A 72,089-nucleotide genomic window follows, 5' to 3' on the forward strand; every position below is an offset into this window, starting at 1 on the left:
CAGACATTCCATGACATGCACTTCATAATCAACAACTTCTTAATTGTCTTCCTTAGCAGCATGGAAGCTGCTGAAGCACTTGCACATGCTAGATTTACGGTTAGATTTCTTATGCAATGGAGAGTTTTTATTTTTGGATCTTGGAGGTCTACCTCTTTTTCTCCTCGCATTAGTCTATGTTTCAGAAATTTCCTCATCCAAAACTCCTCTCTCCTGGACCCCCTCACTACTTGTGACCGAGTAGTTGGAAATAAGGTCTATCTCAACTTCGGACTCATGATTGCCCAGCAAGGAGTCATACTGCAGGCTATCACTCTCAGTTATGTCAACTTTGGCAAGAGTGGGGGAGTCATTAGGGTTTGACCTACCAACTAGAGGGTCAACATGGATGATCTCATAGACCACATTGTCAGGATCAATCAAATTTTTAGAAACAGGGGGAAAGACACCGTAGTATCAGTGTCTTGATAACAAGAAGGAAAATCTCCCTCCTCTCGGGAATCCATAGGATCAATCAAATCCTTAATTGGCTCAGACTAAGAATCAAGAATCTAAAATTGATTGGATTTTGGTAGAATAGGATCTTTGCCAAGAGGAGGGCCGATTCTCTCCGTCTTCCCCAAGCCAGAGGTACCCTAAACTACCCCCTCAAAAATCCTAATGATAGACTTCACTAGAGACTACATATCATTATTATCTGACAAGTTACTCTCAGACAAAACTTCAAGAACATCTTCTTCACGGAGAAGCATTTCTGCACATGTCCACACACCCTCTTTTTTCCAATGCGATTTGTTGTGCATTCTTCCTTCTTGACTGCTTCTGACACAGCATAACACGGAGGAGGGTCGACATTGAAGGTTCCAAAGATAGAAGAGCCATCAATAGAAAGAAGTACTACATATTTCTCACTCCAGAAGCCTGAAGTAGCTTTACTAATGGCATCTTTAAGAGAATCAAGTTTACCCACTAAGGGAGAGACACCACCCAGATTGGGGGCCAAAGAGGAAGGGTAACCATTAGATTTAGAAACATTATCGGTAGGGTTTTTAGAGGCCCTCTTCTTGGAATTAATAATAGGGAAGGATCTTCTAATGTGCCCTTTCTTGATACACATAAAACAAGCATTAAGTTCACCTAGGGTTTCAACAAGACAAGTAAACCGTTCATCTCCAAGATGAATGACAATAAATCTAGGAATATCTACACCAGTGTTAATAGAAACAAGAATGCAGGCATCCAGGTGAGGAACTAGGTTTGACGAGTGGTCTACCCTTATCATTCTGCCTATTGGTCCCACGATTTGAGGAATGAAATTCAAGAAAACGGGAGGAAGATTCTTAATTTGGATCTAACGGGGGCATGATAGAGCCAATATTTCCTCATTGTTAGTATCAAATGACCATTTAAGAGCCCTAAATGTGGTTTCCCCATGACCCAAAATTGTTTCTTAATAATTTCTGCCTAAGATTTATTGTCATTGAAGAAAATAATGAACAGACCTTTCTGAACCATTCTACAAAAAGAAAACTTAAACCCTAATTTATTTATCCAACATTTTTCATCTAGTCATCCATAAACTTCCTAGCTGGGCATCTATCAATGTCAGTAGCAATGAAGAAAATGGAAATATGTTGCAGCCTAGCCTTTTTGAAATCTATAGCCCTAGACATCGATTCATTAGGAAAAACGGACAAGTTAGGCAAAGGAGAGGGAGGGTTCTTACCAAGGTTTCCTCCACTGCCATTGCTTGGTTCAGAATCACTTACTAGAGTATAAACTTGGCTTCATCCAGAACCTGCAAAGCCAAGCCAATAATGGCATCTCTAAAGGTTTTTCCATTAATTCCATCAGCCTCGGTCGTAGAAACCGATGGGTTGATCAAGTTAATGCTAGACCCTATTGATTGCTCGCCCATAAGGCAACATGTACAACAAAACAAGTAACAAAGTAAAACCACACTCAATAAATGTGAGTGAAATGAATGCAGGTAGAAGGGAAAAACAAGGGCCTTACCACCATGGAGGAAGTCTTACCACCTCCTCCACTATCAGGAGGGAAACTCATTGTCGAGCCTGGAAGGACGGTCCATGTCGACGAAACCCTAGTTGTAGACCTCGCTCATCTCCCTCAGTTTCCTTCCGGTCCCCTACCTCAATCAAAATATTTGAGAATCTTGAGCCTACATATATAGATAATTTCAAATACCTATAGTCAAACCTTTAGTCTATTCATTCAAAGCTACAAAAATCACTAAATGAACTCAAAAAATCATAAATTCAAGATTGATCAAAATTGATTTCATTGATTTGCATCATTTATTTGTGAAGTATGTGAACCAATAATTTGTATCATCTTATATATATTAAGGTATACAACAATTGCAAATTAACACATGTAGGTCTCTCTCCTTGCTTCCATCCGTCTCATTTCATCTCTATAAATGAATAGTTACATTGTAAGATTTCTTATAAAATAATTTAAATAATATATTATACAAACATTAATTATATATTACATTTTTTATGTATTTAATTTAAAGAATATTATGTATAAAAATATAAATTATATCATATTTTTATTTAATATTGTACATTAAATTCTATATAATATGGAACAATAAATACAATATAAATATTTATATCTCCATATGTTTTTGATAAAGATAAAGGAAATCTCCATATGTTATGAAGCCTTCCTTCTATTAAAAAAATTGAAAATTAAAAATTAAAAGGTAAAATTTTTAAAAATAAAAAAAATTGTTTTTTATTTTTCTGGTTTCGACTATGTGAGATTTTTACATAAAAACTCATACAGTCCAATCCAGAAAAATAAAAAACATATCAATATAGACTGTGGAAACTTCATGCATTCAATAAAAAAATCTACCAAACAAAAGAAACCAAATTGCTTTTCAAGTAAACTTTTAAAATAAAAGAATTAAAAAAACTAAATATAAAATTAACGCTATAAAGAAAGAATTCATATTATAGCCGAGATCAAAATGAGGCTTGTTTAATTTTCTCTCTTCATTCACATGGACAAAGCTGATTTGTTTCGTAATTATTTTGAAAGGAGTGAAAAAGGTATGGAAGAGTTGATTCGGGGCACAACTTATGATAAACACAAAACGTGTTTGGCTTCGTTGTGTGGGTTCAAAGAACCTGAGTTAAAAAAGTTAAAAAAATGGAGGAAATGATCTGATGGTCACAAAGAGCCCAATAGTTTTGCATGCTTATCCTTGAATGTGAGCCCTTAATCTTGAAAGTTAAATTGTCTTTTTTAGATATAGGTATAAAAATACGCCTTTGAGGTAAATGAAGATAAAAAGATGTTCATAACAAATGGATGTAGCTATTCGAGCTCTATTAATAATGACAAAGGCCATATGCTTTGCTTCATAAGTATGGAGAAAATAACCATCTTGTGTGCAAGTGTACAAATTTTTTAACCTATGGAAATTCCAATATAGCTCACAAAGGAAATAATTTTCTAGAAAAAAATACAATTGAAGAGTCATCGAAGAAAGGTATACAAATTATACAATAGGAAAGACAAAGGAAAATAAGTGGCACAAGTAGGTAGCAATGTTCATATAACGATAGAAGTAAAGAGCCATATGGAATTCTTACCCCTTAAACCATATAATAACATTGAAAGTATAATAATTTCAAGATAATAACTTCATTTCAATATTTCATTGAATCCAAAGAAAATCACAATATTAATATAGAATATAAGATCAAATAGTCAAACATTCACATGAAAGTCGAGAGAAGAGAAAAAATTATCTCAAATGACTCTTTAATTATGTTTGAGAATATAAGCTTACTAAAATAATCTTAAATGACCATCTTTTTGCAATCTCTTCATAAAATAAGAAATATGAATAGTGTTAAAAAAAATGAGAGCACGACCATGCAATTCCCTCCTCCAAACCCAATATCCAATTCCATAGGAAAAGATTAAAAAAACAAAAACAAAAGTTCATTAACATTGTCCCTCTTTTGATCAATACAAACTAATATGAAAATCTTGATTTGAAAAACATATTCACAAACTCGTGTAAAGTGTCATATTCAATGTATTCGCTAATTCCTTTTCTATTTAACTACAATCCAACAATACTAAGGCTATTACAAATGTAAAGTGTCAATCTTATAGACTATGATGGGAGTTAAGTAGATATAACCAACCTACACCAGCTCTAGTATGGTTGGGTGGTTGCTAAAAATATGATCTAACCATTAATCTTTAAAATTGATTTTCTTTAAAAGGAAGGTTTCACCTAACAATAGACATTCTCCCTTTCAAACTTGTAGTCTCTCAAATGAACATAACAAAAGAAAGACTTAGAACTCAAACTTTAAGATAATCCAAAGCAATCATTATCTTCTCTTTTCAACTAATCCTAAGGTTAGGTATTATATTAGAGTTATCTATCATGTTTACTTATTTTTTAATAATATTTTACCATTTACATCCATAGTCTATTCAAATGCTACATCAAAACATTTATAAATCAAGTCAATATAAAAACATAAAATACATACCAACTCATAATTAACTTTTAACATAAAATAAACTTATTGTTCCAGTCTTATTTTAATATAATTCTTTTTTAAATATAAAATTTTCATAATATTTAAATAATAAGTCAATTTAATAATACAGCTTTCTTGAATATTAGTTTATCACATATGAGAAAAATGACTAGTATTAAAGGACAAAAGTCGTCATGTTTGGTGAATGGGGCTTTACAAATCAATATATAACATATTCGAATTTGAATAAGTTAAAAACTGATGTAAAGTCATTGTAAGCTGATCAAGGCCGGCCTTCATATTTAATGGCTAATCTGTTCAAAGTCTTGGTCAATGCCATCTGAAATTGAACACAGATCAAAATGAAGATGTCTTAGTTTGTCCCCTACTCTTGTTTTTCTCTGTAGTCGGAGCTTACCATTCATCACATCCCATCATTTGTCTTTTTTATTTTATTTTGAGTGTTTGAGAGATATAGATCGACTATTGAGAGAGAGAATTACCTAGATAGTTTTTATTGCAAGCGTGGATCATTGAGGTCATTTTTTTGTACTACATGTTTTTGATTATTTGCCATACTTTGGTATGAATGTTGATGGAAAGAATTGGTATCCCTTGATCTATTTTTAACTTTGGTAGTACCTTTCTAGTGGAGATCTTTGATATGTATGTGCTTGAACATGTATATATTTTATACACGAAACTTGTGATTATAGTTTATAGGTTGTATATCATATTGGTAAGATTTTAATTAATGTTTTCATATCTTTTAAGGTATGGATTATTTGATGTATTAGAATTTGTTATTTCTATTTCTAGTCATATGTATTTTTTTGACAGTGTTTTAAAGCCTTTATTATCACTTTAAATTGACTATTTTGTTCTTTCGATTGGTACATCTTCAACTTGGTTTCTTCCTTTCCTTATATAGGTGGCATATTAGAGAGGTGGCATTTTAGAGGATGAGAGGAGTTCTTACTTGAGATAGTGGTAATCTTGGATACACTATTGTAGATATCTTGATGGAACACAAAAACATTATAGAGATTGATGTGGTTTTATGGATGGATGTGATGATGTATTTCATTAATTGACACCAATATGATGTACACAAGTGGGACAATGCTAAGAAAAAATGCATTATAAACCTTGCACAAGAATTTTATTTTTTTTATTGATGCAAAATAAATATTTATTTTTGGTGTATTTTAGGATGTGTTTATCCATACAAGTTATTATTTGGGTTTACTTGTAAATTTCTATTGTAATAATAGTAACACGTTTCCATCTATTCGTTGTGATCAATAATTTTATGTGCTCATGGTTTTCAGACATGTGTTTTAGATAATATCAATTAATAGTTTTGTATATTCTGGAACTATAAGAGGATTTTTACCCAACATGATGTAAAATAAAATAATTATATATAGTTAGGTATATTGCTAATAATTTTTACAATTGATAGTTGAAATTTTTGGCACTTTTAACTACCCAACCTATTGAAAGCATTTTGTCTCCAAGACCAAAAATTTTGGAAGTTAAAAACAAAAATTAATTGTGTTCTTTTCTTTTTGTTGGTTGGTACTCATAGTTTGATTTTTGATCCATCTTACAAAACTTCTGAGTCTCCTCAACTATTGAACGTTCGATTTTGTGACCTGAAGAGATAAAAATTTGAAAATGAGTGAAGGCCAAAATGTAAAGTCAAGACCACAAATTAATGTGCTTGGTTGCAAAAGATAATTAGATGAAATACCTGAGTAGATTTGTCGTCTGATTTTAATGTCTTGAAAGGTGTATCAAAGTATGCTAAGATGGAAGAATTGGTACATGAATTAAGACAAATAATTAAAAATAAGTGACTTCAATAATGGGAAGAAAGCAGAATTTAGAGTGTTTACATGCAGAATTGATAGTGAAAGTAAAGATGTAGAGATTTTCCTTTGTTTTACTCGGATCTTATGGCAGTGTTAGATTTGTCAAATTGGATTTCAACCATATGAAGGTATACATGCTAGATGGACTGATTACAATATCCATTGACATAATGCCAACTCTACTGTGATGTCAGCACAAGGAGCTTTGCCCTTCCAATATGAAAATTCTTTCTTTTCTGCTACTTTTTTCTTCTTCTGCGGTGCATATAAAATCTCCCTCACCAGACATAATGAACTAAGCTGAAATTAACATTTCATTACTTGATTCAAAAAATGCTTCTATTTTGGCAGATCAAAAATAGGTCTTCCATGCTATTTGGGCAAATGTAGCAGATCGATTACTTGAACTGTGTGCCGCTTCTTGGTTGCACAAACAAAAAAATCATTATCTTAGCTAAGTACTACATAATTTAAGTGTTTCAGACATAGCAAAAAACAAGAACCAGTTTCTGGTTGTCGATACCCTTGTTGCACCCTTTTGTTAGATGCTTCCATCTTCTCTCTTAAAAAAGTAAAAGTTATGTTCATGTCAACCCACTTAAGTAAAACAAGACTAAATTCATAAAACAAATTTACAATGTGAAGTAGCATCAGCTCATTTTCCAAAGGGAAAAATCTCACACCCCAATTGAAACATCTTACGTTGATAAGGTGAAAATAACAGTAGAGGTATGTGGTTAGTGATAGTTTTTGGTCGAATGTGAGATGAATCACATCTATTGTACTCTCCGGTTTCAATGTAATAAAATTTGGAGATCTTGACAATGCTACTGATTTTTTCAGGTCTTTCAAAGAGTGATTCAATGTTTCACTTTTTCCACTCTTTTATTAAGGAACATCCATTCCATAAAAATCTTCATATCCTCAAGATGGGAATTGGAGGAAATGATCAATTAATTCATTTTCACATCTACAATAACTGAAACTTCCTATATGCCATTGTAGCATAACACATGAAAAACTCAGAAGTAATCACAAACTGCCAAATTTGTTGTGTGTTATTTCCTGAGTTGTAAAAATAATGGTTCTGATATTCTTTTATATAACCAATCTATTTTTTGAGCTCATTTTTGCAGCAAGGCCAAAAAACATAGACAATAGTTAGAGTGAATAATTTTGTTTTAAAGCATTAGGGTATTCAAAATTTTGTTTTAAAGATTTGCACAATTACCCAAAATCAAACCCCACTTAACATGATAACGTTGTGATCCTCCTATTTTCACTGCACAAAACATATTTTTGTTATTATTAAAGTTCATGAAGTTAATCTTTAATAATACTATGTAATCTGAGACAAAAAGATAACGTTGTGCTCCTGATTTTGGAACCATCCCTTTATTTGGCACTAAAGTCATAGCAATAAGTTAAAAAATGGGTATTGGTTTTCTAAAATACAGTTAAGTATGGACAAAATTGGAGTTATCACTTTTGGTAGAACAGGGGCAACTCTGCAAGGTTATATCATGTAGTTTCCTTAAACTATGTATACCATTATTCTGTGATAACAATTCTATATTAATGTCAATGGAGAGTCAACAAGACTACAAATGAAAAAAATAAAGTATGGAAACTTAGAAGCAAGCCTATTATTCTAGGTTTTGCTGACTATTATGCTCGGCCATATACATAATCATTATAATCTTTAAGATTTCAGCAGCTAGAGTAGATAGAGAGAATTTTCAGTTGTAGAGGAACTTGCACGAGTTCTCTTAATGGATTCTAAGCAGTGGATAAGGTCTCAATCAGGTTTGGAATTTGATTGTCACCCCTACCTCTCATATGAAAATTTCATGACAGTGTTCTAACCTATATTCAAAAAAGAAACTACGCCTTATTCTAGCCACATAGACCAAAGGATGATCATTTTTGTTTCCATTAGACTGAGTCGACTACTGCCAATGAGCTGAGCTGTCTAAATGACCTTACAAGAAGTATTTAGAGCTCAAAATACAAATTTCTACATATAAACGAAATGATGTTTTCATTTGATAGTTATTACGTGAAAAAAAATCTTAGTCGGACAAAGATTTGTTTGATCTATGGCTTAAACAAAGACTCTAATGCCTAATTTCTTATGAGACCATAATTGATCCTTGGATCTTCCATGGAAAGCATAACCCTCTTACAAGAAATCAGATAAGACCACGTCCTAAGCTTGTAATTCTCCTGCAATCCTTGTATAAATAGATGGTTGACCTAGATTATAAATCCCGAAGTTCAAACAATCTAATACCCTATAGATTTCTCAATTTGTTAGGTTTATACCAATTCACTGCTAATCAGACATTGTAATAAGCCACTCAAAATTAATTCATGAGGCATGCCAACATCCCAACTTCAATCCAACATCTAGATTCTTAAATAGGGCTAAATGTTTTCCTTAAGAAGACATGAGTGAGTTACCATTAATTCTGAAAGTGTAAGGAAGATTCATGTTGTTTGTTGACTCCATTAAATCCATGTTCTGAACAAAAGCATTGTATCGCTACACAAGCTCGCTGATCGAACTGTACTTCTTGTCATAACTGCACAAAAAGATCTAATCCAAAATATTGTTAAATAACCAAATCAAATACAATTAATTTAGCTATGCAGACAATGATTGAGACAATTGGGCAAAAGAAAATGAAATCGAATTAAACACCCACATAACTATAAGTTTGATTGACAGAACTAATCATACGAAAAGACATCCAAACCAAATACCCAAGATAGATTATTAAATAGGGAATAGGAAAATGCGACCAAATCAAATACCCACAAACCTATAAGTTTGAAAGCTCTAAATTGAGCACAAGAAAAACTAACCAAGTAAACACCCACAAGATTATAGTTTTGATTGATAGGTATAATTGGCCATAGAAAAATGTAAACCAGAGAGAAAACTCTGCAAACTATAAAGCTTTGGGGGAGGTTCACAACAGCTTAAACGCATCATTTCCCAGTTCACTAAATTTATCAGTGACCATGTCAATATAATCGCTACCATCGAAGGCAGTTACAGCAACAGTGAAATAATACTATGAAGATACAAGTGATATTGTGGTTTCGGAAAGCTTCGACAATCCAACGAATATGTTGCTACCTGCAATGAAGATCAGTTATGAAAAACTTCTCACTTCGTAAACCCTAACAAACCCACCACCTAAGATTTTAGTCTACAGTTAAATTTGGAGGAAAATGACACCAAATATTGCTACAAATTAACTATTGAGTGCTGCAAAAAATTACATAAGACAGAAAAAAGATTACAGTTGGGTTAAAAGTTTCCAGAAATCTTTCCCAAAGCAGATCTGGGGTTTTTCCTCTCATCCTTCTTTCTTTCCAAACCTGCACCCAAAAAAAGCCACCGAAGCACTGAGCTTGTTTAATTTACCATTCGTCACTTCTCCAAGATTCGTGCAAGGGACACATGTCAAAATCTAAGCCAAACAATCAAGAAGCCACCTGCCGCTCACCGGGAAAAGTGACTGGTCACCGAAAAGCAACAATTGCCGGATTGTCTTACACTTCGACGAGCAAAAAGCCCCCACTAAAAGCCTATCTGCTTAATTAATTAGAAGAAGAAGAAATAAATATACAGAAAAAAAGATCAATGGTATAATAAATAAAACATTCAATGCCATTATTAAATTGACAGATGGTATTTGTGAAACCTTTGGAACGCTACGCAAGAGGAAAACATTACCCACAACTTTTGTTTTTGGCTTCAATACAGTTAGGCGACCATTGAATTTGATGGCCTCTTGGAGGTGACGCTGCTCTGTCAAGGGGAAGCTCTCTTGGAACTCACGCTATCCTTTCAAGGGACTTCATGGGAAATATATTCTTAAGCCTGCTTTTTACAGGTACCCTGTTTATTCAACTGAACAGTAATAGTGGTGCTCGAGATACTCTTTCGCTGGGTGCCTCGCTTACTGGAAAGCAGACAATCATTTCAAAGAATGGCACATTTGAGTTGGGATTCTTCAGCCCAAATGGAAGCAAATGGTATATTGGCATCTGGTATGCCAAAATTCCAGAGAAGACGTATGTTTGGGTGGCCAACAGGGAGACTCCAGCGAGAAACCGGTCAGGCGTTTTGAAGCTGTCACGAGAAGGTAATCTGGTATTGTTCGATGCAGAGGGCGCATCTCTTTGGTCAGTCAACACAACAAACAAGGCCTTCCGAGCTGTGATATTGGATTCTGGTAATTTTCTAATTCTGACCGATGGCAATAAATCTGAAACTGTTTGGCAGAGTTTCGAGAATCCTGTAGATACCTTGTTGCCCGGGATGAGGTTCGGTGGACAGCAAAAGTTAGTCTCTTGGAAAAGCTCATTGGATCCTGCTCCTGGGCTTTTTGCCCTACACATGGATCCGTCTGGTGCAAAACAATTTGTTCTGACATGGAACAATTCTGTACACTATTGGACGACTGGAACTTGGGACGGCAAAATTTTCAGTGGAATTCCAGAAATTGCAGACAAACAACTTTTCAATGTCAGCGTTGAAGGTGATAGCTCTGGTTTGTATTTCACTTATATGTTGGTTCCTAACTTCAATGCTCTCGCACGCTTCGTCCTGACTAAGTTCGGACAAGGGCAACAATCTTCATTCGAAAGCACGGGTTGGAGCATGTTCTGGTCTGTGCCCAGAGATGCATGCGACGTATATGGTACCTGTGGTGCGTACGCAGCCTGTGACTCCAGAAATCTTCCGCTCTGCAGCTGCGATGAAGGCTTCAAACCCACAGACGATCGCGCCTGGCTTTCGCAAGATTGGGCGTCCAGTGGCTGTGTTCGGCAGAGCCCGTTAAACTGCAGCACTGACCGATTCATCGACAATAGTGTAACTTTGCCTGATGAGGGTTCCTCATACGCTGCATCCACAAAGAAAGATTGCCAGGAAGCCTGCCTCCGCAGCTGTTCGTGCACCGCGTTTGCTTTCAATCCGTCTTCAGGGGCGTGCCAAGTCTGGTCTGGAGATTTGCTAAACATGCGCAACTCTACTCCATCAAAAATCAATTCAAATGTCTTCATTAGAGTAGGTGCTTCTCAACTTTCAATGAAAAGCAAAACCACAAGTATTGTAGGCGTCGTGCTGGGTATCGTTGGTGCACTCACCGTTGCCCTGGGTATCTGTTCAGTTTTAATTTGGCGGAGGCATCAGCAGCGGTCGATGGACAGGCCTGCAGATTCCTCGGACTCTTTTCTGAGAATGTTTAGTTACAAGGAGTTGAAAATTGCAACAAGGAATTTCAGGTCTAAGTTGGGGAGCGGAAGATCCGGCTCAGTGTTCAAAGGATCTCTACAAGACGGTACGCTTGTGGCCGTTAAAAAAATGCAGGGGTCAAGGCAAGATGAGAAACAATTTCGGGCGGAAATCAGTTCTCTGGGAAACATACAACATGTGAATTTGGTCAGGCTGCGAGGGTTTTGTGCACAAGGATCAAAACGGTTACTGATTTATGATTACATGCCCAACGGATCTCTCAATTCCCTCCTGTTCACAAGTAATTCCACGAGTAAGAAAAAGGTACTCGACTGGAAGACCCGATTTGAGATTGCATTAGGCACCGCCAGAGGGTTACTCTACCTCCACGAGGAATGCAGAGGTTGCATCATTCACAGCGATGTGAAGCCCGAAAACATTCTGCTGGACGGTGATTTATCACCGAAGTTGGCCGACTTTGGGTTGGCAAAGCTTATGGGTAGAGATTTAAGCCGCGTTCTAACCACTACAAGAGGAACGAGAGGTTACTTGGCTCCAGAATGGATCTCTGGTCTTCCCATCACTCCCAAAGTTGATGTCTACAGTTTTGGTATGACACTCTTGGAAATTATTTCTGGGCGAAGAAATCTAGACTTAACCGTGCAAGATTCAAGTTTGTATTATTTTCCCCCGTTTGCTGCAACTCAAATTCAACAGGGGAAGACGATTAATATTGTGGAGGAGGGTATTGCAGAGGCGGCAGACATGGAAGAGGTGGGAAGATCATGTGTTGTAGCATTGTTATGCATTCAAGAGGATGACGAAGTGAGGCCCAGTATGAGACAAGTGGTGCAAATGCTGGAAGGGAAGATGGAGCCTCGAACTCCACATGTTCCAAGCTCTCCTCTGACGGACAACGATGGAGACCAAAGCAATAGTAACAGCTATAGTGACTGAAATGTTACTAGTTAGAATAATGTAGAGGTATGCTATTTAAGCTTAAACTTTAGTTGCTAGGTAAATTCAATTTTGAGTAGTCAATAAATTTATGTAAGTCATCATTTTATTTATGTTCCATATCTAAGAAACAATCATAATATTTTGTATCTTATATTTTATTTAAGAATTAATTTTCAAAATAATATTATTATTATAATGTTTATGTTTATAATTAAAAATTATCATCATTTTATTTTATTTTTTAAAGGTAAATGTATCTCGTGAGAGTTATAAATTAGTGAGGTTCTAAATGGGTTTCTTCATTGTCATTAGAGAAATCAATAATAAAAACACAATAGAGTTTGATTCTTGGTGGCAAATAAATTTAATTTGTATTTGAATTTTATATTTAATTTAAAACTTATTTTTCTAAATAATATCATTAATATAATTTTTATTATTAATTTTTATTTTTTTTAAGGTAAATGGTTTGTGTGAGAGTTATAAATTGGCGAGGTTACAAATGGAGTACCACATCTTTATATGAGAACTCAACAATAACATCACAATGGTGTTTGAATCTTGGTGGCAAGATTTAAAAAACCTCTATTTAACCATCATAATTTATGTGTTTTTAAAATATGTCTATTTAATTGTCACACTGAAAAAGTGTTATAAATAATGCAAAAATATCTCATGTGGTAAATATGTTTAAATATTTATTTTATAAAATATATTGCTAACATGTAATTATAAAACTAACACAACTAACATATATGATCCTTTACTATTAACAAGTTAACCAAATTGACGGTGTGCGAAAGAGGAGGAAGGAGTGGTAGGGTTTTGGATGTTGTAGAGGAAGCAGATGAAGATGGCGATGGTGACCCAAATGGGATTGGGTCTATTGCCCGGTTGGTTTTGGGACTTTGCTTTGCCTTGTGTTTCTCCTTGGGGTTTGTGGAGGATGTGTCTTCTAGAGTTTCCTTCTCTCATTGGTGTTTTCCTCTCAACCTGCTTGAGGGAATTGATCCTTGTTGGCCCCTTATTAGGTTGGTGCAGGAATAGCAGTTTTCTTGCTCTACTATTGTCCCCCTTTGGATCAATAAGGGTTTTTGTCTTTTTGGTTTTGTCTCTGGCCTTTGCCATTTTCTCTTGGTGTACTTGGCTCTTGGAGCCCCACCCTCTGTTGGGTACTTCCCTTTGGGTCTATGCCTACCCTCTTCTAGTGATCTATGGTGTTGTTGGGGTTCTTTGTAGGGAGTTCTTTCTATAATTGGGGTTGTGTCCCCTCTCTTTTGTTCCCCTCCAGTTTCGTTTGGATTTCATTTGTGTTGAGTTATATAGAGGGTGTCTCTAGTCGTAGTGTGCAAGGATCCTTTGCCCCTTGGTCACTTGGTGCTCCTATTGGTAGCGATTGTTGTTTATGTTGGGCTGGTGGCTAGTGATTATATTTCAGGTTGTCATTAGCCCTTATTCCTATGGTTTTTCTATTAAAGGAATCCCTCCTCTCTACTTGGGTGCTAGTGCTGGTTTCTTTGCTTGTTGTAGGGGTGTGTGTGTGGGGGGGGGATCTGTTTGTGGTAGAGATTTTATGTTCTTTTTTTTTTAGCACTGGATGCCTAGAGCAAGTCCCTTTGTGACCCTCCCTTTGATCTATAGTCCCATCTTCTTCACTCCTTTGGAATGTGGGTGGAGGATTGTGTTTCATTTCTCTTCTACTATTGTGGGGGTTTTAGTGCTCCTTTGGGCTGCTTTGACTACCAAGCCTTACTCGGTTGCTGATCGTTGTTTCATCCTTTGGTTTACCCTTATTTTTCTACAAAGTTTTGTTGATGGGATCAGTATCCCATCATGCAATGCCTTGCTTTTGTACAACACACCGCATGCCACTGGTATGGAATAAACCTCCCAATACATGGACCAACCTACAAGCAACTATCATTTGATATTTTATCTCTCATATCATTTGAGAACCAAGAATAATAGTCAATATGCAAACTACAAACCATTCCAATAATCGAAAGATTGAAGGATCAATTTGGATTACTTTAGAAATAAGTACATAGTGCACTGCAACCTAGAATAGTTGTTGTTTATAGAATTAAATATGCATTTACATGCAAGATTTCACACCTAAGAAATAAATATGTGAACAAGATAACAACAAAATAGAAAACGTATCTAGAAGAATATTCTTAACACAATATTCTACACTTACATAGATGTTTGAATTCTTGATATAAAAGAGTTGATCAAAATCCAATCTCTACATTAACTATCTCTCTTTCCTTTTATATCTCTTATTTTTATCTCCTTTTCCTCTCTCTATTTACTTTTCTCTACATATTTCTTCATGTCCTCTTGTCTTGTACTTTCCCCTTTCTATATTTCTCCCTATATCTCTTTTATCACTCTCTCCCTTTGTATACCACATAGATTTTAATAAATACAAATTGAGGAAAAATAAAATCTTTTTTTTTTTGTTGCAAAGAGGTACTTTCTCTTCAAAAGAACAACCTACATTTACTTTCATGGCCAATGCTTATCTAAGAGTTTCTTTAATATAAGTAATTTCTAATACGTGAAAATCATGTATATCTTGGTAGATGATAATTCTTGCAATAAATATTTGTCAAAACATCAATGAACCATATTTTAGCACCATAAAAATTATGAAATAGACAAATGTCCATTTCTACCATCTCAAAATCAAATTAGTATCAAATTCCAATTAAAAATGTTTTTTATAATTTTTATAGTTTAAAAATTAACCAAGCTTATATTATTATGATTTAACCAATCTTTTATAGCTTTAATAGTTAAAATAAATTATGCAAGTTGATTATAATATAACTAGATGATAGACTTTTATATGTTAAAACTTCCACCGTCTCTTGTAATCTCCGATGCAAGAGAACGCATGAATATCCAAGACTACAACGTTCGAAAATCAATTTTATAATGTTTTGAATTTATTCGTAGGCATCGTTGGTTCATGTAGTGCAACAGAAACAATGCAATGTGGCATTCTATAAAATAGTTTAGGTGCCAAGTTTCTACTATTTTAGCTGGTTATCACTTTAAATATATTTTGTGTTTCTTAGTAGAAGCCCTAAATTGGATGTACCAAAATTGAAACCCTATTTCGTTTGGTTCTGTTTTGCAAAATGCATCGAAAAGAAGAGGCGCCGCAGGGAACGGGTCTGTGCTAAGCCTGACACCAATTGCAAGTGTGCATGGTGTATATATGATAATTGACAGTGCGTCTTATGGTGTTGCAGAAATGGTGAAATCTATAAAATTTTGGCTTAAACGGGATATCGGACTTCGACATTCAGAAAGGTGATATGACCGTGTAAAAGTAAACCCTAGTTTTTAGGGTTCACCGTGCTATTGAAATCATTTCTTTTTTACTTCTAAATGTAAAGATTTTTCAAGGAAATTATTCCAATTTAACAATAAGATATTTTATTGAAGTTATTTGTCATTTTACACGTGAGAAAAATATGTGTAAGTTCAAATTCATATTTAAATGAGGTATTTTGACTATCAGAAGCCAAATGGTGCTATAAATAGGCGCTCCCATACATGCGTTAAATAGGCATTGCAATGTTGATTCAGTCTAATCAATATCTAATTTATTTGTTCAAGGATTAAGATATAAATTATGATACTAAAAGTAAGGATACAAATATTCATATTAATATCAGTTATTATTATTCACCATTCATAATTGAACCCTTAGTTATAAATTTTGATAAAGCAAGTTTTTCAATGATCTTTGGAAGACAAAGGATAAACTTAAAGTAGTCAGTCATAAATTTCGATAAAGAAAGTTTTCCATTGATCTTTTGAAAACAAAATATGAACTTAAAGTGGTTAAGATATGCTAGGTACCTCTATGTATTTATTTTTGTAATGAATTCAATTAAAAAAATATTTGATGATATACAGTTATGATTTTTTGGTTATTATCAAAATTTATATAATTTATAAAACAAAATAGGTTTTGATATTAATTCATGATAAACATAATTTATAAGTAATTAGATTCTTCTTATATTAATATTATGAATAAATTTTATTTATATTCTATTAGAATTAGAAAGAAAACAAATAGAATATTATTATTATATAAATTGTGTACAAGAGTTATTAAGCTTAATTTATAATATTTTTATTTATATCTAATATTTACTATCAAATATTTTAAGTATGTAAGTGATATAAAGTTTAATAGAAATATTTAGACGTTCTCAAAAAAATCTCGATGTGGTAAATTCTTTGTGACACGGATTGAGACCCATGAAGAAACTAAGATTTTTATGTTGAAAATTATGTTATATTATAGCATGACTCTATTCAATTATGTTTCTAAGTAGTGTAAAAAGGTTTTTTCAATTCTTTTTCGAAATTAAGTACCTAATATGTCTAGCTTTGAGTTGGATAATTACTTATGTATAAATATTACATTTTATCAATTTATGACCCTCCCTATGTAACCTAGGAAGAAAGTGGTGAAAATTTTATGGAAAAGTCAAAAGTCATTTTCCCTTATGAAGAGGAAGTGTTGAGAATCACAAAAGTTAAGCTTGATCAACAATGAATTTGAATTTGAAGCAAGAGTTTGAAAACTAATTTGAAATTAGGAGAAAATAATGGCTATGTCATATCTACTTATTTTTCGAATAATATGATCGTGTGCTAGAAAAAATACTATTATATGGAAAAAATTTGAAATTAAATATTTTAATTTTATTTTATAATAAAATATTAATAAATAATTAATATTTAGACTGTCCTATCTTGTTATAATTTTTCATACTTGAGAAATTTTTTATTTTGACTTAGTAGACAATATTGTTTTAGCCATTCCTTTTTAATATATCATCAATGTTGGGCTAGTTTTTGGATATGTTGTTCTTGACTACAGGCTATAAAAATTATTATTTATTATCCTTTAATGTTATTTTTAATGTTTTTTCATTATTTAATTAATGAGCTATTTAAATATAATTTTAAAAAAATATTATGCAAACCTTCCTATCTCTTGTATTGATTCTTTGTTCTAAATTTTGTGAAAATATTTTTAATTTTATTAATTTTTTTTAAATATCATAAGATAAAAACTATATATTTAAAATGTAAGTAATATGATTTTGCAAGAATCAAGGATAAAAATAATTTGACATAAAATTAATTTTAAATAATATAAATCAACAATAATAATGATTAACAATTACAATCCCTTAGCACTTCTCTTTGTTTTTAGTGCATCTTAGATTTATTAACACTATAATAAATGATACTTATCTAATTATGTTTTAATTTAAATTTTATATGATTTTGAGACAATTTAACGACGTGAGATTTCTGAATTTTGGTGGGTGATGCCCACCATATATAGCCTATTGGCTAATAATTCTGCAATCCCCTAAATTATATAGGAAGAAATTATAAAAATCTACTCCCCTCATGCACCATTACTGGCTTTCCTTTATTTTTGGCCAATATATGAGACACAACTAATCTCCACACAAAACCACATTCCATACCAAAATCAAAATATGCAAATCATGATAGATTTTTCACATGATTTTCATCATTCGAATCCTCATAATCAGCCTCCACAATGCTATTAAAACCTAAAAAATATGATGAAAAACCATCATGTTATGCAAATTTCTATTTTTGCAGGTGTGTGTTTTTATGTTGAGAATAGGCATAGGTCAGTAAATAAAGAATCTTAATGACTCAAAAAAAAATGTAACTAAAAACATAAAAGAAGACTCCTTTAACTATGAATATCAAAGAATGTCCCTTTTTAATTTAATACTAGTGCAAAGCAATCATAAATAAAATAATCTCTTTAAGGTTATACTTCAATAAGGTATTTAAAAATTAAGAGAGATAAGCTTGGTTTGTAACAACAGAAGTTAATGTTCTAAAGAAAATATTCCTTCACTAAAATGAAATATATTGTCATGGCTAAAGATTATATCAACTACTAGTCAAAAGAATATTCTCGACATATTTCACTCAAGAGTAAGCTATCAACAACTTCTATTCATGTAAATAATATTTTTTTGGCAAATTGATCAAGGAAAGTGGTGTTACTTATACATTTAGTCAACATTTTTTATTGGAAAAGTTGTAGACATATCTAGCGCTGCCTAGTTTCAACACTACGTAACTACACACAAATTCAATGATCTATAAGCCAATACATTGTGGCAATAATCAGGAAAATGTGTGGATTATTTTAATAGTAATGTAAAAATAGTATAATTCTACACCAAGCTATAGAAATTATAGCTTAGTGTATCCAAGCCGCAACCATGAGCCCCCTTCCATTATCACCTATGTCATTTGGGTTTTTGCATTATCGATAATTTGTGTAGATCATTTTCTCCTAGATCCTATTTTCTATTTGATGAGACATTTAGACTTTATTACTAAATTAAATTAACTCTCTAACTAATGACATTAGAAATTCAACATGATGACCTAATGCTAAGCCTATCTTGAGAAAACTTAATCACTCTCTATCAATAGATGGTCACCCACCAAGGAATAATTGTCCAAATAGCTATCCTTGAAAGACCTTTGTACGATACTAATTGCATAATAATATAATCTATGTTACAAAATATGCATGTGAATATTTGTTCACCCACTAGAATTATGCCAAATGGTTCCATTCTCTACTTCATGTAAGTATCAAATCAAACCTTAGAGTTAAAAGATCTTTCAAAAACCAAATAAAAGAAAATGGTGCGTATTCTATTTTCATTATGAAATTTATGGCATTACATTTATAATATTATAAATTGGGAGAAATAAAAATATTTAGTTAATTTTGATAATTGATAGATAAACACTTTTTTTAATTATAATTTATAATATTTTCTTTCAGATGCATTGGAAGTAGAATAAATATAATAGTATATAGAGATAATAAATAAAGATAAATAATAATATTATATAATATTATAATAATACAATAGAGTTAGAGACTGTAGTATTGTAGATTAAAGATAGTGGTGACATGAAAGACAAACATGTGATTAAAAGAAAGTAATCCTCCCTCACGGATATCAATAGTTTCTAATCCATGAAAATCATGCATATCTTGCATAAATATAATTATTTTTTATTGTTCGAAGCTCTTCAATGGTTAAATAGTCATGCCAATACTACCACATTCCACCAATACGCTATAAAGAACACAATTTATCACTAAAAAAATGAGAAGATCATGTCATGAAGCACACCACACAAAGTAGAGTACATTTACTATGAAACTCATTAAAAAAAACATCTAAAAAGATAAATCTTAAATAAATTATATCTTGTGAAATTTTATTTGTAGATGAATTCCTTCATTGAATGGTGAAACATGATTCAAATTGTGTTTATATGTTTGACCAAAGTAATTCATTTTATCTACCTACAATGAAGGTTGTACAACACATACTTTACCTTGTACTCTACACTAATGAAGTACAATATTGAATACAAATACAAGTTTATTCTTATATTTTTAGCAATACATTCTTCAAGTTCTAAGTATAGTCAATTGCAAATAAGAGTTACCTCATCCATCAACATCATTTCCTATTAGGGAATTTAGTTGATCATAACATCAGTAATTTGAAATGTTTTGTTTATCACAAATAGGGTTGTGAAATGGTTTTAATCAACAATGAAAGGCATATTGAAAAGAATTAATATTATCATGTTTCAACCTTGAATTCAACATGATATTTTATAGGCAAGATGGATCGATCATGTAATTAATTTTATTCTTTAGTATTATTAGTGAGGAATGTTTGTTAATAAATAAAGTTATATGATGATTTCAATTTATTTATTATATCTAGTGTATTTATGATCTATAATTAATAGATATTTTTAATGATGCAAGACACTTAAATTTATCTCAATCATCTATGTCTACAAAGTGTGTTTATCCTGTCATTATTCTATATGTGTTTGTGTGATTACCTTGAGAGAAAAACACATACCTTCTAAACACAATGATAGTCATATTCCATCAGACACTGTCGCTATTTCATGTGGTCCAACACATTGCAAGAATCCATCAAAGTTTTTCACTTGAGATATGAGTAAAATAAGCTTAGTGTGAAAATTTGTGCACTTGACATTAATGTATTTGTATTTCTATTGTTTAATGATTTTTGATCAATTTTAGCAATATTATATTTAAATTTCATTATATATTTGTGCAATTCCATTTATCTTTTTGTGGGAGTCAGGAATGCTAGGAATGGTGTCATTTTCAAATCAAACCCCATTGTCCCATGATGCTTACTATCATTTCTTTAATGGGGCATCCAAGAGGAATCAAAATTTTGTTGGGGGAGTTATATTTCTTAATCGAAGTCCTTGTGTCAAATTTGCAACTCGCTTGAGTTCTTCCACCAATAAATATGTTGAAACTAAATCTTTGAGATTGAGGATGCCTCTTGCACTATGATGTGTAAAAGACTGCCAAAAAAACATGTGTGAGGTTTTTTATTCATTGAAAAGGCAAATCAACTGTGTAGAGGTCAAACATCTTCATCTAGAAGAATGTGAAAGGCAATGACTTCTTTATTGCAGGGGAAAATCCTCATATAGGATACAAAATTTCTTTTGCATGTTATTTTCATTCATTGTGGAGGGCGATACATAAGATTGTGAGCATAAAGAGAAGTATATCATCAATTTGCTAAATCCCATGCAAGTGATTTAACCTACGATTTGCACTTATTTTGTCTTTGCTAGTACATCTCAGCAAGGCAATTTGTCTATAAGCAGACTCGATTCTTATTATACGCGACTCTCTGAAGGTGACTTCCATGGTGCAAGATGTGAACAAAAAATATTTGAATAAGTAGTCTTTAACTAGGTCCAGGCCACCCAAGCAATCTTGATTTAAGAATTAAGATTAAATTGAGTGAAGATAAAGTAGTATGGTTGACTGATAAATGGATTCTAGCGTCAACGAATGTGCTAAATCAAAAAATATCATAGGTTAAAGAACCTTCTACAAAATGACATAAGTTGAAAAGGTTCCCTTAAACAATAATCTTGTTCACAAGAATCTCAAGAAAGGAGATTGTTTCATATAGACATTTACGAATAACAAAAATATAACGTGTATGATCATAAATAGTCTCTGTCTTCTAGAAGGGAGTATGTAATAGAAACCATATTATTAGTGATGGTCAAAGTTGTGGCAAAATTAAAAGAGTGGAATGTTAAACGTGACTTGTTTATGCATGTTTTTCATGCATGTGTGATTTAAAAATTTCTTGTAATTCATTTTTTGAATAACAATAGAAACTTTCAATCAAAACAAGGGATATTGCAATAATATTGAAAGTGTAAAATGTTAATAGAAATATGGAAGAAAATGAGCATAGATCATACAATTCATTCATTCCACATCTATCTTGGAAGTAAGTCACGTATCCACTTAAAATAAAGAAAATCTATTAATAAAATTAAAATATGATTTTTTTATAAATTTAATTTATATACAAATAAAATAACTTATAATATATAAAAAATAATATTCATCCGATTTAATTTTGACTTTCTTAAATGATAAAATGTTGAAGACAAAACTCTAAATAGATGCTAAGTTCACTTATGATAAACCTTATCTAGTACATACAAAATGGACTATAATCTAAAAAACCTTTAAAGTGGTAACATTTTTAAACAGCTGAAATAACTACATGATTATTTTACATGAAATAAGAACCTCCAAAATTCTCAATCCTCCTATCAAATCAACCACTAATGAAAGAGTTTAAAAAAATATATAGATTAAAAAATCACTTTAAACATTTAACCTTATCATTAGGACATCCAAAACTTACAATAAAGAACAATACCTACATCCATTGATGAGAGGAACAAAATTAGTTATCTATCCCTAAGTTACCATCACTTCTTCCACATGAAATACAAATTTAACCCAAAGGTCCAAACAGTGAGCTGAACGCATACTTAATATGCCCTAATGTTCACTAGCTTTTTTATATTGAAATAGGTATACTAGGTATAGCTATCTTAACTAAAATTTGAGCTTAAATAACCTTCCTCTACATTTTACAATGCACTAACCAACCGCTTACAATATTCTAATTGGTAACATGGCTATAGGTGATGCTGCTTGTGTCACTTCGGTCCACTGGCCTGTCCATAACCTGTGGAGTTTGAGGCTCCACCTTCCCTTCCAGCATCTGCACCACTTGCATCATGCTAGGCCTCACTTCCTAATCCTCTTGAATGCATAACAAGGCTACAACACATAAACTTCTCACCTCTTCCATGTTTGCCTCCTCTGCAACACCCTCCTCCACAATGTTCATTGTGTTCCCCTGCTGAATTTGAGTTGCAGGCCATGGGGGAAAGTAAACCAAACTTGAATCTTGCACTTTTAAGTCTAGATTTCTTCGCCCCGAAATGATTTCCAAGAGTGTCATACCAAAACTGTAGACGTCAACCTTGGGAGTGATGGGAAGACAGGAGATCCACTCTGGAGCCAAGTATCCTCTCGTTCCCCTTGTAGTGGTCGGCACATGACTAAAATCTCTACCCACAAGCTTTGCTAGCCCAAAATCGACCAAATTAGGTGACAAATCACCATCCGGCAGAATGTTTTCCAGCTTAACATCGCAGTGAATGATGTGATCTCGACATTCTTCATGGAGATAAAGTAACCCTCTTGCAGTGCCTAGTGCGATCTCAAATTGGGTCTTCCAGTCGACTACCTCCCGTTTACTTTTGGAACTACCGGTGAACAGTATAGAATTTAGAGAACCCTTGGGCATGTAATCATAAACCAGTAACTGTCTTGATCCTTTTGCACAAAACCGTCGTAGCCTGACGAAATTGACATGTTGTATGTTGCCAAGAGAACTAATTTCTGCTCGGAATTGCTTTTCATCTTGTCGTGAACACTTCATTTTCTTTACAGCAACCACTGTACCATCTGGTAGAGATCCTTTGATCACCGAGCCAAATCCTTATCTCCCCACATAATACATTTGGACTAGATTTCCGATTGAGGTTTCCGACATAGAAGGTATATTATGGCCAAATTTGATTTTTTTTGAAAAAATGCCCTCATTCGTCATAATTCTGACGAAAATTACCCATTTGGTTTCAACGAAGAAGGCATTAGCAATGAGAATTTTCTTTTTTTCAAAAAAGTGCTTGAGTTCGTCGTAATTCCGACGACAGTGGCCATTACAAAATAAAAAAAGAGGTGGGGATTTCATTTGTTAATTGCAATCCCGCGTAGGCGTCCATGGTGACTTCAACCCCCAAGAACATTAAACCCACGTCGAAGGCAATCCCACACAGGAGGTAGATTCAAATTGCCCTAGTTTTTAATTTCATGTTGCAAAAAATATACATGTGGTGGTTAATTGTCCTAGTTTAACCTTGTAAAACCATAGAACTGTGATTGAGGAGTGAGCATTCAATTTTGTATCAGCAATCCCTTCCTCCCATATACGCACATGTTGATTGTTCACATGAGATCACATCTCTTTACGGCATCGTATCAAACAATTCACGAGCCTTGTCCATGTTTCCACATTTTGCATTCATGTCAAGCAAGGCATTTGCAAGTACAACACCTAACAAAATTCCTCTATCCGTTATGCTTTGATGGATGTCCATACCCTGTTCCAAAGCTCCCATTTTTGCACAAGTAGGGAGGATGTTGGCAAAGGTTGTAGAATTTGGCTTTATGCCTTCCAATTTCATTTGCTTGAAAGTGTCTAAAGCCTTTTCGACAAATCCATTTTGTGCATATCCAGCAATCGTTGCAGTCCACGAGACAACATTTCTTTATGGCATTCTATCAAATAGTTCACGTGCCTTGTCTATGCTTCCACATTTTGCATACATGTCTACCAAGGCAGTTACAACTACAACATCTAACAAAATTTCTCTATCCTTTATGCTTCGATGAATGTCCATACCCTATTCCAAATCTCCCATTTTGGCACAAGCAGGGAGGATAGTAGCAATGGTAGTGGAATTTGGCTTTACACCTGCCGATTGCATTTTCTTGAAAGTTTCTAAAGCCTTCTCAACAAATCCATTTTGTGCAGTTGCAACTACATCTGACAAAATTCCTCTATCTTTTATGCTTTGATGGATGTCCATACCCTATTCCAAAGCTCCCATTTTGGCACAAGCTAGGAGTAGGCTGGCAAACGTAACTAAAGAAATGCAATGATCAGCTCCAAAGACATCAAACCACTACTAACAAAACCGAGAGTCTAAAATATGATAGGGAATAGTGTGAGCTGTCCTGAAATAAAATATTTTATTTTCAATTTCAACTAAAACATAATTACTCAGCCATTTAATGTTATTAATAAGTGTTTAATTTATGAAAGAGATAAATGGTTGGCCACAAGTACATGAGTTACTAAATGCACACAAATAAGTGAATTTGATATTCAAAACTATCTCCAATGAATTCAATTCTTGTCCATTAGTCATTTATGTTTGCAATAAGCATCTTTCTTTGTTTTTCTTAATCTTTATTCATAGTTATGTGCATATTTCACATTCTATAATTAGGATATCAATTGCTATGGCTGAACACTAGCATGATGTTTGTGTTGTGGTATAGATGCATGGAAACATAATTATGGGATTGTTATATTATAGAGATCATAAATCTAGATATCGCATATTAGTTATAGCTCTTCTTGGCTTGAGTCTAAAGTTGACATACAGTCATAAAGCCATTATTAGCAGATCTATCCATTTCTAGTAAAGACAATTGAGAAAGTCATTTTGATATTGAGAGTTTCTTATCTATTTACCTATTGATCATTATTAAGCCATAATATTTAGGTCTATTTATCTCTCTTGCAAAACCTCTGTAAGTGTCCTAGATTGTCCCTACTACTCACTATTCAATTCAAAAAAATGGAGTTCTAAAGATTTGTTGCACAAGATGGTGTTGAACGTATCAACAAGGCTAGCATGGAAGGCATGTTCAAGCTTCCACTTGTACAACTTACAACAAATGATTTGTTGATAGAAGAAATTCTTGAAATAGGGATACAATCGAAAGACAAGTAAGTACATACAAACCTCCTCAGTTGAAAGTAAATCTACGTATAAAAAGAGTACATTGAATCCCAATCCATAAACATAATAGAGATACCGATGGAGACTTAATTGGATGTAGCATGTCGCACCAAAGTTGTTAGAGTATGCTAATCTAGTACATAATGTTTCGTAAAGCCACATTAGTATTTTACCTAGATCATTATCTACCAAAACTAACTATAGTAATCCTTTTGAGGATTAATTTCATGGTGCTAGATCTTCATTTAGTTCCACTTCTTGTTGGAGATAAGAATAGTTATTTCTTGAGGTAGATGAATATCCCATCAACAAAGGACAAGACCCTTTCTAGAATATAAAAAATTCTACTCCAACAAAATATCATGGGGGTTTCACTAGAGATATTGAATAAGAGACAAAATTCTACTGGTGCATTAAAAGCATTGGCATGTTCTTCATTTATTGATGTAAACTCTCTGTGACGCCACCACAACCAACAAAGGTGTAAAATGTTGTTTGCAATGCATGGATTTTTAAGATTGTCCTTTGAGAAAATAGAATTAAAGTATGGAAGTAGGATCTGCCAGCTCCTGAGGGAAAGACCATGTCAGACAATAATTTCTATTTTCTTGCCTGTGAAGAAATACCATGTTAGACAATATCAACGAACAACAAAATAAGGAGACAATTGCTAGATTGTGGTCTAACTTGAAAAGAAAAGGTGATGGAAAATGTTATTGTCCGCGCAAAATTTGTAAGGGGTTAAAGACTAGAAGACTTCTAATCAAAACAATGAAGAAACATTGTAGGCTGCATGGTCACATTGAAGGTGGACATGATTATCATCCATTGGTAAGTTTTTCATTATATCATTTTGACAATTTATATACATAATAAATCACGTGATGATGAGATCATGATCACGGTTTATTTATGTATATCAATTTTATATAGGTCGAGCACCCCGGAGCACATGGTATGGATCAACACAACCCTAAGAATATGGTTTTCGAAGTGGACGAACATGGAGGTGTGAATATCGAAGCTGAAGATAATGATCCCATGGAAGATGACGATCATGAGCCAAAAAACACAATTGAAGATGATGGTACAAATACATTGATCCATGACTCATTTAGTACTCGTGGAGCTTATCATGATGATGAAGATGACCTTGATGTTGTTCATGATGTCACTCTACTTGAGAAGGCATCTGAGTCCCTTTATGAAGGCTCACAGGCAACTCTTCTCTCCGATGTATTGTTGTTGGTGAACTTGAAGGTTATGAATGGTTTATCCAACATAACAATGTCACGTATGTTAAGGCATGTCATATATGTCATAGTAAACTGTGAATCATGTTGTACCATTAATATTCTTTATTATAACAAATTATATTTTGTTGTTGTAGATTGATAGGTGAGTTTTTGTTACCACCATCAAATATTCTACCTCGCTCATACCGAGAATTATCTGTCGTTATGAAAGATATTGGAATGGAGTATCAAGCAATAGATGCGTGTCCCAATGATCATATTATATATCACAAACAACATGAATTTTGAACTGAATGCCATGAATGTCATATCAGTAGATATCTAACAGATCAAATAACAAAAAGGGTTCCTTGCAAGGTTCTTCGCTATATTCCCATTATTCCACATATGCAATGATTATTCAAGTGCACTAGCTTGGCACAATTTATGGATTACCATGCATGCAATAGAAGTTGAGATGACATTATTCAAATGCCTATGGATGGTTCAGTATTTATGGACATAGAGGAAAAGTGGCCACACTTTAAAGAAGAACCTCATAATCTCAGGCTTTCATTGGCAACGGACGGTGTCAATCCATTTGGAGAGATGAGATCTGTTTACTCAGTGTGGCCTGTTTTTGTTATCAACAATAACATTCCTCCATGGATGTCAATAAAGAGGGAGCACATAATGTTGGCAATGATTGTTCCAGGTATTTTATCATTTAAATATAGTCATCTAAATTTAATTATAAATATTGCAGTAAAATGGTCATAATAATTATGTAATGTTTTTGTTCATTCGATTAGATAAGTACCAAGTTAAAGATATGAATGTATATATCGAGCCTCTTATTGATGAGTTGTTGGAGTTATGGAATGGTGTCACTATGTATGACGTCTCTAGACCAATAGGAAAAAGACAATTTCAATTCCATGCGATGCTCCTATGGACAATACACGATGCCCCGGGGCTAACACATTTTTGTGGTATGTTATAGTGTTTAAGTTGTGCATGAACATTATAATTCAAAAAATTATCATATTTAATCCAATTATACATTATCTTGTAGGTCTTCAAACAAAGGGAAAATTTGCATGCCCTGTTTGTGGTCCAAAGATGAAATCTCATCATTCAAAAAGTTTAGGAAAGCAGGTGTTTGATGAGTATAAGCACTTTCTCCACAAAAATCATAAGTATCGAAATACTGAAAAACATCTTTTCAATGGGAAAGAAGAGAATACATCAAAGCCACAAAGAATGACACCTCACCCGTGGATGTTGGAATATAATAGAATTCATCGTCAAGGTAATGCCATTCCATCTATTGGTTTGTCATAAAACATCTTTTCTATTTTGTTTTATTTACTAATGATGTGATTGATGATCATGAAGGTTGTGAAGGCATAAATGACCACCTTCCTAAGGGAATAAAAAGTTATCCCCGACAATTTAGTAGGTTGCCCTACTACGAGCAGTTACAAATTGTTCATTTGTTTGACAGTATGCATATTGGAAAGAATATAACAGAGACATTATGGAAAATATTGGATGGAAGGCGTGACAAAGAAAAAATTGTCAAAATATGTAGTGACATTCAGGATTCCAATCATGCAATGATAAGTGGCATTCAATCAAATAGTCATGGAGACCAGATTAATATAAGTGAGCTTCCTTGGTTATTAATGGACCAGCAAAGCAATGCTATAAAAGAAGTCATACAAAAAATTCGATTTCCCACAGGATTTGCTACGAACATAAACAATCTCATATCAAAGAAAAGTGAATTTGGGCTAGGGATGAAAACACATGATTGGCATACCTTCATTAAGGTAATTCATGTTCTTGTGCTTTTAGTATGTATTTAAGTACTGAGCGTATGTGTACTTTTCATTATGTTACAAAAAAATGAAAAGATAATTTTATAATTGTTGTAGTACGTTCTACCTCTATCTCTCCCAGACGACTTTGACAATAATGTCAATCAAGTCATATATGATCTTGGAAAATACATCAGGTAAGTAGTGATATTTGTTTAGTTCGTTGTATAGATATTATATTTGTGATTTGTTTTACTTCTTATGTAATATATTTTTTCTCATCTTGAATACCTTGTAGATGGTTGTCATGTAAAGAAATCCATAAAGATACATAGCATCGTTTCCTGGATCTTCTCGTATTGCTAGTACGGGAACATTGTAGGCCACATTCGTGGTGAGCAATGAAGAAATGCTTCCCTTAAAGATACAAAAGGTTCCAGGTACTTTAAAATTATTATTATATATACTCTAATTGTAATTTACTTTATGATCACTCTTTTTGGACTAATATTGATCCCATGAATTTTTTGCAGGAAATGATATTTTCTATAAACATCTTAGTGGCATTGCATTGCAGATATTTGGGCCCACCATACGTAAAAGGTGGTACATCATATGTGAACTAACCCTTATCCACTTTTGATTTCATATCATTGCTAGAATACTTTTCCTTTGATCCATTTCTTGAAGTGTAATAAATGTAGCTTCAGTTCATTTCTGAATCTAACAGGTTTGCTTTTGCTTTAAAAGGTGGAATGACCAAGAAAAAAGGTTAAAAGATGAATTGACAAACCAAATGGTTGAGTGGTTTGGAAATGACACCTTTCACAAAACCAAGCTCCTTGAAAAAGCTGGCACATATCTAAAGTATGTGAGGGACCAATATAGGACCCATTTGGAAAGGAACTTAAAGTACAAGCGTCCCCCCATGATTCCAGAGAGGGAGTGGAAGGATCTGATTTTGGATGCCAAGGAGAGAATTGAAAGGAAAAAAGAAAATACACCAGTAGATGCCAAAAGAAGGTACGGGATACTATCAAGAATGTAATTATGTACTAATTAATTACTCTTTATATTTATATAATCTAACATATTTCAAACTTTTTATAGACTGAGTGACACGTCAAAGGCAACCAAGGCAAGAAAATCACGGGAAACACAAACTCGGCTCTAGTGGTTACATGAAACTTGTTGCATGAATTGTAAGTATCTCATGTAAACTCCCATATTGTCTCAAAATATTAATAAATTGCAAACGTTTTTTTTTAATCAAACAATGAAAGCAAAATTCACGGTACCAAGCAAAAATGCAGGGCTCTGAATTCAATAGAGCACCCACACAAGATGACAAGAGAATTGCCTACCAGCAAGGCTATTCAGCCGTGGCTGATCGGCTACGAGAATTAAGTGGGCATACATAACATTCGAGTGCATCCGTCACACAGGTAAATATGGTAAATGGAAGTTGTTTCAAATTGAATACTTTACCAATAATCTAATTGATGTTGAGTTCCAACATAAAGTGACTATATTTGTTTTAAATAAGCAAGCAATGATAACAATGTGCATGTCATTGGAATGCAGCCTGCTAATTGTGAAACACCACCTGCACATGAAGGTCTGGATGTGCATCCCAGTAGTGGAGGTATTCATTTGCTATTCAAATTTATTTATTTAGCTATTAATACAATTAAACATCTTAATTTGTAATTAGAGTAGTAATTAATGTAACCTTTCTTGTTAATATTTTAGAGCATGTAGTCGGTGGTGAGCAAGTGGAGCATGATCTGGGTACACAACCTCAAGAACGTGATGTTCCCCACTCAGGTGAAGAGGACTGTCATGTTCAGCATGTTGAGGTTGAGGCTACACAAAATGATGTGGCCCCATCAGGTAAAGAGCACAACAATTATGTTCTCTAAATTAATGAAATACTTGTAGCAATAATTTTTATTTATTTTTGAATTTAACCCATTTCTTTGTTATTGCAGAGGACCCCCCTTCGCTTTAGTGTCCTCATCCTCAGTATAGGACTAGGCATACATTGAGATCACAAGTAGTTGGTGGAACATCTGCAGAGGGGGGAAATGATGAAGACATGGATGTTCCACTTAGTCTTTTCATAGCTTCAAAGAAAAAACAAAGAAAGAAATGATTGTAATCTAACTTATTTTATAATGACTGATTTTTATGTGTTAGTGAATGTAATTATGTGCTAATTAATGGTTATGGATGATATGTGTTAATTAATATTGATGAATGTTGAGTGTTAATTAATGTTAATCAATGTTATGTGTTAATGAACGTTATGTGATATTAATGAATGAATGCTATATTTTATTAATGGTAAAAAGAATTAATGAATGAATGTTAAATTTTATTAATGGTAGAAAGAATTAGTGGGGGGGAGGGGCCAAATGAGCTTCCACCTTCATGTGGTTGGCCCTATTAAGTAGAGAATATTAAACTATTCTCCAAACCAAGCGAAGCTCAACAAGGTAGCACACTTTTCAATATTTCATTATGTTGCATAGTTAATCTTATTGAATAATGTATATTGAATCTTAATTGCAGGGTCCAACAGAGCCAACACAAACAACAACACCATGATTTGCTGGATATAATGAACTCCCATATTGTCTTGTCTTTACACGAACAATATGAGTTGCTTCAAGTGTTGATATCCAAGGTGGGACTGCAAAAGTTATGAATATGCCTCATCCTTGTAAGTTTTTTTATTACAACTCCTAATTCTTGAGACTAAACTTTTGTTCTTGATGTTTTTCACTAGTTGTCATAACCTCTGACTTCGATGCTTGTGCCTTAATAGAACTAGATGTTTCTTGTATGCATACTTGGTCAAGGATTGCATTATGATGCTATAGGGCTACAAACTAAGATTATTTATTGTATTGAGTTGCACAATTGACATGAGTTGCCCTATGACTGCTATGCACATTTATGTATATACACTATTTCTCGTCTGTATATTGATATTAATTTTGAGAAAATATTACAAAACTCAAAGTATTCTCCATGAGACTAGAAAAAAAGGTCAAATAAATTTCTGCAGCATTTTCTTACAATTACTTGCAATCATTTTTTTAGGAGTCTTGGTATCCATTTATAATAGTATGGATGCATACAAGCTTTGGACCCTTTAAAAGAAAGTTTGTTACAAACAACCAAACATTTTCAAGAAGCGGTTATAAGTCCTTTTCAGCATTTGCGGTTTCCTCTGCTTGTTGTTCTGTTGCAACCTCTTGTAACTACTCCTGAGCATCTTCTTCCTATCCCATATACTTATCTTTCCACTCCTGATACACATCATCACTAGGCCAAGTAAAACTAGCAATCTTTTGTTTCATATCTTCTAGCCGCTTCCAAGTGACTCGTACATGCCCAATCTCTGTTTCTCTGAAACCATAATGAGATTTCACTTTTTCAATTTCCTCAATTGTTTGGACAAATAAGGATGTGTCATCAGTACTAATAATCTGATTGATCCTTAGGGACAAATTGTGGTCCACCTCCTTTAACCAAGTCTTCTCTTCCTTTAGCTGGACAGGACCAATGAAACCTCCTGGAAACATTTCAAATTTATGATTTGAATATTCTTTCCTATAAAGTTGGGCTTTTCTTTTTATACCTGCTCCTTCCACTGAAAGAGTATTCATCTCTTTTATAAACTCACATGTGGACCTTAGATTGTCATTCTGTTCTGCATTTGCATGGGAAGAGCACATGAGCTCTAACTCTTTACCTCTAGGCACCCACTTATTCAGGATTGGTTCCAAAGTGGCTTCTTCTTCTCTCAATTTGATCAAAATCTCAAGAATCTTCTTCATATTTATGTATACATTAGAGGTTTTGACTGAGTTGGCAAACTTCAAGATGGTGGCTTTCACCTTCTCCTCATATTTGTTTGCATACAATGTCTGAGCTTGTTTCAATTTTTCCAACTCATGTTGGGCATTTTCAGGTAATTGGGAACTAGAAGGCATAGAATAAGGGGGATATTCAATGATGGGACTAGTAGGAGGGGGTCTTGCTAGACAGGAGGCTATCATGAGTGTAGAAGATTCACCGGGATGATATTGACCTGCCAGTTGACTCTGGAGTCTAGCAATTATGTTGCCTCTGTTGGCTATTCCTTCTTTAGCATCATTGTAAGCTTTTAAAATAGTCTCCAACTTCAATTGGAGATTATCATTTTCTTATGCCTCTTTCTCTACCACCACAACACTGAATTTTGCAGTCTCTAGGACTGTGCTTGTAGCTTCCACTACCCCTGTGTCTTGGACTCTTTTAACTATCATGCCTCATAAGAGGCTAGAATCTGATGCATCCTTCCTTCTTTTGTTTTCATCCTTATTTAAAGACCACATGACAAGAGCAACATTATCTTTGTTGAATGTCACTCCTTCCATAGGCTTTGTTTCTTTCCTCACCGCATCAAGCACTAAGGCATCAGCTATATCCCATTCAGGGAGAATCAACACACCAGCCTTTGCTACCATTTCTCTTCCTTTCTCAGGGGTGATTGCTTTGAACTCCTCCATCATTTCTTGCTTAACCTCTTCTTCTACCTGAGTTGTATTTTTAAGAGGTTGTTCACTTTTCCTCTGTTCACATCTAGTCTTGAATTGATCAATATTTTGCTTCCATAGAAACTGTATAAAAGCTCCTGATGTGACAAAATTACTGTCAACTAGGAATTCTTCACTAGCTTGCTTAACAGTAAGGTCCATTTCTTGGCCCTTTAACTCACCATCAGTCAAATCCATTTTAGCATTAGGTGGCTCTTTGGGCATCCCCTCTTGGGTCTCCTCATAGGTATAGGCAATCTCATCGAGACTCCCTAACTGCAATAATTGTTCAGCCACAGCTTGTTCATCTCCAATGTGGATAGGAGACTGAGATGGAGAATATTGAGGCTCATCAGTTTCAATTTCCTTTCCCACTCTTTGCTTCTTAGGGGAATCCTGGATGTCAATGACATCTTCAATTTTCCTCTTCCCTTTTGAAGTGGAAGGCTCACCTGTCACTGGCATTATCACAGTGTACTTTGACCTTTTGTGCATTACATAGTCACCACATGGGATATCTCTAGAAAAGGAAAGCTTAGCCAATACCATCTTAGCCTTATCAGGCTCATTTTGCATTATGGCCTCCCTCTTTTCTTTTAAGGTCTGCATGAGATCTTCAAAATAAAGAATCGGGAATTTTATTTTCTCCTCAGGGTCTGCACATCTTGACACTGCAATAGACAACCTATATGGCTTAAAGAATTCTTCAAAAAATCTCCATCCACCCTTAGTGATCACAAAATGGTGAGCCATGGTAATAGTTGGGAAAATAGTCCCTTTACCTCTATTGGTTAGCTCTACTTCTTGTACTCCCCCAATTTGTCTCAGGACTTTTGCAATCCCTATCTTCAATGGAACCTGATAGGGTAGTAAAAAGGGGGTGCCTCTAAATCCAAACACTCTAAAAATAGTAGAAACAGGGTACAAATATATGTCTCCCCAATTGTGAACAATCTTGATATCCTCTGCAAACTCCTTTGGTCTGAGAAACTCCAAAAGAGCCTTAGGAATTCTAGGGTTTTCTCTGCATAGAAGAATCCTGATTTTAGATGCAAAGCATCTATCAAAATTTAAATAACTTGCATCTTCTCTATCCCAAGATAGAACAGTACTCCACAATTGCACTGGCATCTCCTCTTTATCCTTGACCTTAATCAGGTCCATCTCCTTTCCAAAATAATCAGCCCCTTTGAACAGAAACATATGCATTAACATGGAGTACCATCGAAATGGCCTATCCACCTTACCATTTTTTATTCCTACTAGCCCTTTATGAATTGCATCAGCAAGGTATGAGGCATAATCAAATGTTATTGCTAGGGAGGGGTTTAGAATTTGTGCAATCATTAACATATAATGGGTTGGGATATTCTTTTCAGCATCCTCTCCAAAATCTGGCATAATGCCCAATACATACCCTTAGCTCTCAGAGTGAATAGGTTGAGAGAGAATGGTTCCATTGTGTTGGGGCTTACAACTGTTAAGCCCCCTATCTTTACAAAGAATTCTTTTAATGGGCCACTTCTAAGATGATCCCTTTGTGTGTTGTTAACCTGGGCTAACGACTCAAAGTCAATAGGTTCTAACAAATTGGAGGACTCACTGAGTTTAAACACTTTCCTGAATTCATCTTCATTTATCTCAATCAAGACTGATCGCTTTATGTTCCTAATGCATCTTGCCACAGAGTCATAATTCTGTGCAATCAGGGCTAACAGATCTACATCCATAAAAACACCTGGGACCACAAGCTTTCCTACATCCTGCTCCGATATGCCATTCAAAGGAGCTGGGGAATTCCTCTGCCCAAAACCAACTTTGAAGAGTCCTAAGCCTGACAATCCTATTTCAGGGTCCCTCAACCAATTACCCTTATCATAAAGGACATCTCCAATTTTTAGACAAGGGTTCTTAGGTACTAGCTCTTTGGCCTTAGCCCCAGCATTGGTGGACATGGTTAATTTCTCTAAAAAATCATCACAGATATTTCAGTCCTGGTAATTAACTTTCCCTGTAAATTCTCTTCTGGGTGCCATTCTGGTCAAACAATTATACCACTAGAAGCTAGCACAGACCTCTAATGAAGTAATTCACATAGCAGTATTTGAGAACAAAACAAGAGTTATCAAGAAAAGCACAAGAAACCTAATTATTCCCCTGAAGAAAATCGCTCTGCAACAATTCGCTCTGCAACAAACTTCGATGAAACAATACTTAGCAATCAAGTTGATGCGAACTGAAAAGGGCAAGTTGGCATTTAAGTTTTTAGAAATTAACTCCACATGCTTCGGCTTTCTTTTCAAAATTAAATTCACCAAATCGAATTCAAAACTGGCTCCAACGGGTCATAATTTCTCTAAGTCTTTCCTCTGTTTCGCTCTTTCGCTACTTCGCAGAACATAAAACCCGTGCTCTTTTCTTTCGCGAAACAACGCTAGTTGTTGGATCTCGAGAACTTACATCGCCTTTTACTCTGTTTAATCTCTTTGCTTTAGTGTCGGGCCCTACCTCCTTTTCGCCACTTCGCAAAGTTTAACAGTCGTGCACTTTTCCTTCGCGAGGCCGCGCCAAGCATTAGATCAAACTCAAATCACTCGGCCTTTAGCTCCAACCGAGACCATCAATCCTTTTAACTAACCACGCCTCATCTTGACGGCTAACGGTTTTTGCCATTTCGCTGAGGTTAAGTTGCGGGCATCTTTGGGTCACGAAACAACAAGAAGCGTTGGATCTATTTTGAGATGAATGCCTTTTAAGTGGGCCCTTTATCTGAGAATTACTTACCCCACTTGTTATCCGGTTAATAAACGCCACATGGCAGTCGGCCATTAGCCCTAGAAACTCCTTTTGGTTCCACCCTTAATCCACCACGTGTTCCCTTTTACTATTCCCACATAACTGCTGATTACACCTAGGCAGGCCCTCAACCACTTTTTTAAACCACGTTTCACGTCACTCCTCCATGTGATTTCCACCTGTCTTTCGCGACTTCATGAACATTATTCTTCATTTGGCTTGCAGCCACGAAACCACGAGAACCGTTAGATCAAAACAGACCTGATCTGTTTTTAACTTCATACCATGCCTGTCCCTTGGGCCCATCGGCCTTTTCGCTACTTCACAATGACTAACTTGCTAGCATCTTATCTTCGCGAATTCACGTGAGCCGTTAGATCTCAAGAACTTGCTCATTGTTTACTCTTTTTATGACAACCTTGCCCGGACCCACGGCAAACTGAGTGCCTTGTCACCGCCATGTCATCGCCAACTGGGGTTACCACATTTACTACCACTCTCAGCGGGACCCTCCACCTTTTCGCTATTTCGCTGAAGGTATAGCTCGTGCATCTCCTGGCCATGAAACAACGAGAAGCCATTGATCTTTTTCCAAGCTCTACAAAAAGAAGTAGCTGTTATGCCATGTCACTCCTCTGTGTGATTTCCACCTGTCTTTTGTGACTTCACGAACATTATTCTTCGTTTGGCTTGCAGCCACGAAACCACGAGAACCATTAGATCAAAACAGACCTGATCTGCTTTTAACTTCATGCCATCCCTGTCACTTGGGCCCATCGGCCTTTTCGCTACTTCGCAATGACTAACTTGCTAGCATCTTATCTTCGCGAATTCACGCGAGCTGTTAGATCTCAAGAACTTGCTCATTGTTTACTCTTTTTATGACAACCTTGCCCGGACCCACTGCATACCGCCAACTGAGTGCCCTATCACCGCCATGTCATCGCCAACTGGGGTTACCACATTCACTACCACTCTTAGTGGGACCCTCCACCTTTTCGCTATTTCGCTGAAGGTATAGCTCGTGCATCTCTCGGCCACGAAACAACGAGAAGCCATTGATCTTTTTCCAACCCGGTCATTCTTTAATCAAAGAAGACCGCTTATCTCTAGGACCCGCCAAACCCTTTCGCCACTTTGCGAAGGTTAAAACACGTTTAGCTTGATCTCACGAAACCACGTTGTCTGTTCGATCAGATGAAACTTGACCAGTGTTTAGCTTTGGTCCAAACCTATATGTCGGGTCCACCTTCGCCTTTCGCTACTTCGTGGAAACTAAGGTTCGAGCACTTTTTGGTCGCGAATCAACGCGGGCTGTCAGATCAACAGAAAATCGCATGATACTTATAAGGCCCGATGGACATTAGAAAAGGCAGAATAAAAGCGAACAAGAATAAAATATTTAAAGGGACTGCCTAGGTAAATGACAAGGGGAGAACACTTTTATGATAAATGGACCCATCACTTAAGTGAATACAGTAACGCTAAATTAGAAACCAAAAGGGCTTTTCTTAGGTATTGAAGCGACTTAAAACCTAAACCCTGAACCCCTTAGGATTTAAAACAAATTGAAAGAACTTCCTTCCTTCGATGTCTCTTTTATATTTATTTTTTTTATAAAAATGATCATCGTCGGAATTACGACGAATACCAAGCTTTCGACTGACGACTTCTTTGACTGTCGGCAGAGTCCATTGGATTGTCGAATTTCCGACGGACATGGCATCGTCGACCAATCCGACGCCGAGTTTTCAACAGTGGATTTTGTCGACACTCCGACGAAAATTCATCGAAAATCCGACAAACGGCCATCGGAAATCAGCACCAAATGTACTAGTGCCAACTCAGACTTGAAATTCCTAGTTGCAATCTTCAATTCCTCGTAACTAAACATTCTAAGAAAGGAGTTCGAGGAATCTGCATACCTGTCCTTCGGTAGTAGCTGATTCCTTCGCCAGATGAAAACTGAAAAGATACCCAACACAACAGTGAGAGCACCAACAATACGAAGCACTGTGCCCACAATACTAAAGGTTTTGCGTTTCGTTGGAGGTTCGGAGGCTCCTACTCGGATGGAGACATTTGAACTGCTTTCCGATGGAAGGAGAGTTGCGCATGTTCAGCGAATCTCCGGACCAGATTTGGCAGGGCCCTGACGGCTGACTGAAAGAAAACGCAGTGCACGAGGATGCGTAATCATTAGCTAACGTCACACTAAGGTCGACGAATCTCTCAGTGCTGCTATTTTGGGCATCGCAGATAGACGGGCTCTATCGAACACAGCCACTGGACCCCCAGTCTTGTGAATCCCACGCGCCATTGTCTGAGTTGGAGTTGCAGGTTCCATAAGCACCACAGAGACCATATACGGCGCATGCGTCTCCGGGCTGAGACCAGTACGTGTTCCATTTACTGCCATCAACAAAAGCATTGACTTGCATTCCTCCGAACTTTGTTAGGACGTAACGTGAGAGCACAGTGTATTCAGGCTTCAATGTATAACTGAAATACAAACCAGAGCTACTACTTTCAACAATCATATGAAAGCTCTTGTTCAGGCCTGGAAGTCCACTGAAAATTTTGTCTTCCCAAGTTCCAGTCTCCCAATACTGTACAGAATTGTTCCATGTAACCACGAATTGTTTGGCCCCAGATGGATCCACATGCAAGGAGAAAAGCCCAGGAGCGGGATCCAGTGAGTTTTTCCAAGAAACTAGCTTTTGCTGTCCACCAAACCTCATTCCTGGCAATACTGCATTTAAAGGATTGTCGAAACTCTGCCAAACAGTTTCAGATTTATTGTTACCGCTCAGCATTAAAAAATTACCAGAATCCAATATCACAGCCCGGGAGGCCTTCTTCGACATGTTGACAGACCAAATAGAAGCACCCTCTGTATCGAACAGTACCAGATTACCTTCTCTTGACAGCTTCAAAACACCAGACCTGTTTCTGGCTGGAGTCTCCCTGTTTGCCACCCAAACAATCGTCTTCTCTGGTATTTTGGCATACCAGATGCCAATATACCAGTTGCTTCCATTTGGGCTGAAGAATCCCAACTCAAATGTGCCATTCTTGGAAAATATTGTCTGGTTTCCAGCAAGCGAGGCACCCAACGAAAGAGTATCTCCAGCCTCGACTGCAGCACCATAACTCTTCAAATGAGAAAACACTGTAACTACCAAGAAAAGAGTAAAGCATAATTTTGCCCTGTTTCCCATCGCTAAATTGTTGGCGACGGAGAGAACTTCTAGGCTGAAAGAGGAACGTCACTTTGAATTTATCGCTGTATCAGATTCTATGCATGATTCATAGAAATTTCTTGTGCTTCAAATTCACAGGCAGTAATTAATCACCAACTTATAATCAGAATAACCACTTCAGACAATGTTAATGTTTGTGGGAAGTCAAGTTGCAATCCTTTACCTACATCGCGTAAAAACCACCTTCAGCCCTTTAATATGATTCCAACGTCACCTTGAATTTATAGTTGACTATTTAATCCCTTTAAAATATATCGGATATGAATACTGACATGTCCGATATATTTGTTGTATGCGTCATGCTTAGAATTTTTTTCTGGGTAGAATTCGATGGCAATAATTAATCACCAGCCCATGTTCAAAATATCCAGTTCAATGTACGGCGTAGGAATGGAGATATGTTTCTATTTGTGGGAAGTCAAGCCACCCCTTTTTAATTTTTCATTTATAATCATATCACAAAGTCAATTGGGTAAGTATCTTGTTGGACACTTGGCTTGATGTCAATATAGTCTAGCAAATAATTGTTTGTTGTTTTTAAGATATATCTATGGAGTACAATAAGTCAATTGGTAGGTTGTTAAGAATATGAATCCATGTGTGATTAATGATTCTCTCCTATTCTTTTTTCTCTATTTTTCTTTTGCACGTTCTATCATTCTTCCTTTCTTCATTCTCTCTAATCCATCTTTCTAACTATTTATTCCTCTTTGTTTCTTCATTCCTCTCTCTATATATCTCTCTTTCTTGTCCATCTCTCCATCTCCCTTATGTAGTCTCTCTTCCACTTTCTCACTATGTGACATTTCAATGGAAGTATGAGGAGTCATTTCTTAGGTGACATTTGTGCTCAAGAGGTTATTCAACTTGAAATTCAAACATGAATTGATTTTGAAAAGTACATTTGTATTTTTTGTTAAAATGCATGTGAGTTCGGTGAATATGTTGGCACCCTTCAGTGTCATAAGTGCTCTACTTCATACAAGACAAAGTCATTATTAATGTCTTGTAGAATTGTCACACTATTAACTTATCATATTATATTATTTGAGAATCTATTTTTCACAATCTATATGATGCATAACTCTATACTAATAAATTTAATTTTATTAGTATTATTTTAAATTAAATAAAAATTAATTATTTGCATTAAAACTAAAACCTAAACCTAAACCTAAACCTAAACCTAATTAAGACAATTATGTTAACACACTTAATAATTGTGGCAAATCATATGCTAGAAATCAAAAACCTAAAAATAAGAAGAGAAAGAGCTCAAATAAATTTTGTGGTTGATATGTCAAAAGTGTTTACAAATTCATGTAAGTTTTAACTTGTAATCATAGTTTTGATCTTCCTCAAAACCTTAACCTTATGTGTATTTTTCACCTAAAACTTGTATTGTTGACTTTCGACAAACCAAGATTTCAATACTTATAGAAAAGGATTTTCTTAAAGTCTATAATAAAAAACCAAAGACTTGGTGGTGTTGAGAAACACCATTAAGACTTACTATGGTAATCAAAATTCCTTGAGACGTTCTCTAAGTAAAATCAAGCCCTATTTATTGATTCACTAGTTTCTTGAGAAATTAGACGATACATCAATTAATATATGAAACATATGTATAAGTAGTTGATGATGATCCAATGTAATTATATATTAAATTATTTCTTTAGAAAATGTCATTGTGTGGTAGATTAAGTGCACAAAGGATATGCTTGATATTATTAATTTAGTTGCATAAATTAACTGAAAAGTCAAGTTAATTTGTCAATTCAGAAAGAACCAATATGATTGAATCCCATAGCATTCTATTTTTGAATTTGTGTAATTGCCTCAAACACAAGTGAATCACCTAAAATTATGGAAGATTTCCCCACAGCTGCTTCAAACAAAATAATCAATGCCATGAATTCAGTGCTCTAAACAATGAAAATAACCCAATCAATATGAAAATCAGTCAGCTCTTGCACCAATGACATGGCACATTTTTTCCAAGTAGATGTCAACCACTGATGGATCGCACCTCCCCACAACTCAAAGCTAGCAACGATGAATTGTGGCTAGAAATAAAAAAATAGAAGTCATTGGCAAAAGTACTGATATAAGCTTTTCCTGGTACTGTGAATATGCCAAAATTGGAAAAAAAACCAATCCAAAAAACAATCTGAACCAGATTTAATAAACAATTTTTTATTGATTTTCTACATGCATTATTACTAAAATCTTGATTGATAAACTGATTGAAAAACATCTATAAATTTCAAACAGTTTCATATTTTTTGAATCCAAAATATATACCACATTCTATGCTTCATATACTATAAGATTAAAAAAAGAAAAAAAAATCAAAATTTTGACTAAGTTATGGTGGCCAGGCATACGAGTTTTTTTATTTTAACAAAATTGTAGTAAAAACCTCATAGCTAGCTATTTACTTGGAAAAAAAATTCAAAAAAAATTCATCACTTCTAGACATGTGTCATCTATTTATATTTAAAGTTTCATAAAAAAAATATTATGGTTTGCTTGTACTTAGGTTGGTCAAACATACACCTCTTTTTTATCTTTTTCTTGAAAATTTAGTACTACTGCAAATTGAAATTTCAAATTTTCACAAAATAGATTTATTAATTTTTTTTAGAAGACAACTAGTAGTAGCTTAGAGATTGCATTCAATTTGCCTCAAATTTTGTTCTTGCATATTTTTGAAGTTATGTTGATAGCCTACTCAAATTTTCATGTCAAGCTACCTAACCTTGTATTTTTAAATTTTCATCGCCACTTAAGGGCCTAGTTTGTCTCATCGTGATCCTACACATAGCCAAGTTTTGATCTCATAGATGGTTAACATGCAAATTAGGGAAAATGAACTCTCTTGATTATTACTTTGGATGTGTCAATATATTGGTTTCTTCAAGATTATCTTTTAAACTTTATGATAAATATATATTTAAATATAATAGAATTACATAATATTTAAATTATTAATAAATAATAAATACTATTTTCATTTTATCTAATATTATATAATATTTAATATAGTATATATCAGCATTATTTTATAATTATAGAAACAATATTTTTTATATATAATTATATTATATTTAAATTATTTATCAATAACATATATTATTTAAATTTTATTTAATATTACATAATAAAGAGTAAATTTATTTAATAAAATTTTATAATCGTAGAATTAATATTTATTCTAGTTAATTATAATTTATTTTAGTATGTGATTATCAATGCACAAAAGTCATTAAGTGGGTGTGGACCTTTGTTTGGTCCTTAGGAGCACTTGACCTCATAACCTATCAATATTCAAGAGCATAGAATCAAAATAATATCTTCACAGTCATAAGGTTGTATGGGAAAGTTCTAAAGAAAAAAGCAAGTATGGGTATAAGTAAAATATTTGTATAGTTTAATTTAAGACTTCCAAAGGTAAGAAACAAGTATAAATGAGACAAGCGAGAAAGAAGATGCAATAGATCAACTGTAACAAATTCATACCAACAAATATTTATATCTTCATACATATTCAATAAAAAATAACATCCTATGCAATTTTCAAGTACCTCCCTCCCTTGTCACTCTATCCTCTACAAAATCCAACTTACCAATTAGTATAATTATGTATGACATGTCCAATATTGTAATTATAGATATTTTATGTTTATATCCCTGAAATGTCCAAGATGCCTTTATTCAAAGGTTATATGGAAAACACCTTCGAATAAAGGTCACCTTTGTTTGAGAGAACCTTTCATTTGAAGGTGTTATTTTATTGATTTGGAAACATTCAAATAATACTTCCAAATGAAACTATTATTAAAATAATATATCAAAAAGGTAGTAAAATAAACTTGACAATTTTGCTTTCACATTTTGTAGGATTTCTCTCCTCTCTCCTAATTTTCTCTTTATATATCTCCATCTATATCTCTTTTATGTGTCTCTCTTTCTATATTTCCATTTTCATGTTGAATGGATTTTAAGAACAACAAACTGAAGAAAAATAAAATATAAAATTTATAGTAAAGAGGTACCTTCTCTTCAAAAGAACAAGCTAGATCTACTTTCATAGCCTTTTTTTTCTAAGAGTTTCTTTTATATATAAGTAATTTCTAATACATTTAGATCATGTATATCTTGATAGATAAAATTCTTCTAATGAAATATTTTTCAAGAAACCAATGAATCATATTTTAGCACAATAAAAACTATGAACATTTCAGCTTATTGCAAGAGAGACTCATTTCTACGATCACAAAATCAAATTATTATCATGTTCAAACTAAAAATACTTTGAAAAATTCAACTCTATGCTAAAAAATCACTTAAAAGTAACTCTCATTGAATCCTTTCAATTTCCATTGTAGAATTCCTCTCAACATTAATTACATAGTTTCATAATTTTATTATTATTATAAATAATTATTTGTATATAAATATCAATATAATTAATAAATATTTCAATTGTGATATAAATAAAGCTAAATATTAATATTAATTAATTTTATATTAATTAAATGCATTTAAGACAATTAATTGTTCCATAACTTATATTTATTTTTTTAAATTTAATTTTAACTAAAATCATTTGTTTAATAATAAAAATATCTTAACATCGTCTTGTTAAAGGCATTGGGGGTGTTGATACCATTAAAAAGAGATGGGAAACAAAATGAGTTGCCCCCCAAAGTGAGTGGTATAAACTAAATTTCAATGGAGCGACATGTAGCAATCTTGGGACATCGGGTGTATGTTGTGTAATTAGAGATTAGGAGGGTTTAATTAAAAGGGAAGTCTCTAGACCTTTGGCAAAAGGGACTAATAATGAACCTAAAATACAAGCATTCATAATCAACACGTGGCTATCTAGCCAACTAAAAAGCAACTCATAAAGAAGAGTTTTCAAAAAAAAAAAAAAGTGTCTCCTTTGTATGGGTTGCTTTTTAGTCGGTTGGATACACCTTTCCATAATCAACCTCTAATTGAAACTAAAACGTGGTTTATCAAAGCTTAAAATTGAAGGTGATTTGACATTGGTGATAAATGTTATTCAAACAAAAAAAACTACACAGTTGGAAGTTAGAGACTCTATTTAATGAAGCTAGGCATTTGATGGCGCATTTCATAGAGTTCACAATGAAACATGTTTACCAAGAATCCAACGAAGCATTGACTCACTTTCCAATAGAACTATTACTAGTAGGTTCTAATTATGACGCTGATAGAATACATCAGCCCCATATTGTACATTATAAGACCACTGTATTATGTCGGCCCCGTAAACGACACTTCACTAGTGAGGATAGATGTCACATCAGCAAGTACACCCACTAAGCATTAATTTAAGAAGACATGGATTTTACTTAATACGATAGGTGTCAAAGTTTGCTTATGTGAGCATCATCCAATCAAACGGGGCTAGAGTGGTGGAGAATGTCCTTTCAAATTATGATCACAACTTCATCTTTTCACCTTCTCTATACTATGAGTTGGCCCGTATTATAATGTTGAGTCTCCCACCTCCAAATAATTATGATAATATTAGTGACCTTATAAAAGAATTTATGTAACTTCAAAACCCATATCTTATTTAATGAGATTTGACAAGGTTTGTCTATAAGAAGACGACGACAAAGTGTCCACATAAGACAATTACTTACCGACTCTGCTCTATGATTTGACCCCCACCTTTGGAGACGCCCTCGTGATTCACATTGACTCGGTGATAAATTAGTACCGTTGAATTTGAACTATAAAAAATTCTAAGCATGAAGCATAGAATGTGATACAAATACAAATTCTAAGTGACGTTTCTACTTCAGCCTAGAAGTTCTTTCCGTCGCTAACAATTTAGAGATGGAAAAGAGGGAAAAATCATGGAAAACTCTTTTCTTTGCACTTACAGTGTTTTCTCAACTGAAGAGCTATGGTGCTGCAATCGACGCTGGAGATACTCTTTCGTTGGGTGCCTCGCTTACTGGAACTCAGACAATAATTTCACAGAATGGCACATTTGAGTTGGGATTCTTCAGCCCAAATGGAAGCAACTGGTATATCGGAATCTGGTATGCCAAAATACCAGAGAAGACGATTGTCTGGGTTGGCTAACAGGGAGACTCCCGCCAGAAACAGGTCTGGCGTTTTGAAGCTGTCACGAGAAGGTAATCTGGTATTGTTTGATGCAGAGGGCGCGTCTATCCGGTCAGTCAACACAACAAAAAAGGCCTCCCGGGCTGTGATAATAGATTCTGGTAATTTTTTAATGCTGAAAGATGACAATAAATATGAAACTGTTTGGCAGAGTTTCGACAATCCTGTAAATACATGGTTGCCAGGGATGAGGTTTGGTGGACAGCAAAAGCTAGTCTCTTGGAAAAACCCAATGGATCCCACTCCTGGCCTTTTCTCCTTCCGCGCGGATCCGTCTGGGGCCAAGCAATTCGTGTTGACATGGAACAAATCTATACAGTACTGGGAAACCGGAACTTGGGACGGCAAAATTTTCAGTAAACTTCTAGAAATGGCAAACTTGGACAAGGGCGTCCATGTAAGGGCTGAAAGTAGAAACTCTGGTTTTTATACCAGTATTACATTGTTGCCTGAAATCAATGTTCTCCCACGTTTCGTCCTAACCAATTTAGGAGGACTGCAAATAAATGCTATTATTAGGGGCAGTAAATGGAACACATTCTGGTCTCAGCCCGCAGATGCATGCGCCGTATATGGTCTCTGTGGTGCTTATGGAACCTGCAACTCCAACAATCTTCACTTTTGCAGCTGCGTGGAAGGCTTCGCGCCCACAGACAATGGTGCCTGGGATTCCCAAGACTGGGGATCCAGTGGCTGTGTTCGACAGAGCCCATTAAACTGCGATGCCAAAAATGGCAGCACTGACAGATTCGTCGACCTTAATGTGACGTTGCCTAATGATTACACTTCCTCATAGTCTGCACCAACAAAGAAAGATTGCCAGAAACTCTGCTTCCACAACTGCTCATGCACTGCATTTACTTTCAGTCCGCCTTCAGGGCCTTGCCAACTCCGGTCAGGAGATGTGCTAAACATGCGCAACTCTCCTCCGTCGAAAAGCAGTTCAAATGTTTCCATCCGAGTAGGTGCTTCTGAACTTCCAACGAAACGCAAAAGCACAACTATTGTCGGCACAGTGCTTGGTATTGTTAGTGCTCTCGCCGTTGCTTTGGGTATCTTTTCAGTTTTCATCTGGCGAAGGCGTCAGACGGATAGGTACGCAGATTCCTCGGACTCTTTCCTCAGAATGTTTAGTTACAAGGAATTGAAGATTGCAACCAGGAATTTCAAGTCTCAGTTGGGGAGAGGAGGATTCGGTTCAGTGTTCAAAGGATCTCTACCAGACGGTACAATTGTGGCCGTAAAAAGAATGGAGTGTTCACGACAAGATGAGAAGCAATTCCGAGCGGAAATTAGTTCTCTTGGGAACATACATTATATGAATTTGGTAAGGCTTCGGGGATTTTGTGCACAAGGATCGAGACGGCTGTTGGTTCATGATTACATGCCCAACTGGAAGACTCGATTGGAGATCGCGTTAGGCACTGCAAGAGGGTTACATTATCTCCACGAAGAATGCAGAGATTGCATCATTCACGGCGATGTCAAGCCCGAAAACATTCTGCTGGACAGTAATTTGTCACCCAAGTTAGCGGATTTCGGGCTGGCAAGGCTTGTGGGTAGAGATTTTAGCCGTGTGCTGACCACCACAAGAGGAACGAGAGGGTATTTGGCTCCAGAGTGGATCTTTGGTCTTCCCATCTCTACCAAGGTTGATGTCTACAGTTTTGGTATGACGTTTTTGGAAATTATTTCGGGGGGAAGAAATATAGACTTAAACATGCAAGATTCAAGTTTGATTTACTTTCCCGCATGGGCTGTAACTCAAATTCAGCAGGGGAAGACAATTAATGTTGTGGAGAAGGATGTTGTAGAGGCGGCAGACATGGAAGAGGTGAGAAGAGCATGTGTTATAGTGTTGTTATGCATTCAAGAGGACGACGAAGTAAGGCCAAGCATGAGGCAAGTGGTGCAGATGCTAGAAGGAAAGATGGAGCCTCAACCTCCGCAGATTCCAAGCTATGCGTTTATGGACAAGCATGTAGACCAAAGCGACATTCACAGCTATGGAAGTTACAGTCACTCGGTACTGAGTGGTTTGCTAGTGTAGTTATTAGTTATTTATTGTATTGCTTCTCACTTGGTATGGTATTAGAGTATTATATGATTTGTGTTACTGGAAGAATTTGTGAGAGGAAGTCTTCTTTATTTTAAAACATTAGATAACAGGGTTTTGTGTGGAGAGGTATCTATTCAAAGATTGTATTATTAGATGAGATTCACATTCACCCCCTGATATATGAATAGTTTTATTTAATAAAGATTTCTTAATCAGTTAATACTATGTGTGTTTTAAAGTAATCATATATTAGCACTTTCATCAAAAGGAGGTGCAATGGTTAGGCTCAAAGTAAAATATAAGTTAAATAATATATTAGATTGTACAAATGAAAGAATGTGAAAACTGAATTTAATAGTGAATAATTTATAATATACCTTAATAAGCATAAAGCAATAGTTGAGATCTTCTTGATAAGTCCTCTAGAATCCTTCATTGTACAGTGTAGCTTTTCTATGATATAAAGAAACAATTAACTTATGAAATAGATTACACTAAATAGATTTGATCTTGATCATTAATGTGTCTTCTTTATTGATGCTAACCTTTTGAAAATGACATTGTTACAATTTGACCAAAATGAATATTTAAGAATGTTATATAATAAAAATTAACTGAAGTAAATATAATTTCACCCTTTCCGAATTTACTACAGCTACTTTTCTGTGAGTAACTCACGACTTATGACCCGTAATGGGCGGCCATATTCGAAGGAAGTCAATTAACATGTGGAATTTTAAGTCGACATCAGCAAAAGTCCAGTCGCCTAAGAAAAAATGCAGAAAAAAATATTGGCATGTGTTTTGGGTTTGGCGTAATTCATTTATGTAAGGCCGAACTTCCCTGAGTTGCGTTTTAATTTTCCTCTATTTCACCAATACGGTGGCTAAGGAAGTCAAAGAATTTTTGTGGAATTTTATATGGCAAATAACAAAAGTCCAATCAAGTAAAGATGATATGCCAAAAAAAAATGGCGTGGTTTGGTTTGCATGGCGGGACTTTCCTAAGCCAGTTTCATACTTTGAATTAGCATTTTTTTATAGCACTCCATTTCGGAACTGATTTAACTTAATCAGCGACCAATCTTTTGCATCATGGAACTCAACGAGACCATTTATTCTTTTATTGGTTGTGGTGGAGACAAATAGATGTTTCTGGGTTGATCTATCTTCTAATAATAAGGTGGCAATGGATGTTAATATAAGGTCGCTATTGGAGTAAGTTAATGAATGATTGTATTGGAGAAATTTCATAGTGTTAATGAATTATTTATTAATTTATGAGAGATTGATTATAGTTATGGTATTCGAGGACGATGGAGGATTGATTTATTGTAAAAGAGAAACATTTTAATTTTTTTGTGATCTAGAGTTCATTATGTTTTGATCTGTTAGTGATGTATAAATATCTGAACATGATGTCTTTAAATATATAATTATAGATATATAATTTTGAATTTTTGGTATCAATGATGATAGGTACTAGTTAGATCCCACTATTATTAGCCTTGAAATGTGAGAATTCAAATTTTAAATGTTAGGAGCATAAAAATATCAATGAGTTTTTCTTAAGGTCAAAATCATAGTTATGATCTCGTTTAAGATGCATGTAGACAAATGGAATTTGAGTGAGATGCATTTTGAATACAAGAATGTGGCACATCATAATACATGATTAGATATTCAACCAATGAGCTCATTAAAATAATCAAATTATGTGCTAAATTCATGCACCCAAAACCCCAACCCAGAGTAGTATAAAATAAAAAGGAAAAGGGTTATTTTATGCATGTTTCTACTAGTCCATATCTTACCACATTGTAGCATTTGTGTGAAAATAAGTGTGCACGCATGCTAAAGTAGAAATATATGGAAAACTAAATTGTGATCAACAAAAACGAATCATGTCCACCAATTGTGTAACATTTTCAATGTTAGCTTTAACACAACAAGTTCTTGTGCAAAACATTATTGATCCACATGTCCATCATGCTCATAAACTTCACTTTCATGTTCAACAAATGAACAATCAACAAAAATTGCTAAAACAATTGTAAGTACCAAAATTTTCAATAGATTGAGCCATGTAAGATTTCAAGTGTGCACTTCTTTTCAAAGGGAGCTGAGAGGATTGGTACAATGACATGCAAATGAATCCTTCAAACCTTAAAAGATAAAATGATTAGATAGAATAAGGATCTCATAAATTCAATAACTAAATCTAAAATGAATTAGGGATTCAAAATCTTGAGACAAAACAAAAATAGGTGTAGAAAATAGGACATACAATACATGAAATCCTAAATAAAGATATGGCCATGACACATAAGATTATAAAAAATATAAACCCTACTTAGGATTGAAATATTATAAAAGTATCATGAATTACATTTCCAAGTACCCTTATTATGTAGGAATGTAAGGCGCAACATAAAATGTGGGTAAGTGGATGTGAATGATGATAAAAAAAAAAAAGAGGTTAAATGTGGTCATGTTTTTGCATAAAATAAGCTAAATTTGAACGTGAATGAGCAATTCAAGATGTGTACACTCAAAGTTTAAATAGGTGAGTTTAGGATCATGATGGGCCAAACAATACCTCTAAGTGCTAAAAATAGACTTAAGTAACTTCACATGAAAATTTGAATTAGTTATCTACATAATTTAAAAAATATATAGTAAAAGAATTTGTAGAGAAAGTTGAATGTACTTTTTGGGGTACTCTTTAAAAAAAAATTTGGTGAAATTTGAAAAGAAGTTTGTATCTATATATGACTATTTCCATATAACCTCGAGAGAGAAAAACATATAAACAAGTGTTCAAAATCCACATGTAAGAGAATAGATAGACATACTATCAATATGGCATAAGATTTACCTCGGAAAAAACTTAGCCTCCAAAAGAATTTACATTCAATGTACTATCTCATGAACAAAGATTATAATACATCTATAAAGTATCCATGAATACCAAGGTTCAAGCATCAAGCTCTCTACATGCACTCCATGTGAGCAAGAGAATGTGTTTCATGCAACCCTACAATCCCAATCCATGCTTCATTTACTCTCATGTGCAACCTACATAAGATATTCCACTAAATAACCCCAACAAATACCCATGTGCTTATTTGCATAGTACGTGATTAATACCATTGATGTAGGAGCATCCCCAGCTCACAGCAACCTTGCATCAACCAAAAACATTTTCTTTTCTGTTTTGTTTTCTATTTGCAGTTTCAATTTTCCTAACTGTGTGTCCCGGTTTGGATCACCGGATCCTGTGGAGTTGGATTCTACTTGAAGACTTGATCATCTTTCTTTCTTTCAAACCACATCTTATTTGGATCACTTTCCGGCAAGATATCGCTACCGGTTTCCATGACAGTTTCTTGTTACCGATTGTTCCTTTATTTTTGGTTGCCCGAGACATATTCTGGTGATCTACCGGAACCCATTTTAAAGCTTGTGGAGCCTTGAGCATTGATATCGATGTTTCTTGGCATGTGGTTGACCTTCTACATTTCATCATTTAGATTTTCCGAAGGAATCTCTTTGCGGAGGCCAACCTTGTTCATTTTGCACGTTAGGTCTTGTTCTTCAAATTTCGATCCTTTTGGGTCGACTGGATCCTTTGGATCGATATATATATTTGTAATCATGCTTTAGAATGCAATCAATTGAAGATCAATTAGAATCAATCAGAGATAGACTGTGCCTAGAAGATAGATCTTTCGATTCAAGGTCCTAGTGTGACCTATTCTACCAGGCCTGTGTGTTGGTATGTTGTAACCCAGTTGGATGTAATCAAATTTCATGCAATAAAACTATATGTTTTGCATTGCCTCCATCATGTCTGTGTGTTTTCGTTGTGTTTACTCTTGCTAAACGGTTTGGACTGATCTCCTTGAGGTCCATCCTCACTGGTGACTTCTTCAAGTGGTATTAGAGAAAAATTATGTTCCGGAGGTTTCGTGTCCTAAATTTTGTTGTAGGGTGGTGGATTGCGGATCCGACCTGCAATTGCCAAAGGACTAGCATGAATCAATGGCGTGAAGAGGAACTAGGAATGGTGAAGTGTGTGGGAATGTAGACCCTGTTGTGATGGAGATGTTGCAAGGAATAGCAGCCCAATTAGAAGTCGTGGAGACAGCCCAGAGAAGAGGTTAATATATTGACGATGTGAGAGAAGATGGAGGAGAAAAAGCCTCGATAGAATAAGTGAACCTATAGGTAGTTGATCCGGATGAAGAAAGGTTTTTAAGGGTTTTGAGTAGGGAAAACACTAAACCTCATTTTACCCCACTGGAATATGATGGGAAGTTAGATTCAGATTAATTGTTGGATTGGATCTCGGAGATGGAGAAGTATTTTGATTTTGAAAACACTGTAGAAGAGAGGAAGGTGAAATATGCTTGTACCCAGTTGAAAGGTCATGCATCTCTTTCGTGGGAGCACTTGCAAGTTGATAGGCAAAGAAGAGGTAAAAAAAAGATTAAGATGTGGGATAGGATGATTGCTAAGTTGAAATCAAAGTTTGTCTAAGCGAGTTATCAAGTGGATTTGTTCTGGAAGTTGCAGAATCTGAGACAGAAGGAATCTAGTGTGAAGGAGTACACTGAAGCATTTTACAAGTTGAACATCAGATCCGGACATGTTGATGATGAAAATGAAAAAATTGCAAGATATTTGAGTGGAATGTGGATGTCTATACAAGATGAACTGAGTATGATCAAATTGGAGACTGTTGAAGAGGCTTACCAATATGCACTAAAGGGTGAAGAGAAATTGAACAAAATACATGAGCAGAGACAGAGAGGTAGAGGTGGAAGGTTTACCGAAGGAAGATTTCAAGGAGGAAGAGGATATACCGGAGGAAGAGGAACCAGTACAGATCATAACAAGGACAAGGAAGTGAGCAAGTAAGGTAATTCATACTAGAAGGATGATAGAAATTTCTACCAGAGGAGAGAACCGGATGGTTACCGGAATCAGAACTTTGGAAGACAAGACAAGAGGGCATTTAGAGGAACCTACTTTAAATGTGGAGGATAAGGACACTATGCATTTGAATGCAAGAAGACAGAGGGTACTAGAAGAGTAGTAGTGGTGGAAGAAAACCCCACCGGATTAGACAATAAATCAGAAGATGGAGAACTGTTGATGATGAGGAGAGCTTTGTGTCATACCGGAGGAGATGAAGAACCCTTGCAGAGGAAGAATCTGTTCAAGACCAGATGTAAGGTATCTAGTAAGTGTTATAAAGTTGTTATTGATAGTGGTAGTTCAGATAATCTAGTTTCAGAAGAGATGGTGAATAAGTTGAAATTGGAGAGATTGAAACACCCTAAGCCTTATCAGATAGCATGGATTCAGGATGAACATAAGTTGTTAGTAAGTGAACAGTGTTTGGTAAAACTAAAATTGGGAATTATCATGATGAAGTTTTGTGTGATATTATGCCTATATATTTTTCATTTTTTGTTGGGAAGACCTTGGCAGTTTGATAGACAAGAAATACATGATGGGAGGAAGAATACATACACTATTGTGGCCAATGGGATGAAGAAAACCTTGTTACCTTTGGAGGAACCTTTGAAGAATGAAGTCTGTATGACTACCAAAATTTGTTTAATAGATGGAAGGAAATTCATGGATGGAATGAGACATGAGAATGTGTGTTTTGCCTTAATTCTTAAGAAGACTGAGAGACCAAAACCGGAAGGAGAACACTTGGCAGAGATAAGAGATTTGCTAACAGAATATGAGGACATCATTTCAAATAACGTACCTAATGGATTGGCACCTATTAGAAGTATTAGTCATTGCATGGACTTGGTTCTTGGAGCTATTTTTCCCAACAAAGTTGCACACCGATTGACATCGGCAGAAAATGAAGAACTGAATAGACAAGCGCAGGAGTTATTGGAGAAAGGTTTGATCAGGGAAAGTCTGAGCCCTTGTGCAGTACCAATAGTATTAGCACCTAAGAAGAATGGAGAATGGAGGATGTGTACTGATTCAAGAGCAATAAACAAGATCACAGTGAAATACCAGTTTCCTTTGCCTAGGATGGATGACATAATGGACTGTTTGAGTGGAGAAAAATACTTTACAAAGATAGATTTGAAGAGTGGATATCATCAAATTGGGATCAGAGAAGGTGATGAGGGGAAGACAGCATTTAAGACAAATGAAGGACTATATGAATGGTTGGTGATGCCCTTTGGATTGACTAATGCACTGAGTAATTTCATAAGGCTGATGAATGAGGTATTGAAGAAATTCTTGGGTAAGTTTGTTATTGTGTATTTGGATGACATTCTGATTTTTAGTAGAACAAAAGAGGAGCATTTGTTGCAGTTAATACAATTTTTACAAAGGTTGAGAGAAGAAAAATCGTTGATCAATATCAAGAAGTGCACTTTCGTGAAGGATGAGTTAGTTTATTTAGGATTTGTGATATCTAAGGATGGTTTGAAGATGGAACCTGAGAAAGTGAAAGCCATTGTTGAGTGGCCTACACCGAAAAGCATTGGAGAGGTAAGATCATTTCATGGATTGGCTAGTTTTTACCGGAAGTTTATCAGAAATTTTAGTTCAGTTTGTAACCCTATGACTAAGACCATGACAGGAGATCAAAAGGAATTCAAGTGGACCACCGGAAAAGTTTTGAATTGTTGAAACAGAATGTGACTGAGTAGCCTGTGTTGGCTTTATCGGATTTTGATAAGGTATTTCAAGTGGATTGTGATGCAAGTGGAATAGCAATAGGAGCAGTTTTGAGTCAAGAAGGGAGAGCAGTAACATATTTCAGTGAGAAATTCAATGATGCCTGGAAGAGATATTTAGTGTATGATCAGGAATTTTATGCCATAGTTCAAGCCTTGAAGAAATGGAGACATTACTTGTTGCCTAAGGAATTTTTATTGTATATAGATCATCAAGCTTTGCAGTATTTGAACAGTCAAAGTAAGTTGAATCAGACATATGAGATGGGTAGAATTCTTGTAGAGTTACACCTTTGTGTTGAAGCATAGAAGTAGGATATCTAACAAAGTTGTTGATGCATTGAGTAGGAGAAGGAATTTGCTGACAGAGATGAGAGTGACAGTATTAGGTTTTCAAGATTTGAAGAGCTTGTATGATGAAGACCTAGATTTTACAAAACCTTGGAAAGCATCTAGAGAACTGGTTATGGTTGATAGAAGCAAATTGTTGGATTATTTCATTCATGATGGGATGTTATTCAAGGGAGATCAGTTATGCATACCTAAGAGTTCCATGAGAGAGAACCTGGTAAAAGAGAAGCATAGTGGAGGTTTAGCTAGACATTTCGGCATTGATAAAACAGTTGCATTAGTGAGTGAATAGTAATTTTGGCCCCAGATTCATAAGGATGTTAAGAGATATGTGCAGAGTTGTAGAGTTTGTCAAGTTGCAAAAGGTAGTAGTCAAAATGTGGGATTGTATAAACCTTTGATAGTACCGATAAGACCTTGGGAGGATATAAGCATGGATTTTGTACTTGGATTGCCTAAGACATCGAGAGGGAATGATTCTATATTTGTGGTATTGGATAGATTTTCAAAGATGGCTCATTTCATACCTTGTAAGAAAATATAAGATGCATTGCATGTAGTAGGTTTATTTTTCAAAGAAGTGGTGAGATTGCATGGATTACCTAAGAGCATAGTTTCAGACAGGGATACTAAGTTTGTTGGCTTATTTTGGAGAACACTTTGGAAGAAGATGAAGATAGATTTGAAGTTCAGTTCTACTTTTCATCCACAGACTGATGGATAGACTGAAGTAGTTAATCAGAGTTTGGGAAACTTGTTGAGGTGTTTAGTGGGAGATAAAACTGGAAGTTGGGATTTGATCCTTGCACAAGCAGAGTTTTCCTATAAAAATTAAGTGAATAGAAGTACCGGAAAAACACATTTTGAGATTGTTACCAAAGTGCATCCTAGATGAATAGAAGAATTGAGAGACATTAGCAGTGAAGACCAGAAGAGTTCAGAAGAAGAAGAATTTGCAGATCACAAGAAAGCATTGCATATTCAGGTTAAACAACATTTGGAAGACATGAATAGCAAATATAAGGAGAAGGCAGATGAGAAGATGAGAGATAAGGAATTTACAGTTGGTGATGTGGTGATGGTATACCTGAGAAAAGAGAGATTCCCGGTTGGAACTTATATTAAGTTGCAGATGAAGAAGTTTGGACCCTATAATATTTTGAGGAAATTCATTTCTGGAAATGCATATGATGTAGGGCTCCCGAATAGTCTAAATATTTCACCTATATTCAACATTACAAATCTTAATGAGTACCATGAACCAGAATTTGATGAGGACAATGTTGCAGACATTGAGAAACAATTTCCCCAGAAGGAAACAGATCAGATTGAAGAAATTTTAGACAGTAGGATTGGGAAAAGTACCCGGAATAGTCAGTACAAATAATATCTTATGAAGTGGAAGAGCAAACTATTCAAAGATTCATCTTGTATTTCTCAGGCAGAGGTAGACCGTCTTGGTTTCCTGTTAACCCCATTAAAGTGAGAGGCTCAATTTTTTCATTAAACCCGGATGTCTAATGCAGGAGCATCCCGAGTTCACAACAATCTTGCATCAACCAAAAACACTTTCTCTTTTGTTTTTTTTTTTGTTTGCAGTTTCAGTTTTCCTTTCTATGTGTCCCATTTTTGGCTCACCGGATCCTATGGAGTTGGATTCTACTTGAAGACTTGATCATATTTCTTGCTTTCAAACCGCATCTCATTTGGATCACTTTCCGGCAAGATATTGCTACCAGTTTCTATGACAGTTTATTGTTACCGATTGTTCCTTTTTTTCTGGTTGCCTAAGACCTATTCTGATGATCTACCAAAACCCATTTCAAAGCTTGTGGATCCTTGAGCATTGATCTCGATGTTTCTTAGCATGTGGTCAACCTTCTACATTTCATCCTTTGGATTTTCCAAAGGAATCTCTTGGTGGAGACCAACCTTGTTCATTTTGCACGTTAGGTCTTGTTCTTCAGGTTTTGATCCTTTTGGGCCAACTGGATCCTTTGGATTGATATATATATTTGTAATCATGCTTTATAATTCAATCAATTGAAGATCAATTATAATCAATCAAAGATAGACTATGCCTAGAAGATAGATCTTTCAATTTAAGGTCCCAGTGTGACCTATTCTTCCAAGCTCTGCTCTCCTGGACAAAAATGGACAGCAAAGCGACACTAAGAGCTATAGTGCTGGCAATGTTATAGGATAGAATAGTCCAAGGGGACTATGCACTCTAAAATGTAGGGGCAAGTTATTTAAGCTTAAAAGTCAATTAGTAACTAAATTCAATTTTAAGTAGTCAATATATCTATGTATGCCACTAGTTTATTTATTTTTCATATCCAAGAAAAAAGTCATAAATTTTATTTCTATTTGTATTTTATATTTTATTTAAGAATCATTTTACTAAATATAACTATTAATATAATAAAATATTTATTATTGAATTATTAAATTATTATTTTTATTTAATTTTCTAAAGATATTTTTTTTGTCAAATTATAAATTAGTGAGGTCACATATGAGGTATTTTATTTTCGCATAAGAACTCAACAATAATATCTAAATAGAGTGTGAATCTTGGTGATAAAAATTAAAACACCACAATTTATATGTTTTTTAAATGTATATAATTGTTACATTGAAAAATTATTATTAATTAATGTAAAAAAATCTCATGTGATAAACATGTTTAAATATTTTTTATAAAATATATTACTAACATATTATTTATAGATTGTAAGTGGAACTTTCCACCAAATGGATGGGTTAAAATCAACTTTGATGGGGCGGCCAAGGGTAACCCTAGCCTGGCTGGGTGTAGGGGAGTGATAAGAAATGAATTTGGCCAATGTTTTGCGACAGTGGTGCTACCCTTGGGATGTCCGACTAATCACTTAGTTGAGGCTATGGCTGCTCTTTAATCCCTTCTTCTAGCTAAAAATATGGGATATAAAAAAGTCGGGATTGATGGGGACTCCAACAATATAATAAGATGCCTTAAGGGTCTTAACCCCCCTTCTTGGACAATAAACAATATCATAAATTTTGCCAGAGATACAATTAACTCCTTTGAGAAATGCTTTATATCTCATGCTTGCAGAAAAGTTAATGTTATGGTGGACTAGATTGCTAAGGTAGTGGTGTGAGCTGATCAACCGATTCATTGGCATGGTGAGCTAGATTTTCCCCATGATGCACGTGCCATCCTTAATTATGACATGATTTATGGGAAAGTGGGAGCTCTTATCAATGATTACAATGTACACTTCAAGGAATAAAGTTATTATTATTTGTGAAGTGTGGCATTTGATTGATAGATCGGAGATTAATTTTGAAATGACCACAGATGCTTTATGGGTTCTTCTTTCAATTTTTAGCCTCATGGTTTCTAAATTTTGCAGATCATATCTCATACTAGGTCTATCTTTGTTGTTGTTTCTGGCTATTGAGGAGGTTTTGAATGGGGTTGTTGGAAGTGTGATGGGAGGAAAGAGGAAGAGAAGGGAGCCCCTATCCTGTGATGAATGGAAGAAAAAGCCTATGGTTTGGGAGATTTTGGAAGCTGGTAATATGATTGGCTTCATGGAGAATTTGCAAGGCTGAAACCCCTCCATTACTAGAATCTTTAAAAAAATTGGAAGGATGACGTGATTACTATTTGTGGAAGGAGGTCAATATCGATGAGGGTGTTATTTCTAACATTACTGGTCTCCCCCTTAAAGGTAGGATTTTTTACAGAGACCGGAAACTCACTGCCTCTTCCATCAAGAGATTTTCAAAAGAGGGGGCTAAAAAGGCCAAATTGGTCAAGGGCAGTAAGATCTACTACTCTCCCAAGTTGATAAAGAAGTTCTGGAGGTGGGTTTTATTTTCTATTATGTAATACATTACTCTAGATGGGAGATTTACCCAAGTCTACGGGTATCGCTTTGTAGTGTTGAATCATTTTTACCATTAAGATAAGGTATCCATTCCTTTCTATCCTCTTTGTTCTCTTAATACCAGTATCAAGGATGCTAGGGCTAATCCGGATAGTAACCCTGCTCTCCATGAAGGGATAATGGTGTTATTGTATGATTATGTCAAATCCACTTCCATACAACAAACCATTTCTAACCATTCTACCTCGGAAGAGGACATGCATGATTCACATGATCAGGAGGAAAGGGGGTCCGATACAGAATTAGAAGTGGAGATGGCCATGGCTACCCATGTCAAGAATATTGGCAAAGGTAAAGGCAAAGAGAGTGTCATTGGGTCTACCAAGAAGAATTTGGGGAAAGTGACTAAGAATAGGAGAAAGAAGAACCAAGAGGAGGAGAGTTGGTATGATGAAGAAGATGATGAGAATGAGGGTATGGAGACAGAGAATGAGAATGAGTGGGTTGCCTCTCCTCCAAAGCAGAAGACAAAGATTATTCCCTCGATCCCTACCAAAGGCCTGGGGGATTATGTGGGAAATTCTAAAGCTCTGTCCCCTCCTCTAGTTTCTAAGAGCCATGTTCAACCTGTTGATAGAATGCTTAAGGACACAGTAGGTGAGGGTTTATTTCCTATCAATAAAAAAATCCCTATTGTTGAGTTTGAAACCCCTGAAGATTAATTTATTTTTATTGACCTGAACAATGACAACAAAGACCCTACTATGAATGTGCTGCAAACTACCAAGGATGGGGCACTGGATTTCTATAGGGTAATAAAATGGATATTTCTTGAGGTCAAGGAAATAAAAGATTAATTAAAATTATTGAAGCCATGAACAATGGTAAGCTTAGCTCTCTCCCTAATAATTTGAGGGAGCTGACAAAAGAGGTTAGTGATGATGAAGCCATTACTAATTCTTATGGCTCTAATTTTAAAGTGGTGGAGGCTAGGTTAAAAGATCTAGAGAGGATATTTTCTAGTTTGGAGGGTACCCTCAAGAAAATTGGGGAGTAGAGTCATAAAATCCTCAAGTCCTCTATTGAACACCTAAATATTCTGGTTGTCAAGTTGGAGCGGGTCAAAAAGGATAAATCTATTGTTGAATCTATGGAAGACAAGGATATGAGCCCTAAATATGCGTATGTCATCCGAGGTAAGAGAACATGTGTAAGTACTAGGAATAAGTTGTTGTGTGCTAACAAGGAGATTGAAGAAATTAAGAATGCAGCTGCCTCTATGGATCAAGTCGAGTTGGAAGCTGCAGATCTCCTAAAAAGTTTTACTTAGGTTTATTTCTTGGTGGATCCCCCTTTATCCCTTATGCACATGTGTGTTATCCTTTTCTTGGTTTTTAGTCCTTCATTGGTTTTTTGTCTATTTGCCAACTATCTTATCTTTGTGGGTCTATAAGGTTTAATCTTATTTATGTAATGTTGCAAATGGTTTCGTGGTCCCTTCAAAACCTTCTTTTCACTTAATCAAAAACATATTATTTATAAACTAACAGAACTAACATGTATGATTATCTATGTTTTAAATCCAAAGAAAGTAAAATAACTCTTAATTAAAAAAAAAACACAAACATACCCTTCTTTCTTTCTTTCTGTCTATACATTACTTATATAATGTTTAAATATGTAAATATTATTAAAACCCATATAAAATAAATAAATAAATCTTAAATATATAAAATAACATTCTAGGAAATGTTTGTGTGTATGCATTCATTACATAAACAATATCTCCATATGTACAAATTATATTATTCTAATTTTAAAAAATATATATTTCTTATTCTTATATGTATGAGAGAAATACTAACACAACTATCTTTAGAAAAAATTATGTCAAAGACACTCAAAGATACATTCTTGAGGTTTCCATTTTTTATTGGATTTATGTATTAATGATAGACATCCTAAGAATGACCAATCAAAATCACAAGTTTTTTAAGATTTAGAGTTGAGAAAAAAATGGTCCATTATGTGGAAAGAGTGACAATACGTAATAGAGTGGTGAGGGCTTTCTTGGAAACACAAAAAAGTGTGCCAAGTTTGGTGGCCTATGCATGGATAGGAGCATGTACATGTGGTGGGCTCAAACAAAGGGTAGTAGGGAGGAGCTACTAGCATCATAAACATGGGATGACGAAAGGAAATAAAGTCTATGAATCAACATAAGTGTCGTAGCTTTGAGACATTTACTTTATGCCTTAGACTCAATTTGGATGTGCATGATACAAATGATATTTGTGAAGATAATAAAAATAGATTATAAGAGGATAATAAAACCCCTTTATAAATAATAAATATTTCCCTACCTAATGCCAATCCTAGACAACACATTGCCCATAGATTGGCCTTGGAGAAGGATAAGAAATGGAAAGTTCTCAACTCCAAAATAGGAAACAATTATTATTTTAAAGTTAATCTTGAAAAAATAACTCTTCTCATTAACCAATTAGGTCTAGAGAATAAGGAAATAATGTGGAATTATGATGAAGTCCTAGCGAGGTCCATAGAGTGTTTAGATAACTTAGAGACCATAGAGGGGGATATGATTCATGTCTTGAATAAAGTCCCTTCTCTTAATACTCTAAGATTGTTAGATAAAAATGATCCTTTAGAGAATGAGAAAAGATGGATTGAGATTAAAAAAATAAAGGTTAAGAAAAGGAAATTAAGCAATAGGACTAAGTCAAAACCTTATCCTAAGAGTGGGAGATAGAAAGGGATAGTGGAATAAAGGGAGTGAAGGACTTATATAGAAGAGGGATAAAAAAAAAGAGAGAGAGAGGAGAAAGAATGGATTGAGGGATAGGTATAAATGGAAGGAGTGGGAGATGTAGATATAGAAAGATATGAGCATAACAATGGAGAGAGGAAGAAAGTGAGGGAGAGACCTAGAGAGGTGAAATAGGTGAGAGAGGGAAAGAGATGGGGGTAAGGATGGATGAGATAGATAGAGAGGGATAGAGGAATAAAGGTAGTGAGAGACATGGAGAGAGAATAAGAGAGGAATAGTGAGGGACCTAGAGAAGAAGAGTTGAGCGAGGTGAGAAAGGCAGGATGGAGATTGATGTAGATAGAGAGGGGAGTAACTATAAAGGTGATAGATGGAGAGGTGAGAGAGGGAAATAAATGGGGGTAAGGATCATGGAGAGGGAGATAAAGATGTATAGGAGAATAAAGGGGGAGAGAGAGAGAGAGAGAGAGAGAGAGAGAGAGAGAGAGAGAGAACTCAACATGTAGAGAGGGAGAGAGAGAGGGAGAGGAAGAGGCAAATAGATATTTGTATAGGGTGACATAGAGAGATAGAAAGGGATATGGAAAGGAGATAGATAGGGGTTGGAAAGAGATGGAGAGATAAGGAGAGAGATATATAGAGAGATAGATGTAGAGAAAGATATAGATAGAAAGAGATAGAGAAGAATGAGAGGGAGATAGAGAGAGAGAGAGAGAGAGAGAGAGAGAGAGAGAGAGAGAGAGAGAATAGTATTAAGAGGGAAAGAGAGAGATAGCGGGAGACATAAAGTGAATAAGAGAGAGGTAGATATAATGATATATAGACAGAGAGGGGGGACAAGGAGATAAAGATAGATGTAGAGAGAAAGAGGGGGCGAGGGGAAGAGTGATAGACAAAAGAGGTGATTGAGATAAGTAATAGAGAGAGATAGAGAGTAAATAAAAAATGCAAAGTCAAAATATATAAAGTATAAATGTTAATAAAATAATAATAATTTAAAATAAATAATAGTAAACTTACCATATAATAAGCTTATTAAGTTAATAACATATTTGATCAATCTTAAATTTGTATAAAAAAAATAAGTCAAGCATACAATGGTAAAGGGTTACATTTTTATCTTCTATTTAAAAATTATTTGGTTGAATTTGATTTGTTTTAGTGGCAAGGTTAGTTCTCTAATACGAAATCATTGAGTCAAACACTATATTTGAATGGTTATTAATAGTCTAATCTCCCACAATTACAATACATTAGTGAAAGTAAAATAGTCAGATAATCTCCCACAATAACAAAACATAAGTACAAAACTGAAAGTTTCATAGCCGTAGTAGTCTCAAAAACTCATGCTACCAGAACAGACTGTTTATATATAACCCTCCTAAATCCCTAACTACAAAGGACTGACAAGTGTTATACATCTCATTAGATACAAAACTATGACATTATGCAAAATGACTAATAGTTCACATCCATGCAACCCATCCCATGGGGCCTTCTATCCAGACTAGCCTTTGGTAATCTCTCATCCTGGTTGAGTATATCATTTATTGGCGAATCAGGACTCTATTGCCTCTGATTTCCTCCAAAAGGGCATCCAGAACATTGACAAAGGGTGTACCTTGAGCATTGAGCCTATGCCATGTGTAGCCGTGAGAGAGCTCATGTACAAAGATCTTAGTATGGTCGTCACTCAGAAATCTCTGGAACTTCTCCCTTTTCAACCTAATTACTAAGTCCACCTGAGAAGAGACAAAATAATGTGTGAGTCTACAAAAAGTCTCATTAAGGATACTCTCTTTTCCTTGAAACCTATCTTCATTTCTTATCTTCCATATATACCAAAGAATTTCACATGATAACAAATTCCAAAATAAATTGTTGTCTTTTTTGAGGCCTTTAATATAACCAGTAACAATATCAAGAAGATTAACATGCAATGGAAATGATAAACCAAACATTAACCAGATTTCCTTAGCAATAATACAATAAAACAAAATATGCCTTGTAGTTTAAATAACTTTACAGATGGTACAAAGCACATCTCTATTATGGTCAAATCTGATAGGAAGGTTAACAGTAATTAGTAGCCATCTAAAAATCTTCTCTTTAGGAGCTATTAGCTTGTTCCGTACTGATTTAAACAGCTTACCCCATTGCATGGGCGTCAAGTCAGTATACCAAAGAGAGTTAATGTGATTGAGAATTCAATCATTGTACATAAGAGAATTATAAACCGAGATGGATTTCAAATTACATAACTTAGTGTTGTCACACCAAGAGAGGTCAACAAACCTCTTATCAATAGTTACACATTTTTTGGGGAGTTGCAAGGAAAGACAAGCATTAAACATTATATTATAAGTTCTCCTATTGGAAACAAGAAGATGATACCTACTAGAGAGATCATTCCAAAAGATGAGACCATCATTTAAACAAATATCTTTAAAACAAAAAAGACCTCTGTTAGCCCAACTTTTGGCTGAGCAGTCTTGAGTGAGGGCTAGGGGTTTACCATTGTGGAATAGATTCCACCATATAGACCTTTCCCCACAAATGAGATCATCCCTACTAACCCAATTGTTAGATATGTTGTGCCTAACACTCTCCCACGCCTTCCAAATTGACTTGAACACCGATGAGCCCGTAGCAGAGTCATAGAAAATTCCAACTAAGAGGTCACTAAGAGAAAGGGATTTCCAAGATTTTATAGTCTTGGGAACACCCAACTTAATATTATTCCTAATAATAATCTTCCATGGATCATTTAAACAAATATCTTTAAAACAAAAAATACCTCTGTTAGCCCAACTTCTGGCTAAGCGGCCTTGAGTGAGGGCTAGGGGTTTACCATTGTGGAATAGATTCCACCATATAGACCTTTCCCCACAAATAAGCCTAGGAAGAATATTTTCCAATCTGATGGCTAGCATTTTGGCTAGAATTTTATAGGAGACATTGAGTAGAGTGATAGGTCTGCAGTTTTTTATGATGTCCTTATCCCCTTCTTTAGGAAGTAATTTAATAAGTCCTCTATTAATCTCATCCCCAAGGGAACCTTTCCCAGTGGCTTCCTTATACACTTCCAGCAAGTTGTTAGCAATCCAGTTGATATTGGCTTTATAGAATTCAATGGATAACCCATCTGGGCTTGGGGCCTTATCATTGTGAAGTGAGTTAATGGCACTTTTGATTTCCTCCACAGAAAAAGGTTGGTTTAGCCTCTAGTTATCTTTAGGTGAAAGGATCTTAGGGATGAGAGAGCAACATATCTTCCTAGCAATGATGGAGATGGGCAAGTCATAGGTTGTAAAGAGATTCTTGTAAAAGAAAAGGAATACTCCCATCATGCCATCCTCACTATAAATCTCTCTATCTTCATCTGACAACTTATCAATTATGTCTCTTGCTTGCATTTGTTTAAGATACTTAAAGAAAAATTTAGAACTTGAATCTCCCTGTTGTAGCCATTGTATTCTGGCTCTTGCCCTTGCTCCTAAAGATCTATTATGTTGCAGCTTCCTAAGTTTATTTCTAGCCAAAGCCACCGAATGGGCAAGAATTACATTACTCAGGTTAGATTGGATCTTTTCTTCTGCCTCTTACAGGTTTGATGTGAGGATAAGTTCAACCTGTCTCACATCCTTGGCTTTGTTTTTACCCATGGTATTAAGAACATTTTTCCAACTGATCACTGAGGCATTCCATCTTTCAATATGGGAATTAGAGTGAGAGTTCCATCTGTTAAAAATACTGGCAATGTGGAGGGCAGCAAGGATATCTTGATCTTCTAACAACTTTGTATTGAGAATAAATTTGTTACTGCCCTTTGTTTGTCCTTTGATAGCGTCTCTAAGGGAGAAATAGGCAATAATGGGGTGATGGGCAAAGAGAGGGGAAGGCCAGACTCTCACCGGATAGCCATCAAGATCACGAGCAAAGGAAAATAAATCTTTGTTGGCATAAAATATGTCAAGTCTGGAATAAATCCTACTTTGCCTTTTTTGGTAGTTGCACCAGGTAAACCAAATACCTTTGTGGGAAGATCTCATACCTTCTAACGGGTCATACAATCTCTTCATTCCTTTCATTTTGTCCCATATCATCTTCTCTCCTCCTTTCCAATCCACTTTTTAACCTCTCCTCTTATCCTCCTATCGCTCAATCATGTTAAAGTATCCTCCTATGATCCATGGGATGTCAGGTAAGAAAGCAACCATTGCCATAGATTATCTCTCTCCTTATAATCATTAGGGGCATAGACTATACAAATACCAAATATGTTATCACTGCTTTTAACAGAGACCCATACTGCTCTGGTACATGGGGGATACACTGGAGCACTAAATTGAGTCTCTCCATTTTGAATGTACAAGTATCACGGCTCCCCCTTTCCTCTTTTCATGTTTGGTATAAAACTTCAGAGCATCTTTCCAGACAAAATTTTGACCAACATCCAATGTGAAACTACGTGCCTTGATTTCTTGAAGCATAACAATGTCCAGTTCTCTATGTTGATTAAGCCTTCTTCTGACAATATATTTCCTGTCAGGAGATTCCAACTCCCAGACATTCCATGACATGCACTTCATAATCAACAACTTCTTAATTGTCTTCCTTAGCAGCATGGAAGCTGCTGAAGCACTTGCACATGCTAGATTTACGGTTAGATTTCTTATGCAATGGAGAGTTTTTATTTTTGGATCTTGGAGGTCTACCTCTTTTTCTCCTCGCATTAGTCTATGTTTCAGAAATTTCCTCATCCAAAAATCCTCTCTCCTGGACCCCCTCACTACTTGTGACCGAGTAGTTGGAAATAAGGTCTATCTCAACTTCGAACTCATGATTGCCCAGCAAGGAGTCATACTGCAGGCTATCACTCTCAGTTATGTCAACTTTGGCAAGAGTGGGGGAGTCGTTAGGGTTTGACCTACCAACTAGAGGGTCAACATGGATGATCTCATAGACCACATTGTCAGGATCAATCAAATTTTTAGAAACAGGGGGAAAGACACCGTAGTATCAGTGTCTTGATAACAAGAAGGAAAATCTCCCTCCTCTCGGGAATCCATAGGATCAATCAAATCCTTAATTGGCTCAGACTAAGAATCAAGAATCTAAAATTGATTAGATTTTGGTAGAATAGGATCTTTGCCAAGAGGAGGGCCGATTCTCTCCGTCTTCCCCAAGCCAGAGGTACCCTGAACTACCCCCTCAAAAATCCTAATGATAGACTTCACTAGAGACTACATATCATTATTATCTGACAACTTACTCTCAGACAAAACTTCAAGAACATCTTCTTCACGGAGAAGCATTTCTGCACATATCCACACACCCTCTTTTTTCCAATGCGATTTGTTGTGCATTCTTCCTTCTTGACTGCTTCTGACACAGCATAACACGGAGGAGGGTCGACATTGAAGGTTCCAAAGATAGAAGAGCCATCAATAGAAAGAAGTACTACATATTTCTCACTCCAGAAGCCTGAAGTAGCTTTACTAATGGCATCTTTAAGAGAATCAAGTTTACCCACTAAGGGAGAGACACCACCCAGATTGGGGGCCAAAGAGGAAGGGTAACCATTAGATTTAGAAACATTATCGGTAGGGTTTTTAGAGGCCCTCTTCTTGGAATTAATAATAGGGAAGGATCTTCTAATGTGCCCTTTCTTGATACACATAAAACAAGCATTAAGTTCACCTAGGGTTTCAACAAGACAAGTAAACCGTTCATCTCCAAGATGAATGACAATAAATCTAGGAATATCTACACCAGTGTTAATAGAAACAAGAATGCAGGCATCCAGGTGAGGAACTAGGTTTGACGAGTGGTCTACCCTTATCATTCTGCCTATTGGTCCCACGATTTGAGGAATGAAATTCAAGAAAACGGGAGGAAGATTCTTAATTTGGATCTAACGGGGGCATGATAGAGCCAATATTTCCTCATTGTTAGTATCAAATGACCATTTAAGAGCCCTAAATGTGGTTTCCCCATGACCCAAAATTGTTTCTTAATAATTTCTGCCTAAGATTTATTGTCATTGAAGAAAATAATGAACAGACCTTTCTGAACCATTCTACAAAAAGAAAACTTAAACCCTAACTTATTTATCCAACATTTTTCATCTAGTCATCCATAAACTTCCTAGCTGGGCATCTATCAATGTCAGTAGCAATGAAGAAAATGGAAATATGTTGCAGCCTAGCCTTTTTGAAATCTATAGCCCTAGACATCGATTCATTAGGAAAAACGGACAAGTTAGGCAAAGGAGAGGGAGGGTTCTTACCAAGGTTTCCTCCACTGCCATTGCTTGGTTCAGAATCACTTACTAGAGTATAAACTTGGCTTCATCCAGAACCTACAAAGCCAAGCCAATAATGGCATCTCTAAAGGTTTTTCCATTAATTCCATCAGCCTCGGTCGTAGAAACCGATGGGTTGATCAAGTTAATGCTAGACCCTATTGATTGCTCGCCCATAAGGCAACATGTACAACAAAACAAGTAACAAAGTAAAACCACACTCAATAAATGTGAGTGAAATGAATGCAGGTAGAAGGGAAAAACAAGGGCCTTACCACCATGGAGGAAGTCTTACCACCTCCTCCACTATCAGGAGGGAAACTCGTTGTCGAGCCTGGAAGGACGGTCCATGTCGACGAAACCCTAGTTGTAGACCTCGCTCATCTCCCTCAGTTTCCTTTCGGTCCCCTACCTCAATCAAAATATTTGAGAATCTTGAGCCTACATATATAGATAATTTCAAATACCTATAGTCAAACCTTTAGTCTATTCATTCAAAGCTACAAAAATCACTAAATGAACTCAAAAAATCATAAATTCAAGATTGATCAAAATTGATTTCATTGATTTGCATCATTTATTTGTGAAGTATGTGAACCAATAATTTGTATCATCTTATATATATTAAGGTATACAACAATTGCAAATTAACACATGTAGGTCTCTCTCCTTGCTTCCATCCGTCTCATTTCATCTCTATAAATGAATAGTTACATTGTAAGATTTCTTATAAATTAATTTAAATAATATATTATACAAACATTAATTATATATTACATTTTTTATGTATTTAATTTAAATAATATTATGTATAAAAATATAAATTATATCATATTTTTATTTAATATTGTACATTAAATTCTATATAATATGGAACAATAAATACAATATAAATATTTATATCTCCATATGTTTTTGATAAAGATAAAGGAAATATCCATATGTTATGAAGCCTTCCTTCTATTAAAAAAATTGAAAATTAAAAATTAAAAGGTAAAATTTTTAAAAATAAAAAAAATTGTTTTTTATTTTTCTGGTTTCGACTATGTGAGATTTTTACATAAAAACTCATACAGTCCAATCCAGAAAAATAAAAAACATATCAATATAGACTGTGGAAACTTCATGCATTCAATAAAAAAATCTACCAAACAAAAGAAACCAAATTGCTTTTCAAGTAAACTTTTAAAATAAAAGAATTAAAAAAACTAAATATAAAATTAACGCTATAAAGAAAGAATTCATATTATAGCCGAGATCAAAATGAGGCTTGTTTAATTTTCTCTCTTCATTCACATGGACAAAGCTGATTTGTTTCGTAATTATTTTGAAAGGAGTGAAAAAGGTATGGAAGAGTTGATTCGGGGCACAACTTATGATAAACACAAAACGTGTTTGGCTTCGTTGTGTGGGTTCAAAGAACCTGAGTTAAAAAAGTTAAAAAATTGGAGGAAATGATCTGATGGTCACAAAGAGCCCAATAGTTTTGCATGCTTATCCTTGAATGTGAGCCCTTAATCTTGAAAGTTAAATTGTCTTTTTTAGATATAGGTATAAAAATACGCCTTTGAGGTAAATGAAGATAAAAAGATGTTCATAACAAATGGATGTAGCTATTCGAGCTCTATTAATAATGACAAAGGCCATATGCTTTGCTTCATAAGTATGGAGAAAATAACCATCTTGTGTGCAAGTGTACAAATTTTTTAACCTATGGAAATTCCAATATAGCTCACAAAGGAAATAATTTTCTAGAAAAAAATACAATTGAAGAGTCATCGAAGAAAGGTATACAAATTATACAATAGGAAAGACAAAGGAAAATAAGTTGCACAAGTAGGTAGCAATGTTCATATAACGATAGAAGTAAAGAGCCATATGGAATTCTTACCCCTTAAACCATATAATAACATTGAAAGTATAATAATTTCAAGATAATAACTTCATTTCAATATTTCATTGAATCCAAAGAAAATCACAATATTAATATAGAATATAAGATCAAATAGTCAAACATTCACATGAAAGTCGAGAGAAGAGAAAAAATTATCTCAAATGACTCTTTAATTATGTTTGAGAATATAAGCTTACTAAAATAATCTTAAATGACCATCTTTTTGCAATCTCTTCATAAAATAAGAAATATGAATATTGTTAAAAAAAATGAGAGCACGACCATGCAATTCCCTCCTCCAAACCCAATATCCAATTCCATAGGAAAAGATTAAAAAAACAAAAACAAAAGTTCATTAACATTGTCCCTCTTTTGATCAATACAAACTAATATGAAAATCTTGATTTGAAAAACATATTCACAAACTCGTGTAAAGTGTCATATTCAATGTATTCGCTAATTCCTTTTCTATTTAACTACAATCCAACAATACTAAGGCTATTACAAATGTAAAGTGTCAATCTTATAGACTATGATGGGAGTTAAGTAGATATAACCAACCTACACCAGCTCTAGTATGGTTGGGTGGTTGCTAAAAATATGATCTAACCATTAATCTTTAAAATTGATTTTCTTTAAAAGGAAGGTTTCACCTAACAATAGACATTCTCCCTTTCAAACTTGTAGTCTCTCAAATGAACATAACAAAAGAAAGACTTAGAACTCAAACTTTAAGATAATCCAAAGCAATCATTATCTTCTCTTTTCAACTAATCCTAAGGTTAGGTATTATATTAGAGTTATCTATCATGTTTACTTATTTTTTAATAATATTTTACCATTTACATCCATAGTCTATTCAAATGCTACATCAAAACATTTATAAATCAAGTCAATATAAAAACATAAAATACATACCAACTCATAATTAACTTTTAACATAAAATAAACTTATTGTTCCAGTCTTATTTTAATATAATTCTTTTTTAAATATAAAATTTTCATAATATTTAAATAATAAGTCAATTTAATAATACAGCTTTCTTGAATATTAGTTTATCACATATGAGAAAAATGACTAGTATTAAAGGACAAAAGTCGTCATGTTTGGTGAATGGGGCTTTACAAATCAATATATAACATATTCGAATTTGAATAAGTTAAAAACTGATGTAAAGTCATTGTAAGCTGATCAAGGCCGGCCTTCATATTTAATGGCTAATCTGTTCAAAGTCTTGGTCAATGCCGTCTGAAATTGAACACAGATCAAAATGAAGATGTCTTAGTTTGTCCCCTACTCTTGTTTTTCTCTGTAGTCGGAGCTTACCATTCATCACATCCCATCATTTGTCTTTTTTATTTTATTTTGAGTGTTTGAGAGATATAGATCGACTATTGAGAGAGAGAATTACCTAGATAGTTTTTATTGCAAGCGTGGATCATTGAGGTCATTTTTTTGTACTACATGTTTTTGATTATTTGCCATACTTTGGTATGAATGTTGATGGAAAGAATTGGTATCCCTTGATCTATTTTTAACTTTGGTAGTACCTTTCTAGTGGAGATCTTTGATATGTATGTGCTTGAACATGTATATATTTTATACACGAAACTTGTGATTATAGTTTATAGGTTGTATATCATATTGGTAAGATTTTAATTAATGTTTTCATATCTTTTAAGGTATGGATTATTTGATGTATTAGAATTTGTTATTTCTATTTCTAGTCATATGTATTTTTTTGACAGTGTTTTAAAGCCTTTATTATCACTTTAAATTGACTATTTTGTTCTTTCGATTGGTACATCTTCAACTTGGTTTCTTCCTTTCCTTATATAGGTGGCATATTAGAGAGGTGGCATTTTAGAGGATGAGAGGAGTTCTTACTTGAGATAGTGGTAATCTTGGATACACTATTGTAGATATCTTGATGGAACACAAAAACATTATAGAGATTGATGTGGTTTTATGGATGGATGTGATGATGTATTTCATTAATTGACACCAATATGATGTACACAAGTGGGACAATGTTAAGAAAAAATGCATTATAAACCTTGCACAAGAATTTTATTTTTTTTATTGATGCAAAATAAATATTTATTTTTGGTGTATTTTAGGATGTGTTTATCCATACAAGTTATTATTTGGGTTTACTTGTAAATTTCTATTGTAATAATAGTAACACGTTTCCATCTATTCGTTGTGATCAATAATTTTATGTGCTCATGGTTTTCAGACATGTGTTTTAGATAATATCAATTAATAGTTTTGTATATTCTGGAACTATAAGAGGATTTTTACCCAACATGATGTAAAATAAAATAATTATATATAGTTAGGTATATTGCTAATAATTTTTACAATTGATAGTTGAAATTTTTGGCACTTTTAACTACCCAACCTATTGAAAGCATTTTGTCTCCAAGACCAAAAATTTTGGA

General features: G+C 34.7%; 5 protein-coding genes across 5 annotated transcripts; 3 read left to right on the forward strand and 2 right to left on the reverse strand.

Annotated features, from left to right (window-relative positions):
- Positions 1 to 11,442: 11,442 nt before the first annotated feature.
- Positions 11,443 to 12,724, forward strand: LOC131868841 (G-type lectin S-receptor-like serine/threonine-protein kinase At2g19130). Its single transcript, XM_059215681.1, has one exon. The coding sequence runs from the start codon at positions 11,460 to 11,462 to the stop codon at positions 12,630 to 12,632; it is 1,173 nt and encodes a 390-aa protein (XP_059071664.1). The 5' UTR covers positions 11,443 to 11,459; the 3' UTR covers positions 12,633 to 12,724.
- Positions 12,725 to 22,774: 10,050 nt separating this feature from the next.
- Positions 22,775 to 23,602, reverse strand: LOC131868830 (G-type lectin S-receptor-like serine/threonine-protein kinase SD2-2). The gene is made up of 2 exons (XM_059215668.1): positions 22,958 to 23,602; positions 22,775 to 22,876 (listed from the first exon to the last, which is right to left on the reverse strand). The coding sequence occupies exons 1-2, from the start codon at positions 23,600 to 23,602 to the stop codon at positions 22,775 to 22,777; spliced, it is 747 nt and encodes a 248-aa protein (XP_059071651.1).
- A 14,868-nt stretch (positions 23,603 to 38,470) lies between these two features.
- On the reverse strand, positions 38,471 to 39,421 carry LOC131061757 (G-type lectin S-receptor-like serine/threonine-protein kinase At2g19130). The gene has a single exon (XM_059215669.1). It carries the CDS (start codon positions 39,419 to 39,421, stop codon positions 38,471 to 38,473), a length of 951 nt encoding a protein of 316 aa, XP_059071652.1.
- A 5,922-nt stretch (positions 39,422 to 45,343) lies between these two features.
- LOC131868831 (G-type lectin S-receptor-like serine/threonine-protein kinase At2g19130) lies at positions 45,344 to 46,433 on the forward strand. The gene is made up of 2 exons (XM_059215670.1): positions 45,344 to 45,552; positions 45,599 to 46,433. The coding sequence occupies exons 1-2, from the start codon at positions 45,344 to 45,346 to the stop codon at positions 46,431 to 46,433; spliced, it is 1,044 nt and encodes a 347-aa protein (XP_059071653.1).
- Positions 46,434 to 46,550: 117 nt separating this feature from the next.
- Positions 46,551 to 47,687, forward strand: LOC131868832 (G-type lectin S-receptor-like serine/threonine-protein kinase At2g19130). The gene has a single exon (XM_059215671.1). The coding sequence runs from the start codon at positions 46,551 to 46,553 to the stop codon at positions 47,685 to 47,687; it is 1,137 nt and encodes a 378-aa protein (XP_059071654.1).
- Positions 47,688 to 72,089: the final 24,402 nt, after the last annotated feature.

The sequence above is a fragment of the Cryptomeria japonica genome, unplaced genomic scaffold, assembly GCF_030272615.1.
Source record: "Cryptomeria japonica unplaced genomic scaffold, Sugi_1.0 HiC_scaffold_221, whole genome shotgun sequence".
In the NCBI taxonomy this organism is placed as follows: domain Eukaryota; kingdom Viridiplantae; phylum Streptophyta; class Pinopsida; order Cupressales; family Cupressaceae; genus Cryptomeria; species Cryptomeria japonica.

Bases quoted from the DNA above. Each gene is read 5' to 3' on its own strand.
- LOC131868841 (XM_059215681.1), top strand. From the start codon at position 11,460: ATGCGCAACTCTACTCCATCAAAAATCAATTCAAATGTCTTCATTAGA.
- LOC131868831 (XM_059215670.1), top strand. From the start codon at position 45,344: ATGGAAAAGAGGGAAAAATCATGGAAAACTCTTTTCTTTGCACTTACA. The intron at 45,553-45,598 runs GTATGCCAAAAT...GTTGGCTAACAG, and splicing joins AACTGGTATATCGGAATCTG to GGAGACTCCCGCCAGAAACA.
- LOC131868832 (XM_059215671.1), top strand. From the start codon at position 46,551: ATGCGCAACTCTCCTCCGTCGAAAAGCAGTTCAAATGTTTCCATCCGA.
- LOC131061757 (XM_059215669.1), bottom strand. From the start codon at position 39,421: ATGGGAAACAGGGCAAAATTATGCTTTACTCTTTTCTTGGTAGTTACA.
- LOC131868830 (XM_059215668.1), bottom strand. From the start codon at position 23,602: ATGAAGTGTTCACGACAAGATGAAAAGCAATTCCGAGCAGAAATTAGT. The intron at 22,877-22,957 runs GTGAGAAGTTTA...CAAGTGGTGCAG, and splicing joins AGGAGGCAAACATGGAAGAG to ATGCTGGAAGGGAAGGTGGA.